Below are 71,503 nucleotides of genomic sequence, written 5' to 3' on the forward strand. Positions count from 1 at the left end.
GCCCAACCCGCTTCAAATTCCATCTCTGCCAGGTAAGCCACAAGCAACTGTTGATTCCTGCCCTCCAGCTGCAGCTCACACACTTCCCCACTTTTCTACCACCCTCCCCAGGATGTCTTTCCCATACCTCTAGAATCCCATCTGTGCCAGGACAGGTGCCCAGAGCCCAGCTCAAAAACACTGAGTCACTCTGGGTGCCACAGGATCTCTTCTTCCTTAGCATCCTTCCCACTCCCAAAGCCTGTTACCATTTCTAACACTCTGTGGTGCATCTCTGGTTCTGCTTCCTCCCCCCACCAGTCTCCTGCTACTTCAACCAGTCTTCCGAGATCACACTGGGACTTTCCCCAGATGGTGGTGCTGTGGGAGAGCGGGGCTGATCTCCAGCATCTCTTTCCCCCTTCCACACAGAAGCAGCCATGCCATTCTTGGGGAAAGACGAGAGACAGTCCACTGTAAAATACAGAGTCAACTCCAGTATTCGTGCACTTTCTTTTACCAGGCACTGTTGTGATAGATGGACACTTCGTGGTAGCTCCAGGATTCATGGACTTGGAGAGGCTGAGATCAAAGCTAGGGACTGCCCACAGCAAGTGCACATGTGAAAAGGAAGAGAGAATGTGCTGTAGTTTGGGTAGAGAGAGGAGATGGATGACTAGCAGGACTAGGAAACCTTTGTGACCAAGGTCCAAAAACCTATGGAAAATCAGACCCTTGCAGCTACAGAACTCAGCCGGCAAACCCCAAAGAATCAGCCCAACAAAGGCGGATTTCTCCTGAGGGCCTGGCATCCCCTAGAAGCTTTGTGGAGGGGGAGACACAGCAGCCTGGGAAAGGGAAAACGTCTTGAGTCACATAAGATGCAAAGGGCAAGAACAGAACGTGGGACGAAGGCCCGCCCCTACCCTTGTCCTTTCCCGATTGCCCTTCAGCTGGTGGATACTGGCTTGGTCCTGAAGCTGGGAGAGTTGTACCTGTCTTTTTTTAATGGCTTAGCCACTCAACTCTTGTCGCAGGGCAGGGGGTGGGGAGTGGGCTGCAAGTTAATGACTGTACCTCTAGCCTTTATTCCCGTGGATGCTCCTTCACGGACGGCAGTGGTGGTGGGGTCACACAGGAGAGAGACCATGCAATGAGGCTGGCCCCAGAAGAGCTTGGCAGGGTGCCAGCAGGCCTGCCCTGGCACAGAGATGTGAACGCATGGCCGTTGCAACTGGCCTAATTGCTATCTCATCAGCTCTCTCAGGGGCTTAGTCCACAGCCAAGGAAGGGAGGTTTCTGCTGGAAGACATGAGGGAGCCAGAGGAGAGGTGGAGAACTCGGCACTTTGAAAGGCATGGACAAACCCCAGCATGCCCAGGGCAGAGACCCAAGTTTGGGGGTTAGGGGGAGAGGCAGGGAGAAAAAATAGCCAGGAGGAAGAGACTAATATTTCCATTAGCCAAGCTCAGCTTCCCCTGTGACCTAGTGTCTCCTCCTAGCTGACATTCTGATCTCCTTTCCCTAGGGTCTCGCCGGGCTTGTGGGCTTTTCTACTTGCTGGGTTGGCTCCCCACCACTACTGTCAGTCTCCCCTGACTACATCAGCACCCCTTCTCTCTGAGGATGCAAAAAGAACCTAATTATAGCAGCAAAACCAGAAGCTCCTCAGCTACATTTGGTACGCCTGACTGGCTCCTGCTTCATGGCACTCTGTTCCCGAATTCTTACCTCTCTACTTATGGTCCCCTACTTTACATAATCTTCCTCAGTTTCTTTCATTCCCAGGCCCTTCTTCAGCAAGCTCCTTCAATGCTGGGGTCCTCCGAGTACCAATTTCAAAATGTTCTCCCGCTGGATACTCTCAACCATGCCTGTGGCTTCCACCACCTCCTCAGCAAGTGACTCCTGTCCTTCAACCTGGACTACTCACTCCTCGAAGCTTCAGCCTGCATAGACATGTATTCAAATACATTCTATTTGCCTCTCCTCTAATCTAACCAACAGGGCCATTTGAGCACACTAGTTTCATTTCTCTAAGGGCAGGATCTCACCCCAACAATCCACCCAGGCTTCTAGCTAGAAATCTTTGCTCCTCCCTTTCTCTCGCCTCTCCCATCTAATTAATTACCACGTCCTGCCAATGCTACTCCTTCATAGCTCTGGAATCCATCCCAAGCATTCAGTCTGGACAAATGCTGCCTTTATCATTTTTCTGCCACCAGAGTGCATCGTCCGCTGAGTAGCCTCCACACCACAGGCAGTTAAGACCTTTTCTGTGTGTCCTTCCCCATTGAAAACCTGCTGCTGACTCGCCATTGCCTCTGGAGTCGTGTCCAAGTTCCCAAGCCTGGCAGATTGGCCCTTGGGTTCCAACCCCCACTCGCCCGGCTCATCCCCCCACCCCCACCCCAGCAAGACTCCTGAGCTCAAGTCACATTCCACACTTGGCCTCCACATCCATTGGTAAAGCTTTACAAACATAGGCTTCTTAGATCAGAGGCTGGTTAAAAGTCTGGGCTGGGGATGGATGCAGTTCAATGGTTAAAGGGGGCTCCCTTCGTCTAGATCACGCAAGGCTCTAGTTCTGGGTCCTACTCTCAGTGCTGCAAAAACAAAAATGGAAAACAAAGGAAAGGTTAGTTTTCTCTGAGTTCCTAGATGACAGGGTAACACACAGTTATAACCCCAAAACTCTGACAACTAAAACTGGAAGAACATGAATTTGAGACCGGTCTGAGCTACCAACAAGAATGTGGTAGGCTGATGAAAGGGCTCAGCAGGTAAAGACATTCACTGCCAAACCCGACAGCTTGAATTTTATCACCGAGAAGAAAGAACCAACTCCTGCAGGTTGTCTTCTCGCCCCCACATACAGTGTGACACACATGTGCATACATTGCATGCACAATACATAAGTGTGAGGAAAGAGAGAGGGAGGGGGGAGGGGAGGAGGGAGGGGGAGGAGGGAGAGAGAGAGAGAGAGAGAGAGAGAGAGAGAGAGAGAGAGAGAGAGAGAGAGAATATGAATGTGTGTTCTTAGGGGTTTGAATAAGTAGCCAGGCCAGTGACTTCAGTGCTGTGTGTCTGTAAAAGGGGGCTAGAAGCGGTTATCTCATCACGCCAAGTTTCTCTCATAAGAGACTAAATTACATCAGCTTTGGAAAGCATTAGAACAGTAAATGATGAATAGTAACTACTACATAAGGGTTCTAGAGAGATACCTCAGAGGTTAAGAGGTTACACTTGCAGGAGATTCGAGGTCAGTCCCCAGCATCTATATCCTGTGGCTCACAACTCCAGTTCCAAGAGTTCTGATGTCTCTGCTCTCTGTAGGCAGTCACACATGTGCATAGCCTCACACAGAGGTATACATGCATACACATGACTAAATATAAAGAAAAATAAATTTAGGAATTGCTGTGTATGTACCAGCTATAATTCTTGCTTGAAGCACCATCTTTGGGAAGCTGCTTCAATCTCTGAGATTATGAGCAGTGCCTCTGTTCTGGGGGTCCAGAGTACTGACTTCTGTCACAGCTGACACCTTCTGCCTATTCTTTTCCTCTCTTCCCTTGCTACTTGATATCAAGATATTTGCTCAGTTAGGTGTGTAGCTCAGTGATAAAGTGCTTAGGGTGCACAAGGGCCTGAGTTCCAGTCCCAGCTCCCGCACCCCGAGAAGCGGGGAGTATTGTTTTCCTTATGTTTGCATCTGTGTCCTGTATTGTGATTTTTCCTATGAACCTCCAACTAGCCAGAGAATACTATCGTTGCTGTCATCTGAGAGATGAAGGAATTTTCTTAAGATCACATGAGCTAGAAATCTGCACAATGCTTAACTAAATCCAAATTTGGGACTGCCCAACAGCTCAGTGGTACAGTACTTCTCAAGAAGGTACATGGTCCTGAGTTCCAACCCCAGTACTCGAAAGAAAACAGAACAGTTTAACAAAGATAACCAAGTCTACAGGATTCCAACCAGGTGATGTTTCAAGTTCACCTAACTGCCTAGGTAGGGAGCAAGTCTAGAAATGTTGCCCTAAAAGGACAGAGTAAAGAGCTATGGACAGGCTGGCTTGCTAAAGGAGACACAACTCGAGGGCAAGGACTATGCCCTCCCACCCATCTGTTTGAAGCCTACCAATGCTGGTATGTGTGTTTCAGTAGTGGTGCCAACCCATGTGGCAGACACATGTGTAATGAGGTCATGCCGGAATGCTAGGGATAGAAGACTTCATCTCCAGAATACCCACTCACCTCTGTATAGTCCCTCCAGGGTTGCAGGATACTTCTCCATTTTAGTTTGTTGTTTGATCCATTTTGTGTACCTGGGACTGAGTGACCATCGCTCAGCTAGGACAGTGACTAGTCCACTTAAGAAGTGTCAGAGCTGGAGGTCCCAACACTTACTCAGCACCCAAAGTGTTTGACAAGACCCACTCACTTCCTTCTAGCTAGGAGCCTGATGAGAATTGGGGAGGTTATTCCCCATAGAAAGAGGGATGGAAATGAGGTGGTTGGGCATACTGTCTGCAGATAGAGACACCCCACTCACTCTCACATGCTAGTCCAAGCCTCACAAGAGACGACAGAACTGGAATGCTTGCTGCTTCATTTAGTACTCAATGCAGAGGCAACATCTGACATCTCTGTTGCTTACCAACTATAAGGCCTTGAAAAAGTCACATGCCCCTCCATACCTCTGTGGTCCTCTTCTATAAGACTGAGACAATCTGGTCTGCCTTGTAGAATTGATATAATCATGAGAATCCCTATATAAAATGGCTGACACACGAGTAAGCACTAATAAATGACAACAGTTGTTTATTCCCTTAGATTTGATCTTGGGGACACAGCAATAAAGGCTCTGGAGCCATCTGGGTTCCAAGGCAGTTTATTTTTAATATTTATACCCCTCTCCCCACCTTTCTTTCCCATGGATGGAGGCATTGAACAGCCTCCACTTACTCATCTCTGCTACTTCCTTTGAGATGCAAACTGTTTACCTACCAGTTTGTGATCTTTGACAAGTGAATTGACTTCTCTGAGCATCTGTTTCTTCAGCAAGAGGCTGATTAAAAGATTAAATGAGTGAATATTTAACACACACCGTGAATATTTAACTGGCTCCAGGCACAGAGCATGCTCTGAGCATCATTCTGTCAGCCAAAGGCTTGAGAGGCATGAGCTAGTGTCCTTTTCCCAAGGTCTCACATTCCTTTCATGAACAATAAGCTGGAACCAGCTGCAATAGATGAGTTTTCTTTCATTCATCCTCCATACCCCTGGGGGTGGGGGCTTTATCCAAGACACCCCCCCCCAGGCTCCTCCAAATTAGGCTAGAACAGTCCAGAACCTTTCAAAAAGGCTTTTGTTGCTCTTGGCCAGCTCAGAGACTATGGAAAGAAGCCTCACTCTATCCCTGGGGAATCAGAGGTAGGAAGTTGGACAGAATCCACCTTCACCCATATCCCTGTGGCACCAAGGCAGAGAGGCCTACTTCCTGGAGCCTCCCAGGCAAGGAGGCCGAGTTGAGAGCCCACAGCTGGGGTCCAGGCCACTGAAGGCAGGTGACGCCTGAGGACCTGTTCTGGAGTCATTTACATACAGCAGGCTCCTGGAGTCAGCTTGCATTTGTGTCCAGGTGCCTGCTCTAGGCTCCCGCGGCTCCACCCACCACGCTTGCGGCCACCGCCTTAGCCATCCACGGAGGCTTTCAAGAACCCGGAAGGAAACAAGAGCTCAAGTCCTGGTCCGCTGGGGTCAGCGTGTGGCTGCTGGCGAGGGCTTTCACTCAGGAGCGGTGACAGGCGCATGTAAATGACCCCTGGGCGCTCGGCCCGCCCCGCCCCCAGAGCCGCGTGGAGGGAAATGGGGAGAGGCCCAGGAATTGTTTGTAATTAGTGTGTTTTTAAAGGCTTTTCCGCGAGCCTTTAGCCGAGTTCGGAGGAGGGCAGCTTGCCAGGGAGCATTGAAATGGAAATCCTGGGTTCTAGCCGGGACACTCTTGGAAGGAGATTCTTCCCAGAGAAAAGGCCAGAGGCCTGTCCCCGCCCCCGTCCCCCTGTCCACCACCCCTCTAGCGCCTACGCGGCCAGGCAGGCTCAACGAGGTGGGCGGCTTTGTGGAACCGCATTCCTACCCGCGGGCCTCAGAACCCGCGGGTCAGCCGAGCAGGAAAGGTTGCGGGCGGCCGCAGCTGCCACTGCCCCCCACCCCAAGCAACCTGTCTCCCCCCACCCCAAACCGGCCACATCCAGAGTTACCTCCTCTGGCTACCCAGAGGTCGGTCGTGTGCATATGCAGCACTTCCAGAACAGAGTGAGTGGCAGTTGAAAGCTTGCAAAACTTTTGCACATCCACCGGGCCAGTGGAGCCTTGCAGAAACTCGAGGGGCTACTGTCCATCATTATCAATTCGCAAAGGCGTTGAGCAGAGGATTCTTTGAGGAGGGGGATGCTTTAGCAAAATCAGAGCTGGGCCTAAACCCCAGCCCAGGTCTGTCTAAACCCTGAAGTCTTTAGGATGCCTCGCAGCTACTCTAACCCAGGCTGCTGCTCCCACACGGTGCTGACACGCAGGCAGGACTGTTGCGGTGCAATCCCCGAGCCTTGTGGTCTAGGATCATTTCCTGTGGCCTGAAGTACTTATTTGCAAGTTGTAAGGACTGCCCGGTTTTTAGAAGCTTCGCTGAATGCTTCCAGCTGGGAATTTAACCTTCTCAGACCCAGCTGTGGATCTTAAGAGCTCTCTTAGTTCCCACCCATTTTCCTAGAACCTCCAGAGGTAAATTGGGGCGGTTGGAGATGGGACAGTGAAAAAGTACTGGACTAAGATCCAGGAGGGATACCTGGGACTGCTTCTGCCAACCAGTTTCCCCGTGACCTCTCTGTACATCTCTGACCTAAACTCTAGGGTAGAAAAGAGCTGACCTGCCCCTGTGTGCAGGCTGGGTCTCTTGTTTTCATTACAACGTGAATGGGGCCGACCTCTTCCCAACTCAAGGTCTTGTAAGAACAATAAAATTGCTGCTTATGAGAACTGCCTAGGTAGGTCGGCAGAGGAAACTTCTCAACCCCTTTCCCCACCTCTCCAGCACTAGACAGATAGACAACTTGAGGCGCAGGGGAATAGAGTGACTTACTTAGGATCATCTAGGGAAGCCAGTGGGAAAGTCAAAATTAAAAATCAGTTCAGTAGAGGTGGCACCAATGGCTGGACGAGATTTCACACACAGCTGATCATCGCTAAGCCACTCCCAATACAATTGTTGTAATAATTCAGATTTAAAATCCTGTGCAAACCACAAATGAATTTATCTTCGAAAACCCTGCTGTGTATAAGTCTCCTGTATTATTCATCTTCTAAACATACCATGTTCTGTGTGAGTCTCCAGAGATGGTCAAGCTCTCACTACATTACTTTGGCCCTTACATCTGCACTAGAGCAAAATGGTGGCCATTTGCCAGGCAAGGGATCTCCGTATTCCTCAGCAGCCTCCCGTCTGTGTCTAAACCTCCAGCAACCTCAGAGCCTGGGGCTAATGCTGGGGTCTCTTGCTCCACCCCCCCCCTCCACCCCACTAACCAAAAGGGTTGCTCAGACACAGTTCACCCTCCTTGTTTCTGCCCTTCCTTTGGTTTAAGAAGACAAAAGTACACAGATCAGGTTCTGGAAGTTACGGCAGAGTAATGGAAGTTTCATCCATATTTCAGAGGTGCCTCTGCCTGTGTTTCCCTGGTGTCTTGCTTCAGGAATGAAGCCTTTCTGAGTCTGCCATCACATGCAAAACATCAAGGAACTGGAGCATGTATATTAAAGCTGCCAAAGGTCCTAAGAGATTCCTAGTTCAACCCCCCTCCAGTTAGACATGGAGAAACTGAGGCCCAGAGTAGGGACAGAAACGTAGGAACCTGGCAGCAAAGCACAGACCAGAAAGCTCTTCTGTTTTCACAGTCAGTATGTTTCCCCACCCTCCCATCTACCCTGCTGCCTCCTGAATATAAGTGTAGGCTCGCCCATGTGTGTGTTAATGCAGGTTGACAGCTGCTGGGAGGGTCACACATGGAGCCACACACCGGCCCATTCAGTCTGACATATACCCCAGCTGGCTTTCCCCCAACATGCACTCTGCCGTGCTCGCTCACTGGCACCTCCCCACCCCTTTCCCTCCACTCCTCTTCCTTCACTACCCTTGCCTAAGTGCATCCAAACTGATGCACCAGGCAACCCCCCGCTGTCTGAACCCATGTCTCTTTGTTGATATGGCTGCCCACGCCTGTGCGCAGAAGCACTTGGAGGTGCTGGGGGTTGGAAAGATGGGAAGGTTGCATGGCCCAGAACTGGGATGCAGATGAAGGTGGGCACGAATATCAGAGAATCCAGAAGGCTCTGGCTAGGAGGCCAGGAGCCCAGGCACACCTCAGATAAAGCAAACAAGGGATTATTCCCCTGTTTGGAGGACTAGACAGGAGACATGGCCCCACAGCCTAAATGAGATAAGCTCGAGCATGGAGTGCCTGGAGACCTCTTGTAAAAACAGAGTCAGAGCAGAAGCACACCCAAGCTGCCACCCCAAATCTGTCAGTTCAAGAGGTCAAGTGGTCCTCCGCAGAGGGCCTGGGTGGCAGTAGTGAGCAACTGCCTGGGAGCTGATGTGGGGAGGTTCATAAACTAGAGAAGTGTGATGCTGGTAAATCTTTTGCACTGGGGCTGGGAGATTGGCTCATTTGGGTAAAAGAACTAACCATGTAAGTCTGGCGAGCCATGTTCCCTCCCCTGGACCTACATTTAAAAACAAAGAAAAGCTGGATGTGGTAGCCTACACCTATGTGTGATGCTAGCACTCGCACTGCAAAATGGGAGGCGAAAATATGAAGCAGGAACACCGAGAGAGACCCTGTCTTAAGAAGGCAGTGGGAATCAGCTCCTGGAAGGTCTCCAACATGGACGTCACCCACACTCTCACACAGATAATTAAATAAATAGAAATTTAATAAAACAATTATCTTGGGCTGGATGAGGCTGGGCATTTCTGGGTATCCTGTGGGTACCAGTACAGGGTTATTAGAGGGATATGGGAATGAACAAATGAATGAATGAATGAATGAATGAATGAATGAGCTCTGATACTATGTGTCTTCTAATCCAGCCTGGGCCTAACCCCATGTCAAAACCAAAGCTGACTTAATGTCATTGGCCACTCAGGGAAGGGTTTATAGAGGATAGTAACCCCTGGAACAGCAGTGGAACCGTAAGGTGCTGCTAGTCACACTGGTCTAGCTGTCAGAGTGGAACCCACCAAGTAGGGCCCCTTGGTGGCCATGTAAGCTAACATCTCCTCCTACAAAGGTCTTAAATGAGAAATTGAGATTGAAATCAGACAGGAACATGAATTATATGATTCTGAAAGCCATTACTCATAGGGGTCAGTCAGGAGTTGTTGTTTTTCTTCTCCTCTGGCTTGGGTAGCCTTCTGGTACCCTAAATGTCACCTCTCTGCTGCCATTATTGTATCCCTTGTAGTCCCTGGAGTGTGTAGAGGCTTGAAGATACTAGGTTTGGTGGTTTCTGAGTAGAGGAGAGACATGGGAAACTTGAAAGGCCACCTGGCCATAGAGGCAGCACATATGGAAAGGGGCTACGGGTCATAGTCCTCTTCTGTCTGCTCTGATGTTACAAAGGCTAAATAAACCATGTGGTCCCACACTCCAAAATGTCTGCAAAGAAAGGGCTAGGCTCACTCTCAGTCTCCACCAAATACACCCACATGCAAGTACTTGTAGTATAGACACTCAGGGTAAGTGACAGGGTGTTCATCTTTTTATCTCTCGGTAGGGTTTGGTGTCGCAGTGACAGAAGAGCTATGTGTATACTAGTGGTGGGAATTTTCCATCTTAACATACAATGCTGCTTGCATAAATTGAACTGGCTAGACACTGTGGGAAGTGTTCAGGACTTGAGGAAAAAAGCAGGAGGGGGGAATAAACAGCCACAAAGCCACAGGGTCCCAGGGGCTGCTTTCCGGAGGACATCCTGCTCCCCGCCCACCTCCCACATTCTTGTGAGTTGGGGTCTAGGAAGGAGGCAGCCAGGATGGCTTGCTTTTTGGACTGGACTGCTACCCCTGGGGCCCTGCCTTCTGGTCAGATCCAATCTTTAGGTTGGGAGAGTAGTGGTTGGATAATTGTCACAGCCAGAGCTTGAGATGTCACCACATGGGTTGAGGAAATAAAACAGAGTAAAACTAATGCTTTGGCTTTTTCTCGTTTCTGTTTTTTCTTCCTTTCTCTCTTTCCTTTCTCTTTCTTACTTTCCTTCCTTTTTTCTTTCGTTCTTTTTCTTTCGAGACAGAGTCTCATTATGTACTCTAAGCTGGCCTCAGACTCACAATCTCCCATCCCCCAGCCTCAGCCCCTCCAATGCTGGGATGACTAGTATGCAGCCCTATACCTGGCTTGAAGGTTGGTTTCTATACCATATTGGTCCTGGCCTCAATCTTACTGTTAATCCCAAGTACAGATAAGCTTCTGAGATGGTTAGCATTGATTTAAGGACCTGGAGAAGATCTAGGAAGTAGGTAAAAATGGACTAAATTGTGTGAATTGGGGTAACATGTTTGCTATTTTTCTTGTTATTTCTATTTTTGAGACATGGTACCATGTAGCTCACACTGGCCTGGAACTTGCTATGTAGCTGAGGATGGCCTTGAATGTTTAGTCCTCCTGCTTCACCTCCCAAGCACTGAGGTATGCCACCAAACCCAGTTTTATACAGTGCTGAGGACTGAACCCAAGGCTTCATACATTGCCAGGAAAGCACTTTACCAACTGAGCTACATCTGCAACCTAAACTTAAGTTTCGAATCATCGTCTCACTGTGTAGCTCAGGCTGGCCTCGAACTTGCAATCTTTATTCACTAGACTGTTTAGGATGGCAGGCTTGTGCCACCAACCCTTCCTCGGAGGAAAACTCCTTTGATCCCTAGTAATTTACCAACTTTTTTCTTCTCAGTAGTCTGTCAATGTGGGGACGCGTTACAGTTTAACAGAGGGGCCAAAGAGCAAGAGAAACCCACAGAATGCTTAAGCTGAGCTGAAAGGAGATGCTTATGGGAATGTAACTGGCTGGGGGTGCAGGCCACCAAAGGCCCCCTTCTTGATGGGCATGGATTGCTCCCTCACAAAAGTCCCTAGGGAAACTAGGCCCAATAGTACATGCACCTAGGCCATCCAAACTCCGTCTCTGGGACTTAGAGTTAGAGGTCACAAACACTAGACTCTCTGGCCCTTGACCCTCAGGTTTCTTTCGAGAAAGGATTTCTTGTGCACAGACCCTCACAGGTTTTCTAGAGGCAAGTGTCCAGGGAACTTCATTTTCTTCCTGCCCACTTCTGCCCTTCCCACCTTCAGAAAACTCTCACCATTCTGGGGGAGGTGGGGTTCCTTGAAAAGAACCCATTCCAGTCCCCAAGCATCCCTATTTCAATCGATGCTTTGCCTGCCCCCTGGAAAATGGGGAAGAGGGATCTGGTGACTGGCACCCCTGGGTCCTTAAATGAGAAGCATGTTTGTTTATAGGCAGATGAAATCCATCCGCACTGCCACCCCCTTCTCTGACCACGTCTGTGTATATGGCTGCAAAGTTCCTGCCACGGCCTCTGCACCAAACTGGTTGAAGAGGTGGGATCCCCTCCTCCCACTTCTCCCAACCTTCCCACCCCTGCATTCCCGAGAGGCGGGGCTGAGGCAGCTGCCACATTCAGCGTGGCAGAGCCGCTAGCTCGGTACAAATCAGAAACACATTGGAGGCAGGACGGGCGGGAGCAGACAGGCCAGGGCTGGGGCCCATTAAGGCCGGAGCCCAGCCGGCCGCGCTGTTTACCGTCTCAGCACAAGGTTTCAGGTTGGCCTCCTGATTGTTTGTTTGTTTCAGAGATGAGAAAGGCCAAAGAGGCAGCTGACAAGGACCATGGGGGGCACAGGAGGAGGGGATGGCAGAAGGCTCTGGCTTTTCCCAGGTCCCCCCTCCCCTGCCCTGGAACTCATGGAGTGCTGCAGAAGTGAGCTGCCTCATTTCCCTACCCCCACCCCAAATTCCAAACAGATGTGCAGTGAGATTCTTCCTCTCCTTGGTTGGGGGAAACAAAAGAAATTCAAAATGGGACCCTAGAGACACTCCTTTCAGGAGAACCCAAATATACAGAAGGGATGAAAGGGAGATACAGGAAGGACTTCCGGAGGTGCAGGTGAGATGGGAAAGATGAAGGGGGGAGCTTGCCCCTTCCCCCAAAGCCAAGTTCCTAAAGATTCCTCTCCTTTGGATGGTTAGGGGAGGGGTGCTGCCTGAAAGGATGATTGCTCTGGGAGGTCCCACCGAATCTCAGATGCAAAGGATTCAAAGATGTCCTCAGACATGAATAGAATCCCTATATCTGGATTCATTGAGGCTTGACTTAATCAGAACTGGCAGCAGGAGTACCAGAGTACAGCCCCTCCCGGAGAGACGGGGACTCCAAGGCCCAGAGAAGGGCAACAGATCAGGCCTTGGATGAATGTGTGCGCACAGGCCTCCTGGCCCCTGGTCTGGTGCTCTTTCATTTTCTCTGCAAGCAGATCCCCAGTTTTCCTGTCTGTCTGTCTCTCTCTGTCTCTGTCTTTCTCTGTCTGTCTCTGTCTCTGTTCCCCACCCCCTCCACCTTCCCAGCATAGCTCAAATCTGCCTCCTTGTATCTGTGCAGTGTTCTCTGCTCACTTGCTGTCCAACCACAGCTCCCCAACCACAGCTCCCTGTGAGAGGATTTCTATCAGTGTCCTCCTGCCCTGGCCAGCTCCAAGCATGTACAATCCATTGTGGACTGTGTGACTGAATGGTAAGCACCTGGGCAAAGGTAACTAGGCTATTAGCTAGGCTGTCCTCGTTGTACCAAGAGTTTCCACCCTCTTATTTCTGCCCTCTTTTGTCAAGTTTGCTCTTATAACCCACACCCACCTGAGGCCTGGTAGAGAGAGCATACATTGTAGCCTGAAGTAGACCTCAGGCTATCGGTGGATGCTTTCTGGATTCCAAGGGGGAGGGGAGGGGACACACACACACACACACACACACACACACACACACACACACACACAGAGTCAGAGAGACAGAGACACAGACTCCATAGACAGTTCCACAAAATAGATCTGTTTGTTCATGGTATATATGCACACATATACTGTTCATAGAAGCATCTGGTAGACTACCAGCCTGAGGTAGATCTGGTGAGCAGAGCACCATGATCCCAGAGACTAATATAGGACCAAACTTGCAAAACATACCTGGGCTCCAAAGAGATCACTCCTGGCCCGGTCAATGCAGTGAGACTCATGTCTCAAAATGTTAAGAAAATGTAAAAAAAAAAAAAAATTAAGGAAACTGGGAAATAGTTCAGTGGCAGAAGGCTTGCCCAACATGTGTGAAACCCTAGGATTACTACCCAGTCCCACAATCAAATCAAATCAAGTGACTACCAGCCTAGATGGCCTATTGGCTGCTCAAAGATCTTGCCCCAAAACAGTTTGAAAATCTGGACTGCTGTTAGTGAACCCCAGGACTCCCACGCTCATGATAAGGAGGTCTGTCTCTCTCTCTCTCTCTCTCTCTCTCTCTCTCTCTCTCTCTCTCTCTCTCTCTCTCTCTCTCTCTCACACACACACACACACACACACACACACATCTTCATTCCTCCCTCTCCCTCCCCTCCGCATCTCCTTTTCTCCTTGCAGTAAATTCCAAACAGATGGGCCAGTCATCTCTCTCACTTCTGAAGTTGAGAGGGAATATTAGCCATGGGGGAACCAGAAATCACTCCCTTCCTCAGACTAGACCATCCCAGCCTCTCTGAAACTCCTTAGCCTGGGTCTCTTTCTTCACTGGATTGATTGGATATTAAAACATATTTCCTTAGCCTTTTTGTTCTGTTGTTACTATTGACACTTGTCCTTTCCTCCTTATGAGGCCACAGACACAGTTGGGGTGGGCAGGGCACACTCTCTAGGTCACTGCTAACTGATGGGCCAGACCCAGACTGAAACCTCCTTCTGCTGGGGAAGAAAAGCGAACCCCTGGGCATGACTGGGCATACAAATGGAGTGGTGTGCTGCCTGCCTATACCAGCGCTCTGAGACTGGCTACAGCAGACACAGAGCTGGCAGCTCTCCGAGCCCTCAAGTGCTGCTTCTGGCTTTGTGCTTTGCAGCAAAAGCTGGGGCTCGTTATTTCAGCTATAGACAGAGGGATTTCTATGTCTCCATGTGATTTTTCCCTCTCCGCGCCAAGGCCCGCAATCCCTATGCATAGGCAGGACTGAGACAAGGCCTGTGACATCCAGGGATGTTTCTAGAAAGAGTAGAAGAGGTTCAGCTCGCTTAGGCTGCCTACGTTCCTGAGCCTTCAGCCTCGTGTCCCCAGCTGTGGCCACAGATCCCAGCCCTGGGGAGGACTCTGACCTCAGCTGTGGCTTCACCTGGAGCCCCTGGACCTCTGCCTTGAGGTGAACACCACCTGCAACTGATTTCACAACAACGTGTTCCTTCGCCTTGTCTTCCCACCTAATAGCTAGTGTGCCAAGTTATTAGTCCCCTAAGCTATAAGCCTGTACCCCAGCCTAGGACTATAGGAAGGGATGTAAGGTGGAAAACCAGTGCGTGCTTCCCAACAAGCACTAATCATGAAGGTGATTAACAATTTACACCTTTGGAGACCTCGGTAAGTGGCAAGCACTCTTCTGGGACCTTGTTCCCTATGACACAGTCACTTGGCTGTATTCCCACTTCACAGGTAAGGAATCTGAGGCAGAGAGAGGCTAAATGACTTGTCCAGTGTCACAGTGAGGGCAAGTACAGCTCAGTGCACAGCCCACTACAACGCCATGTCCTCACGTCTACCATGACAGCCTTGTAGCACCTTCTACCCACTATTCCCAGGCTTCAAACTAGGTCTCCAAACCCCATGCCCAGACTATCGGAAGTTCTTTTTCTTTAGGGTTTTTGTTTTGGTTTGGTTTTTGTTTGTTTTATTTTATTTCTTTTGAGACAGTTTCTCTGTGTAGCCCTGTCTGTTCTGGAACTTGCTGTCTACACTCAAAGATCCACCTGCCTGCCTCTGACTCCTCCTGTACTGGAGTTAATGTTCTGCACCACCATGCCCAGCTGTGTCAGAGGTCCGCCCCCTCCCCCAACCCGCACTGGCCTGCAGTCCACCCAGCCCTCTGAAGCTATGATGGCGGGTGCTTCGGTGCCCTGCCTAGGTCTGCTTCTCACTATGCGCTTGCTCCTAGCCCCATATCTACCCTGTTAGCGCTTTACAACTGGTAACATTGTTAACTCCTGCTGGAGATGTAAATGACACACAAGAGAACTAGAGCGTTCTATAAACTAAGTTTAACAAGTAAAATTAGCTTTACTATTTTCAGCCCACTTATCCAAAATATGATTATGTGGATATGTGATCTTTGTAAAGAGGTGTGAGCACCACCTGCAACTGATTGCACACCAAACAACCTTAAGAGGTTTGTCGCATCTGCCTGTAATCCCAACATTAGGAAGAGTAAGGTAGGAAGATGGTAAATTTGAGGTCAGCCTGGGCTATATAGGGCTACATATCCCTGGTCCTGTATTTGGTGGTATGCAAATGACTTAACAACATAGAAATCTTCAGGCGACCAATATAGAACTTACTAATGAGACATTCCACTTTCTTCTTTTTTTCTAATTGTTTTCTTTAATTTAGTTATTCTTTTATGAGTACACTGTGGCTGTCTTCAGACACACCAGAAGAGGGCATTAGATCCCATTAGAGATGGTTGTGAGCCACCATATGGTTTCTGGGAATTGAACTCAGGACCTCTGGAAGAGCAGCCAGTGCTCTTAACTGATGAGCCACTTCTCCAGCCCTGACTGACATTCCACTTATTTACTCCATACTAAATAGTTGAAGGAGAGAGAGAGAGAGAGAGAGAGAGAGAGAGAGAGAGAGAGAGAGAGAGAGAATACATTCATACGTACATTTATTTATTTATTTATTTATTTATTTATTTATTTATTTCCAACACACTTTTTAGAACATCTTATTGAACACACAGGCAGTGAGTACGGAACTGGACAGTTTCTAGAATATCGTTTGTATCCTTCCAGCACATCCTAATCACATCTTAATTTCAATTTGTTGGATGTCCTTTGTTGTGTTGGTATTCACAGAACCCAGGGCCTTCAACTTCGGTGTCAAGTGTCGGTGGCTACTGTCAGGTTCAAAAGAAACTCAGACAAATGGCTATCTGTGGTACCTATTAGCATACCAAAGAGCATGCGGGCCTCCAAGCTCCCTCAGTACCTGTGGCTGCTCTCAGCTCTTCTCACCCTGCCCCTACCCTAAACTTCTTTCGCTGATGGGCTTTCCCTCCCCCAGCTTCTCAGTCCCTTCTTGCCCTGCCCTTTCTTCTGCCTTGGCTGTCCTGGCTCTCTTTTGTCTTCCTCTCTTGGCCTGCTCTGTCTTGGTTTCCTTTGCCCACACCCTGTCTTTCCCTCCCTTTCCTCCACCACCTCATCTCACGACCCGGTCCAATCTGCTGACCATGTTTAATCTACTATTTTTTCTCCCTGCTCGGGACTCTACCAGATGCCTCTGAGGGCACTCTCCCTAATATCTACAGTAAAACCTTAGTCTCAACCATGCCTTGGAGCTTAGTTTATACAGAACACAGATTCAAACAGTGTGAGGCCGAAAGCATCTGGGGTGCACAGACCTGAAACAGAATGGGAGTGGGTCTGCTGTGCTATGCAATGGATTTGGAAAAGCTATTTACTTGGGAGCCAAGAGACCTGGGTCCTACTCTGGGTTCTGATGCTAAGTTACTAAAAAGCTTTAATAAATACTTTTCTGTTTAGATATTACAGTGACATTATGCAATGAAAAGTTTGGCTTCAAAACCCTGCCACCCACCCACACCCATGACATCCAGTTATCAGAGAAGTCAGAATAAGAGGCAGTATTTAAACATTGTGAGCTCTGGGGAGACTATTTTGCCATTAAATTGTGGTCTCTGGTACCTCTCGTGGAGTCATTCCTAGTCAGATGGAACGCCGTCCTTCCTCATGAACAGTGGGTGCTAGGACTTGACCTCAGACTGTTATAAACAGACACCAAAATCTGCGTTAAGACTCAGGTCACATATTTCACAGATGAGTTAAGCAGCAACCGGCCTGGAGGTGTACCAGGCCTATCTAGACGTGCCGCTTCTGGATTTCTGTCTTCACCCATGCACGTCTATCTGCCTCTGTGTTCTTTATATGCTACAACAAGCAAAGGGATTTGGATGTAGACTTGCCGTTTGAGAGGTTAGAACACCTGGAAAAAGACATCTCTTGAATCTGCTTTCACAAACTACATATACCTTTTTAAATGAAAAAGAATTAATTCCTTCTTTAAATTTTTATTTATTGTGTGTGCGTGTAAGGATGTCTGTGAACCCGTGTGTGTGTGTGTGTGTGTGTGTGTGTGTGTGAAGGTATTTACACATATAGAAACAAGAGGAAGATGTTGGGTGTCCTGCTCTATCACTTCCTGCCTTTTTCCCTTAAGACTGTCTTTTACTGAACCTAGAGCTGGGCTGTTGACTAGCAAGCTCCAGCCAGTTCCAGCCAGCTCCTGTGTCCCTCCATCCAATGGTGCTGTGGCTACAAGCATGCTGGAGACTTGGGCACAGGTCTTTATGCTTAAGTGGCAGGGTCTCTCTTTAAATGTATTTTTTTCTCATATATGCAGCAATCTCTCTTGCCCATTGTGACATCACTCCTGCCTCACTCTTGGGAATTCTATACTCTACTGTGGCCACTAAGTCCCTACCTCCAAGCCTAGCTCAAAGTCAGTGGCCTAATCAGAACTCTGTGTATTAGGTGAATGTTTTTACTGCTTCCTAAGCCAGAGATCTGAAGAGACAACTTTTTAAAGTGATTTGGGCTCATTGTAATTCACTTGGAGCAATGGAACCAAAGTAGAGATCTTTTCTGGCTTTCCGTTTTGTTTCAGAGACAGATTTTCAATATTGTAGGTCAGGCTGGCTCTTCCTAGAGGAGGAGGTCAGGTTAGGCTCATGATCCTCCTGCCTCAGCCTTCCAAATGCTAGGACTGCAGGGTCATGCCATTACACCTCAAGCTTGGTATATTGCGTCTAGATCATGAAGTGAAGTAACATTTCCTCAGTAATTTCAGACTTCATCTCTACAGGTAGGATGTGCCACTGTATGTTTCAGAGGGGTAGCAACTTTGTTAATGGGTGAAGACACAGAAAACTGGACATTTAAGCTGGGCATATGGGTACAAACCTATAATCCTCGCTTTGGGGAAGGCTAAAAAGAAGGATCACAGGTTCAATACCAGCAAAACTGGGGTAGATAGCAAGAACCTGCTTCAAAAAAGTAGGCCGTTTGCTTGGATGGACATTGGCCCTGAGAATGGTTTCAAGAGTGGTCTCAGCTCCTGGGTCTATGACAGACTATGCAGAAAGTATCATCCCTGTTGTGAGTCTCCATTTGTCTTCTATACACCCCATCTAGCTCCACAATGCTAGCAAGGAGGACTTTGAAGGCTTGAGTCCATGCGAAACATCACCCAGCCTACTCCACCACCCTAGGGAAATAGTGTGAACACAGAAAATGCTTGTCCTCTGGCTAGTCTCTGCCATTGACCTTCAGTGTTAATGGAAGGGCACAAAGAAGTCTACTTTGCTCCATGGAAGCATCCATCTCTGTGTGCGTGTTCTTATATACATGTATGCCTGGATGTGTGGCTACCTCACTCCCATGCAGACCAGAAGAGGGAATTAGATCCCCTAGAACTAAAGTTAAAAGAAGTTGAGTCACTATGTGGATACTGCAAAATGAACCCTGGTCCTCTACAAGAGGTCCACCACTCCCAGCTCCTCAAATGTCGTCTTCAACAAAACTCAGAAGAAACATATAATCTCAATAGCATTCAAGACTCTGAGAAGTAAGGACTATTATTATCTTTATTTTACTGATAAGGACTTGATGCCCAGAGAGGGTAAGCCATTTAACCAAAGCCACACAGTAAGTGACAGCTAGTTACTGAAGTCTAAGCTCCGTGACAACAAAGTTACACCCCTCCCCTGACCCAGGCCCCAGGACAACTTTGAATAATAACAGGATCTGGTAGTACTGTCCAGTCCCTGATCTGTGTCCTTGGTCCCATTAACCCATGTAAGCCTCACACGTAACCCTGGAGATAGTATTATTTTCCTTGTATAGAAAAAAACTCACCCAAAGCTTCAAAGTTGCTAAGGGGCAGAACAGGGATATGCAGCTGGCCATCTGCCTGAGGAACCTTTATCCATTCCCTGGCTCTACTTTACGCCATTTTGGGTCAAGGCCTGTTGCCCCAGTGACAGCTTAAAGGAGACATATTCTCAGAGCTGACTGTTTGCAGGCAGGAGGGAAGCCACCGCAAGGCCCTCACAGACTGAATCCAGCATGTCTTCCTCCCCCAGGAGTTCCGATCTACTGAGCCCACCTTTTAAGAAGGCTTTGAAAAAAAAACCTGGCCGAGCAGAAGCAAACTGAGCCTGACAGAGGTAAGGTGGAGGAGTGCAAAGAATGGCCTTCCTGTCTTCAGAAAACCTGAGTTGGCTTTAGAAACACACTTCGTGACCTTAGGCGACTCACAAAGTTCTCTCCATGTCAGTGTCCCACGGCTAAAGGCTGTTGGGAGAAGTAAATGAAATGGCTATATAGAAAAGTGAATTATATACTCTAAAGTGCTCTTCAAGGCTCGTTTTAATTGTCCCTTGTTCTATAGGGCTAAGTTCTTCTGCCCAGCCTGGGCAGAAGCGGCGTCTAGGAAAAGGCTTTAGAAATGCTAATACCATGTCTGAGTGACAGGCCTGGACAATGGAGGAGGGCTCTGTGAATGGGGCAGCCCAGGCCTGGGAGCTGGGCTCCCCACGTGGGAGCTGAATGGGGGAGGGTGCGGGCTGGAAGACACACCAGACCTGGCGGACTGGAAGGGGTTGGAGCTGTCAGCAATGGCGAAAGGCGAGAGGACTACCTGCTTGGCAGTGGTTGGGGTGGGGCTCCCAAGAGGGAGAGGGATGTTAGGCGAAGGAGTCCTGGGCTGGGAGCCAGAAGGTACAGACTAGCTGACCTGGAGGTTCAGAGGAAAGGCAGTGGGAGAGCTGCAACAGAAGCCCTGGGAACCTGGCTGACTGAGGGTGGAAAAAGACCAAGAGTTCTGAGATGGGCAACTCTGGGCCCAAGCCTTTGCTGTGGAGGTAGGAAAGGCAAGAGAGTGGCTAGTTTCTAGACACAGCTGGTCTCTAGAGGCAGCTGGGTCCTGACACAGTGAACTGACCTGGAATCGGACCCAGGCCAGGACGCAGTGCTGGCGATGTGTATGTGTGCTCGTGTGTGGGAGGGGGCAAGGAAAGGGGTGGTTTAGGCTCTGTCTTCCCTCCCATTCAGCCCATCTCTCCCCTTCCTCTTCCCTGGGCTTTCTCCCTTGCTTTCCCCTCCCCCTTCACCATGAAGGCTGTTTTTGTTCCTCCTCAGGGCCTAGCCCCCCGAGGTGTGCAAACAGGAAGGACCTCTCCCCGGGCAGTGAGTAAGGAGGGAAAAATGAGGTGTTGAAAAGATGACAAGTCGCCCTGTCAGAGCTCACCTTGGCAGGGAGCAGGCGGCAGAGGCCGGTGGGTGGTGGGGGGAGGTCTGCCCTGGAAGACAGCCTACGTGTGCCCAGAGCCAGGCAAGCGGGTCGGCAACAAGCAGGCACTGTGTACGCGTTTGTTTGGTTTAGAATAGTCCACCCCTCCTATTCCCACCATCAAAGATCCCTTCCCTTCCTTCCCAGTGGGAAGAGTAAGGCCACGGGGCCAGAGACTTCGTGTGAGATGCAAGGGGAGGGGATTGATGGGAAGGGGCTGGGCAGGAGGCCCACCCCCCCTCCTCTAGACCTGCTATCCCACAGCTCCAGGCTATCCTGCATCAAAGACACCACAAACTCATCAGGAACCGAATTCATCAAGGCCTCCCTCCACAGCCCTGCATGTTGTCCCTCCCGTGGGCTTCCCATTTGGTAAATGACCTCATCATCCCCTCACCCAATCCAAAGTGCTGGGAGTCATCCAAGGATACCTCCCATCCCTGTCCTTTCCTCTCCCAGGCTGGTCAGTTTGCGCAAATCTGTCTCATTTCTCCTTTTCACAGCCAGAGCCCTATTGTAACTTCCTTCCTTCCTTCCTTCCTTCCTTCCTTCCTTCCTTCCTTCCTTCCACCTATCCACTCATTCAACCACTGTTTATTCAACACCTGCCACATCCATCTAACCAGCTCACACTCTCACCGGAGGAGCTGGAGCATACTGGCGTCAGGCAGTGACTTGCTTCAGGTTTTGCGTTGTTTAATGTTTGAAGATGGACAGGGTGGCAGCGTGGACAGCTTTGAACCCGTGCTCATCCTCTTGCCTCCTATGGCTTCTCAAATACTAGAATCATCAGCATGTGCTACAGCGTGCAGCTTTCACAGTGATTCTGCAGCCAGCCTGCCAGGGTTGGGATCTCCATTCTACTCCTCATCTCTGTGAGGCCTTGGGCTGTTATTCACGTAAGCTTCCTATGCCTCAGTTTTCTCCTGTGCAATGGAAACACCTGAGCTCTAAACTCAGGGTTGAATATGTTGATATTGAAAGTGAGAGGCTCTCAGTGTTCTATTAGTATTGATATTGAAAATATGGAGTATGACACGGTAGGACAATACGCTGCCTTATGATGCCCAGAGACTGGCCTGCCTAGGGGACAGAGGCTTGCAGCCGGAGACTGGCTGCAGGTGCTTACAATCATCTTGTCATAAAGCTAGCAAAACCAGTCATGATTAAAGGTGCATTGTCTCCAGGACTCATACCTGGCTCTGTTGCTTCCTACTGAGTGACCTTAAGCAAGGCATTTCCCTTCTGACTCAGTTTCCTAAGAAAACTTTTCCCTCTTTTCCTCAGTTTCCCTAACACATTTGGGAAACTTATGTGTCAGGCACATAAAGTTCATTGGAATTGCTTCCTAAAAGCAGAGTTATTTTTATTTCACTCCCTTCACAAGGGAGGAAGGGAAGGCACAGAGAGGTTAAGGTGTCTGCCGAAGGTCACAGAGTAAGAGCTGGGACTTCACCTCACCTTTCTTGCAGAGCCACTTCCTAGAGGAGCTACGGTGAAAATGTCAAGGTATGATATCCACGCAAGTGCTCAGCAGTCTGCCAGCCCACCCAGGGAGGACCATCTCTTGGCTCTGGGCTCCAGGCACTGAGCAGGCCTTGAGGCAGTACCAGAAGACAGGCCAGAATTCTCATGGTCAGAAGCAAGCTCAAGCCTGGGCTAGTGGCCAAGGGAACTCAAACCCCTGAGACTGCTTGAGAGCGGAGACTAAGTCACTTCAGGATTTCTCAGAGCTTCAAAGGGGAAGTACTCAATAAGTACAGGAAGGAAGCAGCGTTATGGAGGGTCTCCTATGGCTGTCAGTACTCCAGGTTCCCAAGCCCTGCACCCAGACATTCCAGTTGTCATTGTGCCTGTTTTCCTGATGAGGGAGTTGAGGCTCAGCACATAGATGGAAGCACACACCTAGCTGGGAGCAAAAAGCAAAACCATAAAAACCTCCCATCAGGGCAGAGCTGCAAGGTACTTGTGCAGTGACCACAGGCGTTGTGCAGTGGCCACCGCATTGCAGCCAATGAACAAGCTCCACCTCTGCAGAAGCAGCACTGGGTGGAGCTGAAAGGTCACCAGATTTGCATATGTGGTCTGAGCCTTCACTGACAACTCCAGGGACAAAGCTGAACACGTCCTACCCTCACTGGTTTCAAAGCCTCGGGAGATTCGGCATTTCCCCTTGGGAACAGAGACCAGCAGGGACTCCTGACTTACCCCATCCCCAATGAGACCTCAGGCCAGCTACGTTCAGCCTGGAGGCCTTGAGCCTTTTTTCTCTCAGTGCCTGGCTGCAAGTGAGAAACTGATGTGGCAGCCATGTCTAATCAGGCAGGGGCCCCAAGAGACAGAGGCTCCTTCATCTCAGCCTGAGGAGGGGTCAGTCTGGGGCTCTGGGAGGAGCCTGAGGAGACACAGAGCCCATGCAGCCTAGACCAGCCCACATTCCTCAGCTGGCCTGGATGTAGTGAGCATGCTCAATGCTCAACCGGAAGCTAAGCCCTGCACCAAGGAGCCTTAGCTGCCATCTGTGCCTGCAGACTTTGGTGAGTGAGCAGAGGGCCTCAGGCAACAGTCAATTCCACAGGGGGAAAATACTTTTGCTTCTTCATCCTCCTCTCCCCCACCCCCACCTTGTCATACTCCCCCCCCCAACCCCCAAAGGAACATTGGACTGTTGATGTTTTGCTTCAGGTCAGGCTCAGCCATCCTGGATTAGTCTTGCTAGATCATGGTGAGGTGTGCGGTCTTTCTACATAGCGGATGCTTGTTTCTTTTCTCCTGAGACTTGGGCTTCTACAGGCCCAGAGGGAAGAACTAGGAGAAAGGCTTAAGTGCTTGCCTATGCATTATGTCAGTGCATTCACTTCATCCGGTAGGATCCTTGTGTCCTAGTTTGTAAATCAGCAAACTAGGGCTGAGTAGCCCTGTGCTTTGCTTAGGACTCACAGCTAACCACCATTGAAACTGTTCCAGGCCTGTGTCTCAGAAGCAAAAGCCTTTCAACTAGGCCACAGCACTGGAAGCAAAGTTTGTCTGTAAGTCCTTCAAAGAACCGGAATAGCCATTGGTGGCTGGCTCTGCATCCCTAAGGGCAGTCCTGCCTTGGGAAGGTGAGTCAGTATTCCAACAGCTTTCCATTAAAAAAAAACAACCCTTTCTTCCCCATCCATGCTGGTTGAGGAATATTTAGGAAATGCCCCCCACCCCAAACACAAAGATAATTAAAATGACCTAATCCCACCACTGAGAATCAGCATCAAGTAACTCAAGGATAGATTTCCTGATTAACCTGCTGTGGACATACATAGGGTCTCTTTGACAGCCTGAGATCTTAGTGGCCCTGCTCTAGGCCAGCTCTCGCCTTTTAGCCTGTACCTTGTGTCTTTATGAGACTAGGTCAGCTGGGTTCCATTTCCCCCTAGGAGGCCAGCGTATGCCAACACTTGTGATATCTGGGGTCTTGGCTTTGCAGCTGAGAGTGCTTTCCTCTTCGCTCACCTTCGCTCTCTATCACACGATTGGGATCAATGAAGATCTCTCTTCCGGGATGCAGGGACACAAATGCATACCCAGCCTATGCTATGCCTCCGGGCCTTTGTTCAGTTCTCTTTGCCTGAGCTCCATACCCTCCTGCTTTTCTCTGTTTCTGACATACATGCATATGATTAAAAGAAATCTCAGCCTGACACGGGGTGCACACCTTTAATCCCAGCACTCCAGAGGCAGTTGTAGGGGGCTAATCTCTGTGAATTTGATGTCAGACTGGCCTACATAGTGAGTTCCAGGCCAGGCACAGCCTACCTCAGTCTCCAAACAGATGAAACAAAACAAACAAACAAATGAACAAACAAACAAACAAAAAACAAAGCCCAAAGCAAATCAAATTGTATAAATTCTCCAAAGCATAGAGTAGGCTAGAGGTACAGCTCAGTGGTCCAAGGTTTGCTTTCCATGCTTTAGACCCCCAGCACTGCAGAAGAGGAGCCAATGAGATGGCTCACCAAGTAAAAAGAGTGTGTCCCAAAGCCTGACAAGTAGAGTTTGGTCCCCAGAACCCACATGCTGGAAGAGAAAACAAAGGTCTGACTTCCACCCATGTACCATGACATGTGTATGCCTACACAGATACACAGATGGACACACACCAGTAAAAAATGTAATAAACTTTCTATAAAGAAAAGAAGGACGAGTGGGAGGAGGAGGAAGGGGGAGAGAAAGACTAGCCAAGCACATGCTGAAAAGTGAGGACCCTCGCTGCTAACCTTGTTCTCTGCTCCTGGATCTATGTCTTTCCAGGACTCTACAGCTCGCTAAGCACTGATACTTATATATCTCTTTGTGAAATATGATCATTTATAGAATGGCCCACTGTGCTGCACCTGGCTTTTGTAACTTGCAGACTTCTGGAGACTGATACAGCAGTCTGAAGGGGCTCCCTCACAGGCTGGAGACAGGCTGCCCAATAAACCCTCTAATGGCTGTGTCATAATTTATTTAACTAGGCCCCCAGTGATGGACATTTAAACACTTGTTCTTCTTGCGACTACAAACAAAGCAACAATAAATACCCTTGTACAAACAAACTGTGCTCTTGCTCGTGCAGGATAAATTCCCACTAATACAATTGCTGGGCTGGTGCGTGCTGATTTGAAATGTTAACACATCGCATTGAAGTATCTTTCAAACAAATACAACCAATTGACGACAATGACAGCCCTAAAAGGGCCCATCCTGCTCTCCTCCTGTCCTTTCCTTACTTGGTTGGTATCTCCTCACATTTGAGAAGTAGCCTCACGTTTGCTATCTGGGAGCACCAGCCCCCTTTCCCAGCTTTGCACACCAGACCCTTTGCTCCCAGCATTTGCCTCCATTTTTCCCAGGTCATCACTGCCCTGTCTTGAGCCAATCTCCCACCTACTCTGGACGACAAGTCCTTTGAGACAAGGAGTAAGCTTCATTCATCTCTTGCAGGCCCTGGTTGAACACACCACAGGCAGACAGAATCTCAATGCCTGGTGATGCTTTCACGTGATCCAAGCCCTCAGGAGGCTGAGGCAGGAATTTGGGTTTAGTCTGGGCCACAGAGTGAGAGCCTGTTTCAGAGCTCTGGAGGGAAACAAGAGCAACAACAAACTCAGTGTGCTGTGCTCCAGCTTGTGGGCTGAACAGGAGCTAGGCTGAGTCGGCAGGCCTTGCTGGGTTCCCCTGGTCCTTGAGGATTGGTTGCCTGTGTCAGTGCCTCAGGCTTTGCTGTTCTGTGAGCAGATGCTATCTTCTTGTCCCCAGCTCTTCAAAAGGGTGTCCTTTGGTACCCAGGTCTTGTTCCTCCCTTTCCTGTCACCTAAAGCAAGATGTCCTCTTGTCCCTTGCTCCCAAGCTGGGTTTGCAGTATGCAGCTGATAGATCTCAGAAAGACTAGCAACACATAGCACCCGAGACCAGAAAACTTGAGGTAGATCTCCCAGATGTAACTGGAGCTAGCTGTTCCACAGACTTCTAGATGCTCACTGGCTCTGAGCTGCTCTGAGTATAGGGCTGCCGGGGTTAAGACAGCCCTGCTGTCCCTCTGCCCCCAGCATTCATCTGCTTTAGCTGCAGAATGTCACTGACTTCTGGGGCCAGTCGGCCTTGCCACTCTCCTAGAATTAACAGAAGGGGCCAGGAAAAATCACTGTATAGAAGGCTTGGGTCCTTGGGTTCCGAAGAGCCTCTTTTGATAGTGAAGTGTGGAGACAGGAAAAGGGAATGGGGCTGGTACATGTGGAGTTCACAAAGTGCCATTCAGCAGCTGCAAATGCTATGGCATTTGTAAAGATGGCTCAGGGGTCCCACACCCAGCTTATTCCATGCAAGGATTATCCAAGGTTAGGGCATGTTGGGCAAGTGCTATGCTATCTGCATGTAAGGCTGAGGCCCAACTCAGGGCAGAGGAGGGCCTGCTGAAGCTGGTGGTAGAATGAGTCTAAGAATATATTCTTGAGAGTCTGACTGGGTGGGGTCACATGGCTCCTACTAGGCCCTTGCTGTGTGTGTCCTCCCACACCCATACTTGTACCCCACTTACCTTGGGAGAGGATTCTAGTCACCCTTCCAGCAAATGTTGAATACTTTTGTTGAGCACCATATACCAGGGCTATCGAAAAGATTCAAATAGCTCTTGACCCCAACAACTTACACAGCTGAATCATTTGCTTGCTGTGTAAGCTTGTGCTCTGAGTTAGATCCCCTGGAACCCATATGACAGAAAGAACTGACACCACGACATTGTCCTCTGAGCTTCACGTGTTTGGCACATATGCACCCCCAACACGCATATAATACAACAATGGAACTAAGGGGGATCAGAACATTTTCCAGAGGTTGGTACATGGGGCTCCTTAAAGGATGAGTAGGATTGGGACAGGTATAAGGACATTTCAAGGATGTAGTCCCTATGCACACAGGTGCAAGAGCTTTGCAGAGAGGGCTAGAGACTGAACAGTGCCTTTGAATAAAGAAAGGGCTTTATGACTGTCCGATCTTGGTGCCAGCTGGGATTACCACTTCTGGACTGTAGTGTGCTCTCAGGCAAGACATAGTGGCTTGTGCTACAAACTAGTGACCAAAATTTGGGACTATGTATCCCATAGCCAGAGACCATGAAGTGGTATAGGTGGAACCTTCAATGAACACACCAAATAACCTCTCAAAAATAAATGACTGTTTTGCCAAGCATGCTGGTGTGTACCTGGAATCCCAGGGGCTGGGGCAGAGGCCAGAGGTTTGGGGCTGGGGCAGAGGCAGGAGGTTTGGGGCTGGGGCAGAGGCAGGAGGTTTATCACAAGTTTGAGACCCAGTTGGGCTAGTGAGTTCCAGGCCCCAGCTAGGGTTACAGAGTGAGAACACGTCTCAATTTTCTTTTCCTTTTTCTTTTTTTGCCGTCTAGAGGCCCATGAGGCCTGTTGTGCTAGAACTATAGCTCCAGGTGTCAATAATGAAGCTACTATAATTGGCAAGGAACACAGCCATATAGTGGGCCCAGGATGTCAATAGGTTGCCGTTTGGGGCTTTCTATTACAAATAACGGGAAGCAACTTGACATCAAAAGGTTGTACTGGAGGGAGGGGTTGTTTAGAGGAGTCAGCAAGGAGGCTGCGGAGCCCAACATGGAGGAACAGGAGAACGGACAGACATAGACGCAGTCTGCCAGTGGAGCATAGTCGTCAAGGGCCACCCCACATCACTGTGGCCCCATGCTATCACTGCTGCTTGTGCCATTACTGTCACAGCAAATGCTTCTGGACTCTGGGTCCTCCCACATCCCCCTCCAGATTTCAAGGCCTGGGAACGGGGCTGTGATGGCTTTGGCTGGGGCCCTGCCATGTGAAGCCGAAGCTGTTCGTAGTCCGAGGCACAGGTCTTTCAGTCTCCACCGAGACTGCAGTTCATTTCTCCAGCCATCAGGGGCCCTCCAGGAGCACTGGCCAGTAGCTCCTTTTCCTGAACTGACTCATTCTGTCTCAATGGGAAGTGGGGTCATGGGAATGCCAGGAATGGGAAGATGATCAGTACTCAAAGGTGCTCCTAAAATTCTTTTGTGTGGTACCCACTCAGGACACAAAAAGGTGCATGGCAAAGCACCAGAACCCACCAGAAGAGCCCTATATTGGGCTAAGGTCCAGAAAGAACACAGAAATGCCGACAGGGAATAAAGCTGGGCAATTGCAGCTACAAGAGCTGTGGTTTCTGTATGTGCTTTTGCCTATGAAGTGGGAGAGAACCTTTGTGTAACTTTACAATGTCATTTTCTTCATGCTGCCTGCCAGCTGGGATTAATGAAAATACAGGGGTACTGTGAGAAAGGGGGTGCATTCTATCAAGTGAAAACAATAGCCCCTTCCTTTATGCCTCCACCCCCAACTCAACATCTTTCCACAAGGGTGATCTTATGCCATAAGTTGGATATGTGGTGACTGAGATTTTAGATATTTTTCATGTCTAGTTTGGATTTAAATTTTATTTTGTATAATTTGTCTGAATGTATTCCTGTGTACCACATGTGTGCTTGGTGTCTAAGATCATAAAAGGGCATTGGATCCTCTGGAACTGGAGCTATAGAGGACTTATGAAGTACCATGTAGGCACTATTAAACCTGGGCCCTCAACAAGAGCAGCGAGGGCTCTTAGCCTCTGAACCATCTCACTGGCCCTCTAGTTTGGCTTTCAAAGGTTTTACATGAAGTCTCTACATACTGTTCTGTCATGCTTTTCTTTCTTCCTTACTAACACCATGTCTTGATACCTTTTCCCTATCAGCACTTGGGTAAAGCTTTAAAACTGAGGCATAGCTTTTAATTCTATACTACGGATTCATAGGTGACCTGTTAGCTACTAGCAAACTGTTTCTAAAGCTGCTAGCCATATGGATAGCAACTGCTTATGTCTTCTCATTCTTCTTCGGAGCTGGAATTAGATATGACCAGGAAGACAAACTCTTGCTTTCTAAAGAGCAGCATATGTTTCTCTGGTGTATTCACCGACCCATCTCTGAATCCCAGTGAGGGTGAAGACTAACAATGGCTGGGCTTTCTGAATGATGACTCCTCCCCAAAACTGTTGGTAGAAATAGAACATTACTGCAGTCACTCAAGACAGCAATTTGGCAATATCCACTTGGTGCAGATGGGAAAAATCAAGTTGTAAAATGATAGCACACATTCCATCAATTATGTCCATTTTAGGAACAACCCCAGTTGCTAGTGCTCACACGTGCTTACACACACACACACACACATACACACATACATACACACACACACACACACACACCTGTACATGTGTCCAGAGATGTAGACAGAGTAAAGCCTGTTTTCTGGTTAGTGCTTACCTCTGGATGAGTATTAGGAATCTGAAGCATCCTCGCAGCAAACTGTTCAATGGTTTGCCCCGTGCAGACGAGCACCCTGCTGTTATCTAGCACTATGCTGGCACATCTCTACTTGACTCGCCGAGTTAAGATGTGTAAGCACATTCAGACCTTTATTTTTATTTTTTTATTTATTTTTATTATTTTTACCATTTTGACAGTTTCTTTTTCTCAAAGGTGATTTGAACATGTTCACCTGTACACTTTGGATTCATTTTTTAACCACTGTTTCTCTGTGGTTTTTTTTCCACACTTGTTTTCCTCTCTTAAGTCAATCTTTTCTCTACAGCAGACAATTATATACCTTATTCCTATTAAAGAAGTTTTTTGGTGTTCTGATGAGCATTTCTAGTGAAAACTAGTTTTTCTAGAGGTGAGAACACTGAAACACAATACTTTTGTTGCAAATGCAAGGGATAAATTTAGAGTTACCTGGTATCACAATTTCAAACAAAACCAAATGATGCCATTGTTCTGTGTCAAAGCAAAAGAAGAACTTTGATAAGCTTTTACACCACTGCAAATACAGGAACATTAACCCATGACATGCAACAAAAGTAATTTTGTCTTTCTGACATATTTAACAGATAATCCTGACGTCAACAGGTAAGAGAGACACAGTCTACAGAACAAGTATGATTTGTTTCAACTTTCAGGTTAGAAAACGTATGTTCTTACTGCAATCTCAAGTAGCATTTAGAAAGCTGACTTTCCCCCTTCTACCTTCTAAACGAGAGGATGATTTTTAAATGTAATTGTACACAATCATTTTCACATGGAAATAATCACAAGGAATCAACTGTAGTCTAATTGACTGACTGATTTCATTGCCACTGGTAAATTTTGAACAAGGGCTCCTGTAGTATTGTGGGTTTTAGACAGGGAACGTAACCAGGCTGACTGTTAAGAGCCTTGGTTTTTAGAGCGGGGGAGGGAACATGCAGCGGCACACTGGGCAGGTGCCAGACTTCTGAAGCCAGATGGACACGCACGGCTTGTGGAAATAGTGGTGGCATGGTAGCTCTGTTGCCACCTCCCCCTTCACATACTCGCTGCAGCAGATAGGACAGCACATTTCCTGGCCCACTGCACCGTGATCTTCGGTGACCAAGATCTCAGGCAGCGCATCGATGCTCTCCTTGCTTGCAGGTGGGTTAGCCACTTCGACATCAACGGCAAGAGACTCCAAGTGCGCAAGGGCTGTCTCCATCGCCTGGGCCAGACGCTCTTCGAGAGCCATGTAGGTGAGGAACTGAGGATCCACATAGGAGATGGCTTCCGCCACTCCCAAGCCATCTGCAAATCCATCAAACAGGCTCCAGTCCACTTCAAGGTCTTCGCTCACACTGGAGTCATCTTCCAGGTTGTTGTTTCCATCCAGCATGAACATCCCGGGCTGCATCAGCTCATGAGTAGACTCATTATCACCCTCGCTGCTGCTTTCATTCTCGTTGTAGCGGAGCCAAGGAATTTCTCCTTCTTCCAGAGAGGCCTGCTCTTCTTCCTGCAGAGACGGCTCTTGAACGTCTTCAGGATAGCCACTGCCATTACTGCCAGCACCCGCAAGGCTCCCGGCTCCAGCGGTGTTCACATTCGCTCTAGCTTGCTGGGGTTCCTGATCTTCCTTTCCTGGGAGAGGCTCCCAGCTTTCTCCACTTGAAGACTGGGGTTGATCCCTGCTTCGGTACTTCCTGCGCAGAGCAGCCATCCACTCTTTGTCGCTGTCAGAATCTTCCTCGTAGTAGCGGTAGTAATCATCATTGTATGCCCAGTAATCAGGGTCTGCCATGGTGCGTCGCCGTCTTGACACTTTCTCTGGCTTTGCTTGCTCATTCCTGGCATCCTGGTCTTCAGCATACCTTGGCTCAGATGAGCCACCGGCAGCCTCACCTCGGCCTCTTCTGGCTAGACCGTCGGCATGGGCTTCGTCGGCATCAGCGGCATCTCTCCACCTGGAAGTACTGTGTGGTACATCATCATCATCATCAGTATCAAAAAACACCTTCGGTTTCATGCAGTTTGGAGCCGCCACATTCCGGACTTTGGGTCTCACCACCGGTTCCTCAGCACTCTTTGGGGTGTTTTCCCCACCACCACAGATACTCACAGGAGCCCTGCTAGGACGAGCTGGTAAATTCTGCCTCTCCCTTTCTGAGCTGTGATTACCTTTCGCAGCTGCCCTGCCTTCAGCAGAAGAGGCCAAGAAGCCATTCTGCTTCGAGAGCTCAGCTCTGCGTGCAGAGCGCCTCGCAGCAGGGGGTGACTCTACCTTGCCACGTTCCTCTTTCACATCACGGTTAGCGCTAGCAAAGCGGGAAGACCTTGCCCCCTTCTCGGGATCATCCTTAAACTTGCCAGTTTTCCCTCTCACTGGCAGTCGATCAACAGGCCCAGCCCCCTCCTCCTCACTATCACGAGCCACTAAAGCGTCAATGTGTCCATAAGCCATTCCTCTTCGGCTCCCTGAGGCCCTGTACTCTCTTGGAGGATACCTGGAATAATCCTCATTCTCAACAGCCAGGCTGGCTCCCGAGCTCTCGTTGTCATCCCAGCGACGACGAGTGCTGGCAAATGGTGACCGGCTCCTCTTGCTTTGGTTGGCAGTTGATCTGTGCATTGGGACTTCAGATGTTGTCCTTCTCTGGCTGGCAATCCTCTCCTGCTGGCTCATGGATGGCCTGAAACTGACATAAGCATGCCTCCTTCCATAACTCCTGCCTGGACCTGACTGATACCCTCCTGCTGGTGGGGGCCGAACAGGCTTGCTAGATCCCTGACCCATGGCTCTGACTCAGGAGTTTCCAACAGAGCTGGGAGGCAGGTGTAAAGGTTCTTGCTCCCAGTTCAGGACTACAGAAACAAGAACAACTATTTTTTTCCTTCAGGAGGCAGCTAATAGACTGATAGGGGCCCTTTAAAAATCAGTCTTCTAAGGCCTGAGGTAGCATTCCTGTGACTGCTGTGGACCTGGAACACATATTTAATGTTTGCAAAATGATTACAAGACTGGGTTCACAAAAAAGCCAGAGAGTGGAGACTAAGACAAAGTGTATGTGGAGGGAGGGATGGGGGTGTGGTGTGACACAAGGTGACTGAATACTTTGAAGGTAGGTGTGCTCTGCAATTATGGGAAGAGTAAAGACAGCTGTGAGGGTTTTTGGTGAGGGGGTGTCATTTTCTGAGAATTTCATATATTAGGGAATAATACAATTTAGGATGGAACTGAAAATATAGTTCACTGTGCATGCATGAGTGCCAGGGTCTGTCAGGAGAGACAAGTGAATGGGGGGCTAGCAATCCTGCAATGCAGGGATTTCTGTAGGGGTGGGTGCATGTGGGTGTGAAAGACACGGAAATGGGCGGGGTGGCTTTAGAAAGGAAGGCTGTAAGAGAGAAAGAGAAGGGCCACTGTTCCCATTAAGTATGGCAGCTGGAACTGTAGAGGGAAGCCTGCATTTATGTGCTGCGTTATCACAGTCAAGGAAGTGCGAGGGGATCAGTAAGGAGAGTGTCGAAGAGCCAATCCAGGAGGGAGCCAACAGCGACAGCAGAAAGCAGAGAGGATGTATGTGACGTATGTGACGAGAGGATGTATGTGACGTATGTGATGGCTGGAACACAGAGGCCAGCAAGCAAAAGCATGTTGGTATGTGTTAATACAGCAAGCAGGAAAGGGGTAGTGTCCCCAGAGGATTTCTGTGTGAAGGTGCAGTATGGAACAGAGAAAGGGAGAAAAGGACATTTGAGAAGAGTGTGTAAGCCAGCTTCCTGTGTGTACACATATACATGGTACGCAATAAAAAGATGAAGATGTCTTTATATGTGTGTACGTAGCTAGCAGACACGGACAAGGGAGGCCTTTTCCAGGAGGGGGAGAACAGGAGAAAGAGGGATAGGGAGGGGGAGAGGGGAGAGAGAAGAGAGAGGAGAAAGAGGAGGGAGATGGAAGAGGGAGAGAGGGAGGGAGGGAGGAGATGGGAGAGGAGAGCGAGGGGAGGAAGGGGGAGAGAGGGAGGGGGGAGAGAGAGGAGGAGAGGGAGGGGGGAGAGAGGGAGGAGGCATTCAAAGGAGGGGTCAGAGGAGGATGGGGAAGATTCTAGAGGTATGCGTGTCAGAGCAGGAGGAGGGGTAGAGTAGGAGGAGAGAGAAGATTCTAGAGGTAATAGTTGGGTGGGGGAGAGAAGGAACTAGAAGGTGTGAGAGGGTGTGCTTGCCCGTTTTGGCATGCGCAGTGTGGAACTCACTGGAACCTTGAGGATGCAGGGACAGGGACCAGACTGCAAAGGAGAGGTGTGTGTGTGTGTGTGTGTGTGTGTGTGTGTGTGTGTGTGTGTGTGTGTGTGTGTGTGTGTGTGTGTGTGAATGCGTGCGCGCCTGTGAAAATGTATGGCACGCGCGCGTGTTCGATACAGAGGAGGGGTAATGTCATAATAAGACAGGAATACGTTATTAGCTCAAAGGGCAAACGCAAATCAATGTGGCAGGGCAAAAGAAAGAAAAGGACGCGTAGGAACCGTGGTTTACCCTTAGAATATTATTTATCTTCTAATAATTCTTTTTCTGGGCACATGTCTGTATCTTATAATATTAGCCATGTGTCATTCGACAAAACAGTAGTAAAATGCGAGGAAGAAAGGCCATAGAGTGCTCTGCAAAGAGGCCAAGAGCACTGCAAGGAGAGACTGGTAGGAGTGGCAGAGGGCCGTGACCACCAGTTCTCTCTCAAACAGCCATGAAGGCCATTCGGCCTGGGGCCCACGCAACAGGGGCTGGGCAGCAAGGGATGCGGTCCCCGAAGAGGCCATAGGCCTCGGCGTGTGGTCAAGTCCCCTCTGCCCCACCCCGCTCCCGAGACGAACCCGCAAAGGGGTCATTGGGATTCTGCCTGTGCCCACCTAGCAGCACTCTCCCACCAGCCCGGGCTACTGCCACAGGCCGCCTTACACTCACCTTCCTGGCCAGTTGCGCGCTCAGAGCTGCAGAGCTGTCGGACCTCCGGACGCCACCACCACTGCTGCTGCTCCGGGTCTCGGCTCCTCCCCCGCTAAAGAGCACTAGGGCAGGCGCGGACTGCGGCGGCGGAAGTGGTTGTGACGTCAGCGCGCGTCCGCCCCCTTGATGTGGCGGGGGCGGCTGCTGCCCTCTGTGAATTGGGGAGGGCTCAAAAGCGTCATTTCGTTCGAAACGCTGTGATTTTTCAGGGGAACCAAAAAAAAAAAAAAAAAAAAGGCATCGAGAACTGTAGCCGCATTAACAAATGTTAAACATTTGCCATCTTCCCTTCCGTTTTTTTCCTAATAAAATGAAATCCGAAGGTTCTGATTAATTCTAACGTGAGAGTTAATTACCTTACTATATCATATCCTATGTTCAAATGCTATGGTTTGTCTGGGGATTTAAAATCTGAAGCGGTGTTCAGGGTTGCAGTAGAAACGTCACATTTTCAAAACCTGGTGTTTGAGGCAAACAGAAGGTGTTTACAGGAAAATCTGGTGCTGTTCCTCACAAAACCAGGCTTGTCTATGCAAGAAATGATCGTTCATTACATGCGGCACAGGTTCACATATTGTGAATTGCACCACATTTTCAAAATGTCACAGATTGTGTCGTAGTGGCGCATGCCTTAAATCCCAGCACCAGGGGGGCAGAGGCAGAAAAACCTTGAATTTGAAGCCAGCCTGGTCTAAAGATCGAGTTCCAGGACAGCTAGGGATACACAGAAAAACCCTGTTTTGAAAAATCAATCAATCAATCAATCAATCAATCAATCAATCAAACAAACAAACCAACAAACAAACAAGGTCACAGATAAGCTTTCCTTGAACTCTTTAAATTGCCCTGATACTTAGAACATTCAATGTAGAGTCCCTGCATTTCCAGCAGTAGCAAAGATTTGCACGTACAGGAAATACAGTGTGTAGTAGAACAAAAGTGCTCAAAGGTGACAATACAAATAGTATGGGTAATTTCTGTTACAAGAATACTATGGGAACCGAAGGGGAAAATATCGAGCAAGGGGCAAGAAACAAGGAGAGGGTGGGCAAGAACAAAGGGTATAGAAAGAAACCAACAGGAGCCAACCCACACGTGGCAGTGTGTGCTATGGACCAGGATCTATATAAAACCCAACTCAGCCTACATGCTGGCTCTTGTCTTTGATCCCAGCCCCTCAGAGGCAGAGGCAGGAGGATTTCTGGTTTGTTTTTGTTCCTTTGTTTTTTGTATTGTTTTGTTTGTTTTTGTGGCCAGCCTTGTCTAGATGGGGACTTCCAGGACAGCCAGGGTTACAAAGAGAAGAAAAAGAGCACTTTTTTTTTCCTTTTTGAGAGGGGGTGGGGTGGGATGGGGTAGGGTGTGGGAGGGTTTGTTGTAGTTATTGTCAGAGAAGTTCTCATTATGTATCTCAGGCTTGCCCTGAACTTTCTAGGTTGCTGAAGGTTGCACATTAAAATTACAAGTAAGTCAAAGCAAAAAGTGTTGAGAATACCATAGTCATTTTAGAAAACAAAAGAGGTAGAGTAATCATAAAATGTATGTGTCAAACAATGGAATTTCAAAATGCACAAAGCCATCAGGAAGTGAACTATTGTAGAAGCCTTAACCCACACTTTCTCGTGCTATAGACACATCAAATGGTCTAAATAACTAAAGACACAAGGAGACGGAACAACACAGTTACTAAGCTGGGGCTAACATGTATGCATTTTTCTACTCAAAAGGGTTAAGTTTTTTTTTTAATTAAAAATACTCATTAAAAACAGGAAAATATACGGTATAAAATTTCTATTGGAATTCCTCTGTCACATAGAGCAACTTTTACTTTCATTTAAGCTTCAGAGCCCCTGGTTCTGAAACAAGAGAATTACAGCTGAAGTTTTGGCTTCATCCAATTCACCTTACCGTCTTTCCTTAAATAGGTAGCATTTGGAAACTTGTATTTTCCTGAGCACACTGTACATTATTGTTCATTTTATTTTAAATTAGAGACACCATATCTTAAAACTTTATGAAATATTATCTTTAGAAAGTTGGCAATATTGATACATGCAGCTCTGAGTCATGTATTTTAACTATTAAATGCTATTGTGACAAATATGGTATGACTAGAATATTCCATGGTAAGGAATTCCACTGCACAAATTATGCAATATGTGTATCTTTTATGCTACTAATGGATTTGGATCATTTCTGTCCAGTGAGATTATGAGAAATCAATGAACACCTTAGTATATATAGCTCCTTGTATCCTTCTCCAGGGCACTTTTCATCTCAACCTACGGTGTTCTGAAAGTTTACTCTTCTTGGCCCTTCTGGAGGATGAGCCTGACTTCCCCCAGTGGGCTACCCTTGGAGAAAACTGCTTTTGCCTTTAATAGATGCCTGTTTATTCTGGTAAGCTGGTCCCAGTGTCAACATTTTTAACCTATGCTCTGATGGGAAAAGGGATTGGAAAAATTGCTCTGCTCTGTGTACACACATTTAAGTGGGATTTCTTGGGGGAAAAAAAGAAATGTAGTAGTTATCTGGGTATGGTGGTGCAGGTCTTTAATCCCAGTACTCAGGAGACAGAGGCAGCTAGGTCTTTATAAGCTCCAAGCTAGCCAGGGCTACATAGAGATCCTGTCTCAAAACAAAGAATCCAAAACAAACAAAAATGTAGCAGTAAGTTATTGATGAATAACAAATTGTCCCAAACACATAGCACTTAAAACAACAAACACTTATTACGGCAGAGTGTTTGTGAACAGAGAATCCAGACATCGTTTAGTCACGGTGCATCAGGCTTGAGCATATGAAGATGTACTCAAGCACACTCATCTGTGCTTTCCGACTCATTTGAAGGGTCAGCTGCAGTGGGGGCTCCACATGACAACATGTATGTTGTCAGGCTTCAGAAAATCTATGTCCAAGCTAACATGTGTTGACTGGCACATTGTTATTCTTGTCATGTGGATCTGTTCACAGACTTCTTGGTCTCATCACAACATGGCAGCTGGTGTGGTGGTGGTAGTAGTGGTGGTGGTGGTGGTGGTGTGTGTGTGTGTGTGTGTGTGTGTGTGTGTGTGTGGGGGTGTGTGTAAGAGAGAGAGACAGACAGACAGACAGAGAGACACAGAGACAGAGACAGACAGAGACAGACAGAAGACAGAGGAAAAGAGCACAAAGATTGGACATAGTGTCTTTTTATAACTTATTCTCTGGAGGACACCTCATTATTATTATTTTTTTTGTTCTTTTTTTTTTTAGCTGGGGACCGAACCCAGGGCCTTGCGCTTCCTAGGCAAGCGCTCTGCCACTGAGCTAAATCCCTAACCCCCGACACCTCATTATTTTTGCTACCTCCCATTTAATAAAAAGCAGGCCACAGAATCTGTCCCTTTCATGCGTCAATCTATAGCCACAGTTGGTCATAGTTTTCCACTATTGTCTGCTACTGCTCATGAAATCAATAGCGATAATTCTCCTTTCATTCCTGATAAATGTGATTGTGTTTATTCTCTTATTGTGAGACTCAGTAGTCTTGTGGATATTTCCAAAGACTCAGACCTGGGCTTATTTTATTTCCTGTTTATATGTATGTATTCAATCTCATTGATTCGTAAAGTATACCTTTATTCTATGTTTCCTTTCTGCTTAGTTTGGATTTAAATTGCTATTTTCTAGTTTCCTGCAATATGGACCTTGATGGCTGACTTTAGATCTTTTTTACATTCTAACACATGCATTCAATGCTACAAATTTCCCTCTAAGCACTGTTTTTGCTGCAACCTATACGTTTCAGTAAATTGTACCTTAAAAAAAATTTTCATTTTTCCTAAAATACCTTCTGCAGGGCTGAGGATTGAACCCTTGCCTGCTGGGAAAATGCTCTGCCATTGAGCCACACATCCCCCACCCTCAATCTTTTTTTATGTTGAAACTTCTCCTTTGACCCATATGTTATTTAGAAGTTTATTGTTTAATCTCCAAATATTTGGGGATTTTCCAGCTATCGTTCTGTTATTGATTGCTAATTTAATTTCACTGTGGTCTGAGAGCATACTTTGTAAGATGTCTATTCTTTTAAATTTGTTACGGCATGTTTTATGGCCCGAGATGTGGTCTATCTTGGTGAATGTTCCACATGAGTTTGGAAAGAATGTGTATTCTGTTTTGTTGGATGGAGTAGTCTATAAATGTCAATTAGATACAGTTGATTGATGGTGCTATTCAGTTCAACTATATTCTTACTGATTTTCTGGCTGGATCTGTCAATTATTGATAGAAAGGCATAAACTATAATAGTGGATTCATCTAGTTCTCCTCGTTGTCCTATAACTTTTTGCCTCATGTATTTTGAAACTGTGTGGTTTGGAAATATACATTATGGAATTTTATCTTCAAAAAGACTGGATTCTTTTTAATCATTAATCCCCAATTTATCCCCAATAATTTTATTTTATTTTATTTGTTCTGAAGTTTGCTATGCCTTAAACTCACAAAGCTACTCTGGCTGGCATTTGATGGGTATTAGCATGGTTATATCTTTCTCTGTCTATTTGCTTTTTAAAATATTTACTTTTATTATTTTTAAGTGTGTGTGTGTGTGTGTGTGTGTGTGTGTATCTGTGTGTATGTAGGTATTTTCACGTGAGTGCAAGTGCCCTCAGTGGCCAGACTAATTGGATTGCCCAGAGCAGGAGTAACAGGCAGTTGTAAGCTATCTGATAAAGTGTCTGAGAATTGAATTCCAGTCCTCTGGAAGAGCAGCTGAGCCATTTTTCCAACTCTCTCCATCTATCCTGCATGTTTATCTTTAAAATAGAAGTCATTTGGGCAATGTGTTGCTGGGTCATGTTGATTTTTCCTAGTTGGTTGGTTGGTTGGTTAGTTGGTTGGTCTTACAAGGCTGAGGGTCAAATTGGCCTTTGCATATACTAGGCAGGTACTCTATCCTCCGTCATGGGTGTGGGATTTAGCCCACTCTAATAGTGTCTATTAATCGGTACATTTCGGCCCCATTCAAATGATTATTGATGCACTGTAGTTACCCCATATCTACCATATGTGGGACTGTTTCTTATTCATTGTTATTGCTCTTTGCGTCTTTTGAGGAGAAAGCAGGCGCTTTGTTTTTTTTTTTGTTTTGTTCACTGTAAAGCCCAGTCTGTCTTTGAACTTATCCTCCTGCCTCAGCTTCTAGGTGCTAGGATTATAAGTTAGTTGCATGCCCTTGTTCCATTTGGACATGTTTGTTTGGCTTTGGACTCCCACTTTGCCTGTCTTCTCAGATTTCAAACTTCTTATGGTTTCCTTTTTCCCTCTCTTAGCATATTAATTGTTTTTACTTCAGAGTTCAGCTTGCAATAAACACTCACTTACAGCAACTCAAGCCCACTTTCCACTAAACGTGCTGCACTACATAAACAGAGTATTTCCACTCCCTCCCCCTGTGCCTTAGAAGGATCCAATCATCTATTTCAATATCATTCAATGTTGTTACTACAATTTTTGAATGAACTGCCATTTCTGATATCAGGTGTGAGAAAAATTAAACAATATTATTTATACCTTCATCTTCTCAAATCTTCTTCTTTTCTCTATGTAAATCCAAGTCTCTAAGCCTATCTATTTTTTCTCATTCTGAAGAACTTGTTTTACCATCTCAACTACAATAGCAACTCAGCTATTGGAGGTGACAGCCTAACACTTTTGCCATATTCTACCAATTGAAAGGGAGAATAGGGTCTAACCTACACTCAAGGGGAGAGGATTACAGGAGATAGAAACCTTCAGGAAATGTTGATCTGGATGAGGGTCAGGAGGAGACAGAAGCATAGAGTTTGATAGAGATTGCCAATTTCCTTCCCAAGGTGGATGTAACAATCAGCATCGTGATCTGCATTTGTCCACATCATCCTTTTCATTCCTTGGCTCCAGGGTTTAAATTGCTGCCAATCTGCAGAGCATGGGACACTGACTTTGCCTCAAATGTCTTCTCAGATGTGTTGACCTGTTAGATACGTTTATGAATAATATGTTCTCATCATTTATTCATTTCTCTCTTGGTGTTGTTTCTTGTTATTCTTGATTTCTAAGAACTCTTTGCATATTCAGAATACCAAATATTAGTTATATTTGTACCACAAAGGTACCTTCTCCTCAATATAAATAGGAAATCATGACAGCAATGAAAATACAGCTTGGGTGGGTGTTTTTCATAATCCAAAAGTACATGTGACCTCTGTAAGCTTAGCAAAATACACAGGAGCAAAAATAAAATGGTTCAACTACATAAAGTACGAGCATCTGGCAGGCAAGAAATAGGCAAAATGTACAAAGTTCTACATAAATGGCAAAGAAAAACCTGCAGGAATTATTTGCTACTAATTGTATAAAACACGAAGAATTCTATAAATCAATACAAAACCAACAAGTCAATTGCAAAATGAAGTGGTCAAAGGATACTGGCGTGTCTTTTATTGGAAAGAAATAGTGAATGGCCCTTAAACACATGAGAAGATGCTCTACCTCACAGATAACAGATGCCTCATCAGTACGACAGATCAGTGACATAGCACATTGCTGAGGCCATGGAACCCCAAGCACCTTTGACAGAGAGCTGCTAGACGGAGGACATACCTGGAAGAGCCTATGCGGCAGGCAAGTTTGCAATTTGTACAAATGAGTTGGATTGTGTCCTCAAGATTCATATTTTAGAAATTTGATCCTCAAAATCACGTTACTATTTGGGAGGTCCTTTGAGAATTGAATTAGAGGAGGTCAAGAGTGTTGTGCTACATGGTACCATTCATGGATTTGGAATAAAGGAAGAGAGAAACCCAAGCTACCATGCCTGTTGCCTCTTTCCCTGTGATGCTTTCTACCATACTATGATGCTAAGAAGATCCCTACCAGACATTGATCACGTGCCTGTCTCATGCCTTTGGACTTCTCAGCCTCCTCGAGACCCATAAGCCACTTCTTCATAAACTACCTAGTCTCAGAAAGAGAAAATAGAACATTCTACTGAATTACTAACATGTGTTCTTTTGACTGGAAAACATTTCTAGGAATTGACTTACAGGTTTATTCATACATGATTGAAATGAAGTGTGTGCATTACACCCACTACACTACAGCTGCTAATAGCAAAACACTAGAGGGAATCTAAATGCTTGCCAAAAGGGGAAATAACAAATTATTGGTGGAGTAATTACCATGGCACATCTCAGATACAGAATCTAAAGCTGCCTGTATCTCAAGAGACGGAAAACTATACTGAATGAAAAAGGACATAGTAGGAAGATATATTCATTACAGCAGTGCACTTTATATGCTTTATTTTGTTTTTCAGCACAGGGTTTCTCTGAGTAGCCCTGGCTGTCCTGGAACCTGCTCTATAGACCAGGCTGGCCTCAAACTCAGAGATCTACCTGTCTCTGTCTCCGAAGTGCTGGGATTAAAGGTGAGCATCACCATTGCCTGGCTTTGCTTTGGTTTTTGTTTGTTTGTTTTTTGAGACAAGGTCTTTCTACATAGCCCCAGCTTTCCTGGAATTCATCATGTAGACCAGCCTGGCAGGGAACACACAGAGGTCATACTGCTTCTGTTTGTCAGTGCTGGAATTGAAGATGTGAACTCCCACACTTAGCATATTTTTAAATGCATATAGGTTCAAGATTAGTCTACCCGCTCAAAGCATTAATCATTTGATTCATCTAATAGGTAATTTCAGGTGTCAATTTGGCGGAATTCAGGAGTAGCCAGTGTAAGGGCATTTCCAGACTAGATGGAGAAATTCTACCCTTAGTGAGATCTTTAAAGTTGTGCACAAATTTCTGTATAATTTTAGACATATTTGTAAAGTACATACTTTAAAAATTGTTTGCTTTCATTTTAATTTTTACTTGCTTCCCTCTTTTGCATACATTAGAACTCCCCACAACTTTTGTTAATAACCAAAATTTGTTATTTCATATTAACCTTCCTATTTATATTATTATATGTTGTATGTATGTATGACTACATATGTAAAACATGTGTGGGTCTCTAGTTGTCTTTGTTTTTATTATTAAAGCCAGATCAGACAGAGAGATAGTCAGCATTCATATCTGAGGGTTTAGTATATTCGGATTAAAAATAAACTACACATCAATATATTTGGAGTTATAGATGGTTTCAAGCTATCATGTGGGTGCTGGGAACTGAACTGAACCCAGGTCTTCTATAAGAGCAACAAGTGCCCTTAATTACTGAGCCATCTCTCTAGTCACTCATCAGAGTAGTTGGAGAAAAGTGTCCATATTGAACATGTATTTATTTTTTCTTGTCATTTTTTCCTAAACAATCCAGTATAACATCTATTTACATAGAAATCGTAATCTACTAGGTATTACAAGTAGATCACAGAAAATTTCATGTTTATAAGACATGGTGTACCGATTACAGGTAAATAACACATAACTTTTGTAAGGAGCTTGAGTACCTGCAGATTTTAGTATCTGTAGGATTGAGCATTCTTGCCACTAATCTCTTTGCTAGTCTCACTCAATAACAGCCTTTAGAAGTCAACTGGCAGAGTAATTATTAATTCCCATGGTAGCCCAGTATTTCCTGGTGGGGATATATCCTAATCTAAGCAGCCATTAACTATTGACAGTTAAGATTTTTAGTGCCCCCAAACATGAATGCACTTCAGTGTTTTTAAAATACTGTAAACGCTAAGAGCACTACTTCATAACACCTTTTATACTTAAACGTTTTTAGGTATAATCAGGGATTTTCACTTCTGTGGGATGATATCACAGAGTGCTACCAATCAGATTGGAAAATGTGTATCTATTTTTTTTCCTGCTATACTAGAGACTGCACTTCGGGCGGTGAGCTTGCCTGGCAAGGGTTTGAGTGACGAAGGTATATCCCCAACCCTAATCTTGCACATTTAAATAATTCTCCCCGGTTGTCTTTCTGCAAGGTTGGAGCATTCTCATTTTCTTTTGCCATGTGTGGCCCTGTTTTGTGGCTTGACTGATCCTATGCAGATTCTTCTGGAATTTGAGGCACCAAAGGAAACACCAAAAGGCTGAAGAGATGTAGTCGATTCACGCTTGCCTCAAATCACTTTAGAAAACCAACTCCATGTTTTGTAAACACATCCTTGTATGTGTTTTGAAAAGCATCCTACCTGAGTTGGCCAGAGTTGAATTGCATTGCTGACAACCAAAAGAAATTTACAAACTCAGAGACAGAGCCTTGAACCTGGTCATAAGCCAAACACCAACCCCAGCTACAAACTCAGCTCTAATCCAGGCCACAGACTTGGTCCTCACCCAAGTTTGAAACGGAGGGCCAATCCTAACCCCACAATTCACTGAGCCCTGTCTGGCATTTCTCTAGTGGGATGGATGCAAGGGGTTTCAGGTGAGCCAGTCAGTGGCTAAGCTGCAGCCAGATGTCTCTAGAGCCTGGGATTCAGATTAAAGTCTCCGTGACAACTAAAACCCTGGCTTCTGCAACGAAGACAATTCCTTATAAAACAAAGCTGATACAGTTAAAGTTCAAGATGGTTGGTGAAGGAGGCGTGGGTTTCAGAAAATAACATCAAAAATGAACCTGGTGGGGCGGGATCAGAGGTTTAGTTTGTGGAGGTAGAGGATAACGTCAGGGAGCTCTGAATGGGGACAGATGGGGCTAGACTGAATTCTCTGTTGGGGTCCGGTTGGATCTTTATGAGACTGGGGACCTGTACCCAAAGATCTGCGCACAAAGAATTTCCATGGAGAAGTGCAGGCAGTCTGTAGGCCAAAGGCCTCCTTTGTCTCTCAGCTTCCTGGCACTCTGTTGACCTGCTATTGGCCTCAGGAGGTCTAGCCTTTCTGCAAGCTGCCTTGACTTCCCATAGGCCCAATGCCACCTGCCGCCATCCCCATCATCCTCCACCCTCCTCTCCAACCTTCCTTCCTTCCTTGGCAGGGCTTCCCATTGCGTGCTTCCTGTGGCATTTCAGGGATTAGAACTTTGATTTCTGTGTTTGTGTGTGTGTGTTTTCCCCTGGGGGATCTAGTTTCTTTCTCTTTTCCCTGGAGTTAGTAGGATCTTGCCAATTCTAGTCTCAGTCTCACCTCAAGGAACACTATAAGGAATTAGTTGGGACTTTCTGGATGTAGGACTGAAGGGGTAAGCCAAAAGTGTGGGAAGAGGCCTAACATTGTCAAATCCATACTGTCAGGCAGGTACCTTACCTATGGTCTCATTTACTCCTCACAGAAAGCCAGGTCACCGTCATGTTCAGATGAGGAGCTAAGGCCAAGACCTGTTAAAGGTTTCGGCTGAGGATACTCAGATGAAGCAGAGCTGGATTTTGGACCTGGAAGTCTGCACTCTAAGCCTAGCTACTTCAAGGCCTAAGGTTGGAAGAAGGTGATAACCTCAGTTCCCGCCTAAAAGGGATGCCTTCCAAGTGGGGAGATCCCTGGTGGAGCCTGAAAACAGCATCTGAGGAAGAGTACCCAGCCTAAGCAGGCAGCAGGTTATAAGTAGACTGGGAAGGGCTGGAGGGGCCAGGCAGGGCTGACAGAGAAGCAGATTGTTCTCCACTCTGCCCTGAGTGCTTCCATCCACTAATAGTGTTGGGGTAATCGTGGTGGGTTAGACAGAGTTGAAAGGTCACAACATAGTCATTCATAGACAAGAACTTTGGATTGCCCGGAGGCCTCACATTTCCATCTTGGCAATAGAGAGATTGTATTAGCTAATGGCTGAGACCCATGGCAGTTGCTGCCAGTGTATGGGTGTGGGGGGGGGGTCAGCCTAGGCAGGGTAGAAGCATTGTGGCCTCATCAGTAGGAGAGCTTTGCCCACAGAACATGACTTGGGGTAAGAGTGAGAGCAAATATATGCTTGGAAGGTGGATCAATTGCTGGCACAAAAATAGCTCCATTGGGCTGGCCTGGGATCTGAGCCCTGCCTCTGGTTGCCTCATTCACAAAAAGAAGTGTAGAGGAGAAGCAAGCTGCAGGCTGGGATTGTGGGAAACAGGCCTTTGAAAATAGGGACACCACTCAGGGGAGTTACAAGGAGGCAAGAAAGAGTTGGAAACACAACACTGTTAGTTGTCCTGAGAAGAGGAGCCAAAAGGAGAAATTTTTTTTTCAAGCAAAAAACTGAGTTCAGAATTCCATCCAAGCAAGAGGTGCTGGAGTTTCTTCACAAGCCTGCCAAGCTAGGTATAGTGGTGATACGAGCCTCTATTTCCTGGCAGTCAGGAGACAGAAAGAAGCAGGGGAATCATAACATGTTCAAGACCAGCCAGGGCTACACATACAGGGTAAATTCTAAGCCAACCAGAGTTAGTAAAACCCCAGGAAAAAATAAAAGCAGGCCAATATTCCTGCTTGCTGTGCCACCCTGAACAAATCTTTTTTTTAACACCCTCTCTCCACAGTGTTCCCATCAGCACAGTAAGTTTGGGTCTAAATGCCCTCTAAGAAACCTGGCACTATTTGTATTCCAGAATCTTCTCTAAGAATGCTCTGAGTTCCAGCCATTTGAGTTTGATTGTGCCTCAGACACTGACAGTTGTTTTTCTGTACTAATGGACTGTGGGAGTCAGAGTAACCTTGGAGGCGGGCACTGAAGGCAGCCCGGAAGCCACGGCAACAAGCTCTTTGTTATGGCCTAGAGGCTTGCTTTGAGGGGTACTCTCCTTATTCTCCAGCTTTCTCTCTCCCGACCTCTATGGTACCTCCCCACCTGGTTCTCTGCCTGCAACATAGCCATCTCCCTCCTGTATCTAGCACCTTCACAGAAGTGACTCAGCATGATTGCACTGCTGCTCCCAGACCTCTTTGCTGAACAGTTCCTTTCGATTTACCTCTCAGTGCAGGCCGCCATTGAACCCAGGGCCTCGGGAATGCTAAACAAGTACTCTACCACTGAGCCCTCTTTGTATTTTTATTCTGAGACAGGATTTTGCTATGTTCCCGAGGTTGGCCTTGGACGCATTCATTCTGTAGCCCAGATAGACTAGACTTTGAATTTCCGATCCTCTTGCCTCAGTCTCCCTAGCAGCTGTGATTACAGGCCTACGCCACTAGGCCCAGCCTTTCCCTTTTGATCTTAACTGAAATGACGCACACTTGCTTCTGAGAAGTCTTCCCTGGCCATTAGTTTAGGTCTAGTCAGACTCACCCATTGTGGTGGGTCTATAACCACCATCACAATGGTAGGCATGCATACTATGTAAATATCCCTGTCTCCTTTCCAAATTAGCTATCTGAAGACAGTGGCTTTGTGTACCTTGTTCACAGCTGGTGACCAGCAATCAGGACATTTTCAACCAACAAAGATTTCTTGCAAAGACAATCTCTAATAGCTGTTTTGTATTGTAGACCTTCTTGGGGGCAGGGTGAGATACAGACAGCGTCTCACTTGCTCCTTGGAGAACGGTCTCCTTTTCGGATTTCATAGGTATAGAGACAGAGAGGCAGAGAGGTGACAGGTTTTGTCCTGCCAAGAGATCTTTGTCCTGAGCTAGTGTGGAGTCAGCCTTGACAGCAGGTTTGCCTGCTTCGCGTCGTTCCTTTTTTTTTTTTTTTTTTTTTGCCTGCCGCCAGCCAGCCAGCCAGCCACCCTTGAGAGGGAGAGGAGCAGCAGCTGTGGCCTCTCCTCTTGTTTCCATAGCAACCAGTGCTTACCTCCCGCTCATACTGGTTCCTAATTGCCTGATTACGTATCTCCCCCCACCACCACCACCTCAGCTTCAGAGCTTCTTGAGAGCAGGGTCCATGGCGAGCATTGCTGATCATTGCGTGGCTCTGGGCTCAATAAGTATTACTTAAATGAACAAAAATGAATACGTGACCATCCACGCACATGGGCTTTTTAAAAGCTTTCATCGCAAACAAGGCACCTGGCAGCCTGTAGTGGTTAAGGGAGGGGGATCTTGAGGATGCAGTGCTCCTCAGCTCACCTCTGCTGAGTGGCGTGGGTGGCCACCCCCACCCTTTTCTTTCCCCTGTTGCCTAGAGAAGCTCTTTAGAAAACAGGCAAAGGCCTACGTGGCCAGGGTTGTTGGCAGGAGGGGGGATGCTAGAGATGGCGTGACACCCTCCATACACGCATTTACTATCTTTTCCTGATAGAAGGAAGCCATCTCAAATGGCCAGCTTTTGCTTTGAGGAGTATTCAAAGCAACTGGGCTTCCGCACAAATCGAATGTTCGGATGACCATCTTGAAACTTGGTCTCTTCCCCTCTCCATTCCCATGACAACGACAGTAATCTAGCTCTCCACCATCTTCCACCTGAGCAGCTCCAACCGTAACCTCCCTGCCCCCACTCCTGTCCATTTCCTTTCCTCCCTCCTCCTCCCTTTGCTGCAGTTTTTCCATGGCGCAGACAAAACAATGGTGCCACACAGAAATCTTCCAATGTTATCCCCAGTCAGAGACACACGGGAGGTAGGTGCAGACATGATTTTTTTTTTGTGGCACAGAATATAAGTCACTAAGGCCCCAGAGTGGGACCATGCCGACTGCTCATGCATTCATCTTGTCTTTCACGTTGTTTGCCATGCTCTGGACCAGACACTGAGCTCTTGAGCCTCACGCTCACAAGGATGGGACCATGATGAGTTCCCATCTTAGTGGAAAGGACCAAATAGAAGACCTAGCACCATGATCTGCACTCTTCAGGGCGCTGTAGGAAGGTCAGTCAGTATGCTGGTGTGAGTCAGCAGAATATCACAGATGAAGAACTAGGTATTCTATGAGAAGTCTTTGATATGGCAGGTGTGGTGATGAAAACCTGTAATCCCATCACTTGCAAACCAGGAGATAAAAGCAGGAAGCTCTCAAATTCTAGTTAGCCTGGGCTACGTATCCAGATCCCATCTCAAGAAAAAAATGGGAGGGGGGGGTTGCAAATATTTTCCAGAAGGAAATCTGTGGTGCTGTGGGATTAAAGTATAGGTCACAGGGACATCATAGAATAAGGAAGAAGGCCAGAGAACAGGCTGGAAAGAGACCCAAGGCAGCTGTTGGGGAGGGCTTGGGAAGAGCAGGCATCAGGAAAAGTTCAGAAGGATGCTGATGAAGACGTGGACACGTGTGTTTCCTCTATTCTATGACTCGCTCCAGATTTAAAGTCCAAGGGGAGTGTCTGGTAACTGCCAAAGCTTGCCTTCTGGTTAGATTGGGTTGGGGACAGGAAGGCCAAGTCCTTTCAGCTTTGTGCTGGGAGGCACATGTGGAATTACTGTGTCACCAACCTCATTCCCAATGAGGCAACGGCCATTGCCTGAAATGAAACAGAAACCTGAGGAAGGAGCGGGAGGAGATCGGCCCAGCCGTGAACTAGCCAAGCTGCATTCCCTGCTAGACAGTAGGGAAAAGGAGGAGGAGGGCATTCAGTGAAGGGAGGGCAGAGCAGAGCTCAGTTGGCTGGGCCTGGGATGCTAGGCTGCATTGTGTGGCTGGAGAAGACAGAAGGGAAAGTGCTTTACATGGATCAGGAATAGGGGCGGGGGGGGAGGGGGGCTGCAGCACTGGAGCCAGGATGGGGGGGGGTGGGTAGCAGGGTGTGAGAAGTCACAGATGTCTCAGTGAGAGCCAGTGAGATGGCTGGCTGGGTTAAAATACCTGCCCCCAAGCCTTATGACCTGAGTTCAGTTTCTACAGTAGAAGTGGGGAATCTACTCTCACAAGTTATCTTTTGACTTCTACAACTGCTGTGGCACAAAACTGCTCCCGTGAATAAATAGATAAAGAAATGCAATAGCTCATTTAAAAAAAAAAAAAAAAAGACCGAATCAAAGCTGGGCGTGGCGGTACATACATCTTATCCCAATGCTTGAGAGGCTGGGGCCAACCTGCACTATACAGGAAATTCTGGTCCAGTCTAGGCTGCAGGATGAGACCTCATCTCAAAAACAAACAAACAAACAAACAAAAACAAATCAAAAGTCTAGAGGCAGACCCAGTGGCATAGGCCTGTACTACCACCTCATCAGGAAGCAGAATCAAGAGGATCACAAGTTCAGAGCCTGCCTGTATAGCTTGATGAAATACTGACGCAAAATAAAATGCAAATACAGGCTGGGAATAGAGCTCAGGGTTAGAATGCCTGTCTTGCAGATGAGATCAACAAGAAATGGCTTTCCAGCACTGTTCGCAGAGCATGACTCAACAGCAATTCAGGACCCAGAATCCTTGGCCATGTGAAGGTGAGTAAGACCTAGGAGGGAAGGGAACGCTCTCAACACCCACACATTCAATAGCAAGCGTCAGAGGCCTGGGTAGGAGTGGGGAGGGCCAGCAACCTCCATGAGCCCTCCCATAGTCTGCTACTGGAACATCAACGGATACTTTGGTGAGCAATCTGGAAATTCATGTCAGTTTTAAAATGTATACCTTAGCAAGTTGATCTCCAGGAATTGAATCCCAAAAAGGGATTTGATAACTGTGTAAAAGCAGACACATACACAAGGACATAAGTATTATTTGAAGGCGAGAAAAACAGAAACAGCCTCAGCATTAGGACTCTAAGACCTGGCTTGCATGCTGGGCTTGCCCTGCCACAAATAGGGCCGGACAAGAATGGACATAGGTACCCAGGGGAGAAGGTAACTCTGCTCCCTCTCTTTCTCTCTCTCAAGTGTGGAGTTTTGTTAATTACAACTGCAGCAGGCACATTAATTCCTCCAGATAAGCACACACGTTTCTGGGTCTCTGAGAATATGTCTGCAAAGGTCGTAGCTCTTGCTGGAGATTTTACTTGAAGAGAGGAGAGAGCTGTAACAGAGGAGGGAGAATTCAGAGGGAGGCAAGTTGTTTTCTGCTTATACAGTTCAACCTGTTCCCTGAAAGTTACAAAAACAGCCGTGAGTGAGCTCTGGGGGAGTTTTGCAGAGGAGGAAGTGGGCCTTTACTTAATACTTTAAACACTTCTGCATTGTCTGAATGTTTTAGACTCCAAAGTGCCAGATCACAGAAGTCAAAAGCCACTCCAAACAATGAAGATACTTGCATTTGCAAAAAGGGGAGAGACACAATCGAATAAGCTGCCTGACCGGGGAGCCTCCCCAGCAGGACTCCAAAGTCGGTCCTGCTGAAGTCCTGGAGCTGTCTCTCACTACTGACCTGCACATTACTGATACAGGTAGTTAGCGATAGATAGCTCTGGCTTCTATCTGCCAGGCGGTAGCACATCCCTGCTCTGAGTTGTGACAACCTGTCATGTCTCCAGACTACCAGACCCCTTAGGGGTCACAGGCACACCCAGTAGAGAAGAAGTGCTTTGATATGCAGGCAGCTTCATTAAACCCCTCACCTCATGACTCTCTACCAAGCCTTCTGTAGCTTCCCTAGCCAATCCTCTACCACCCATGGTCTGTGCCCATGGGCCATTGGAGCCTCATTTTCCTCAACTCTAAAATGGGATTAATAAGATTCATGGCTCAAGGATAGCCAGATTCTCATCTTCTGCTGATCTCATCTTGGATCTTTCCCAGAGGCTTTAAAACCTCTTTGGGAAGCCGACACAGCAACCACCTCCCTGGACCTCACTTCCTGCCCAGGTGCTACCCTCTCTCCTTTCAACTCAATCCTTCTTGAGCTGGATACATGATTCCCTCCACAAACCCATGATAGTCTTCTGTCCCTGTTCATAGCAAAGGACCCTGGTCACTTTTCAATACCCAAACTACAAACCTGGCAGATGTTCTCAGTGTCGCCTACAGTCCCAGCCCCATAGGCAAGCTCATTTGTTTTACCTCCTAAGTGACTTTGGCTTTCAAAAGTATTTCTTTGGGAGGCAGATTTCTGTGAATTCTAGGACACCCTGGTCTAAATAGTGAGTTCTAGGCCAGCAAGGGCTATACAGTGAGACTCTGTCTTAAAAACAAGAACCACCACCACAACAAAACATTCGAAGTGCAGCTTGTTGGTGAGCATTTGTCTAGCGTGAACAAGGCTCTGGGCTCCACCCAGCACACACAAAAACTGGGTATACATTTTTAACTAGGCAACACATTGTTTATTTATAACCAGGTAATACATTTGAAACTCAAATACATCGCAGGATTTGGTGAGGAATCTCACTGCAATTCCATCAACTTCTACACCTGCTCCCCCCTGCACACATAGGGCTGATGATGCTATGATTTGAGCCTGGCTATCCTTCGTGCCTTCCTTATGGGAAACAGACACTGTATGTTCTCATTTCTCTTATCCTCCCATGAAACAAACAATAGTGAATACGCTGCTATGTACTTCGCTCGTCCCCCTAACAATGTATCTTGTCAATCTCTCTGTTCCGTACACAGAAAGCTTAATCAGTCTGTTTTTATACATACTATCCTCCTGGGTACAGCTTGCCTTGCTTATTTTGCTGGAGAATTTGCCAGCACCAGCTTTAGAGTAGTCTTTTGTGACTACAAACCATATAGAAATATATGCTTTTTGCACTTTCTTGTGGTGCTGGGGATGGAACTCAGGGCCTCATGCATACTAGACTAAGGTTCTTACCACGGACCACTAATCTACATCCCCAGCCTGGTCTAAGCATACTTTAAGTCTATCTGTTTTGGTCTCTTTTGTGTCTACTCTAAGGCAAGAGTAGACATCCTACCGAACCCAGCAGAATAGCCTAAATTTGCTGTTCAAACCTTCGCTTGTCTGAATGCAGTTTTCAGAACACAGCTGTAAATCCCAGATGTGGTGTTGCGAACTTGCAATCCCAGCACTTAGGGGGCTAATGCAGGATTGCAAGATTGAGGCCAGCCTGAGCTACATAGCAGGAAAACTTTTATTTAAAAAAAAAAGTCATCACAAGCTGGAGTGATGGCTTAGCCATTGAAGGCTAGGCTCACATCCCAAAAAATAACCATCAAAGTACAACTGTGAGCATTGTTGCTGTGCTGCCAAAACCCCTGTCTGGCTCTCCCGTGATTTGGAGTAACCAGAAAACCCATTAGGTCTGTTAACCATGTGGAGCCCCATCTCCCCTTCTTCCCCTTGCGACATCCTCTGCTTCTCCCCTTACCATACCACTCTTGCTGACTACCTTAGGGTCCTTCTTTTGCATGTGCTGTCCCTGCCCTGCTCAGTTCAGCACATCGAACTTCAGACCTCAGTTTCCTTGTCAGCTCCTCAGGAGCTTTTGCTGTCCTCCCTCTTGGGTCAAATCTCTGAAGACTTCTAGGTTCTCCCAAGTGCGCCATGCCTCTTCACCATAACCCTAGGGTGAGCTACAATTCCACTCTTCCTGCAGGAATGGCTCAATTCATGGGTCGCTACACTCCCCCATGGAAACTGTGAGGTCCGAGGGCCGGGCCGTTCCTGTCCTTGCCTACCCACCAAGGCTCTGAATGTAAGGGAACTGTTAAGTGATTCAACCAAAGACAGAGCCATCTCCAGGCTCTAGCAGAAGACTCACAGCATAGCGGGTGCACAGCGAATGCTGTGCTCGTCTGTCTTTCTTGCTTTCACTCAGTTGAACACACTGGAGCCTGATTGCCTAACATACACATTCAAGTGCGCCTGTTCTGTAACCACCAGGCCTGCAGCTTCTGCCTGGGGCCTCCTACTCCTTCATGTGACTCATTTGAAGGTTGCTCACCCTTTCCTGGAATCCCCCTCTTTTTTCTTGGTGTGATGCCCCAGGAGTCTCTACCCTCAACTACTTCCTCTCTGCCTTTTCTTCCTCTGCCCACTCATGAAATTCTGCAACTGGTACCCTCAGGTCTCTCTCAGGTGCCTTGTCTTCCCTGCATAAAACTGTTTTCTGGTCTTCTCATTTATGCCCAAAGCTTCTGCCAGCACATATGTGCAACCGCTGAATCTCATTTCCAGGTTTCTGTAATTCACCTCAGGTTCCCTAGTACATGAGATGCAATGTAACGAGAATGAATGTAAACAGAACCAGAGAGCAAAGATCCTGTCTGGGTTTGCTTACAATGTCCCGTTTCCCCAAGCTGGGCTTACCACCCGTTACTGGTGTAACTCCTATTGCCAAACCCATGAATGGGACGGGCCAAATGTAGAATGGGGACAGCTTCCTTCTGCAAAAGGGCTTTCCTCTCAGTAGGGAAGTAGGGCAGGGAAAAGGCTGGGACCTGGGTGCTGTGGCCTATCTTTTATTGTGTAGGCCCAGCCAAACGCTTCCCAAGCAGAGAAAGAGGGAAGGTGATAGTCCAAGCACAATCTGCACCCAGGAGCCAGCCGCCCCCAATCAGCACTCTGTCCTCCAAAGGTACTTCAGGTTCTTCGTAGAGATGATTAATCAACCCCCAGGGGGAAAGTAGCTCCCACTCATCGGTGAGCATACATGTTCAGCCTCCTTGTCTCAATGGGGAAATGGCTATCCTGACCTATAGTAGTGTTGCCAGAGACAAAGGGCATGAGATAGAGACCATCTGGAGGGAGACCAGGCCACCTTGCTCCCAGTGCCAGGGCTTTGTCAGTCAAGGCCAGAGTTAGAGGAAGGCCCATTTGGAGAGGTAGAAGGATTCTGCTGGAGTCCCTGCCACATTGCTTGAGGCATAGCCTCTTATTGCAGGCCAATCTAAATGAAGGACAAAGCTGTCTCCTGTTTGTCATGAGAAGTGGCATAGAAGAACAGAGTTTTCTAGGTCATAGCTGAGCAGGCCCCAGATCTACCCTTCTTACGATTTTAATGGAGAAAGCAAAGCTCTGTTCAAGGCAGAGAATGTCCTGTACGTGTTCACCCCCACGTCTCAAGCTTACCACTTGACTAGTGACCTTGGGCTAATTGGCCTTCCAGAGTTCACAGTTTGTGACCAGCGACCAGAGAGAGCCCACGAGTTTAAAGAAAGATACACAAGTAGAAGATGCAGTGTGGAAGGTGGTGGCAGGGGGGGAGGGAGCTAAGGAGAGCAGTGGGGGGAGGAATAGGCAGGCTGAATGTGGGATCTTCAAGATGTGGTCAGTGAGGTCTCCTTACTGAGGGCCCATTAGAGCAGAATGTGAAAGTGGTGAGGGAGGGGACAGCAGTGCTCTATGCTGCATGATGAGGATGTCCCAGAGGGGGCCTTGCCTATCACATTGTCTTTTCTAGGATCACGGCCACAAAGCATTATGGAAAGATGTTCTTTGATATTTTTGGCCTGACCACAGGGACAGAAAAAGATACATCTTTTGTAAGATGTCTGACTAGAGAACTGAAAATTCATGACAGCCTGGGTCAGGTACTAACAATAGTGACCTTTAGTAACAGTAGCACATAATCTACCTAAGGCCTAATGCCAGAGAGTATTTGTAATATATTTATAAGGTATGGCTGTCCATCCTCAGAATAAACATGAGTGTTGATTGCAATTTTTTCTTTAAAAAATATTTATTTAGTGTGTGTGTGTGTGTGTGTGTGTGTGCGTGTGTGTTTATGTGTGCACCTAAGTCCTGGTACCCATAGGCTTGAATGTCCGATCCCGAAGAGCTGTAGTTACAAATTGTTGTAAGCCATCTGACTTGAACTCAGGTCCTTTGGAGGAATAGTACACATTCTTAACTGCTGAGCTATCTCACCAGCTGCTAGATGCCCATTTTTTGCTCATTTCATACATGAGAAAATGGAGGCTCAGCGTAGTTACAGAATTTGCCTAAGGTCAAGGAAGAGCAGTTAGGCTTTGATCTTTTTAGGAACAGGAGCAGACTGTACTAATGTGATCAGAACAGTGGACTGGAGACAGGAAGCACATGAGACTGTCACTTGGCTTTGCAGCTATCATCAGAAGAGCTGGGAAGTTCAGGTTCAGTTGAAAGTGATGGGCTGAATAGAGGGGTATGGAAGGAAGAGGATGGTAGATTTAGGCTAAAATGGGCTGCATTAACTTCATCTATTTCAAAATCAAGTCATATGTAGCGTGGCACCTGACCTGAGAGGCGGACTTGATTTGCTGTCTCCATAGGAAAGGATGGAAGATGGCTTGCCATCTCCCCTGGAGTGTGAGCTCTATGAATTCACATCCGGTGTTTGGTTGATTTGATGCTCTATCACCAGGGCCTAGCGCATAGTAGGTGACCGCAAAGCAGTAAAACAAATGAGCAAATCCAAAAAGCAATGTTCTCTCTACTGTCATTTGCCAAGACTGTCCCTGCTAGGGACATTGCAATCTTTTCAAGGCGCCAGAGAGTCTGAACTTCTCCCTCATTAAGAAGGTAAGGCATGAAGTTCAAGAAGCATGGCCAAAGTAGAGCTTGGGGCAGTAATGACAGAGACCTTGGAGCTTCTGCCTGGGGCAGTAATGGCAGAGAACCAGAACAGCCATCCTGGTTGAACATTCTGCTAAGTCCTTGATATCTGCTTCCTTGTTTCGTCTTTCTCCCAGGGAAGTAGGGGTTATTTTTCTCTACCCTAGATAACAGAAGAATCTATGGATAGAAGGCCATGCCCCAGCTCACACCACTGTCATGACATTAGAGTTCAGCGCATAAATTCTGAATCTTGCAGGGCTTTGGCAAGGTGGGCCAGCTGTTTAGTGTGGTCTCAGGCTAGGATGATATCAGAATTTCCTTCACGCTGGTATAGTGTCACACTCCTGTAACCTCCAGTACTCGAGAGGCTAAAGCAGGAAGATCACAAGTTGTGGGTCAGCCTGGGCTATATAAGGGAGCCACTGCTAAAACCAACAAAGAAACAGAAAGAAAGAAAGAAGATCCCTCTCCATTGTGTCCTGCCTGGCCAGCCATTCCCTAGTTCCCTCCTGTGAGCCTCTACCCGGAAGTTCAGTATGGGAGGTGGGCTGATCCTTCAGCTTCTCTGAAAGGGAACACTCCACTGCAGTTCCTCCCTCCCCCCTCAGAGGAGGGTTGGGCAGGCAAGGTAGAAAAGTGGAGAAACAGATCTTGTCTCCTGTGTTTGCCACCTCAGAGAGCGAGACTGCCTTTCTGAGCAGAGAGGGTCCTGCTCAGTAAACTGGGTGTGAGCCATCCCATAGGTGCTTCTGAGGAACAACTAAAATCACTGTGCATGTCTGATGCCAGGGGAGGGCTTCATCCCAGACCAGCCAGGAGCCAGAGAGGGGTCAGGATCTTGCATTCATACAGCACATTGTCATACCTTTCTAGCACCCTTCTGTCTAGTCTAGCTTTAGCCTGCTAGGGAGAATTATTGTTCCTGTCAGACTCAAAAATCATATGCCAAACAAAGGCAGGTAGTACTTCTGTAAGTCACAAGGGCAGACATTCCAAATTGAAAGCAATGTGATCTTCCAGTGTGTGGAAAGCCCCTTGACCTCCGAAGATCACACTCCTTGCCTTCGGGTATCTGATCTGGGGTGATAGTCACAGTCTTACCAAGGACTAGTTCTGTTAATCACGTCTTCCAAAGCAAGAGTCAATGGTTCATTGAGGCTGTCCTCAGAGGCACATTGCATTGTGAGCCTCTCCTAGTCTCCTCACCCTAAGGCAACAGCAGTAAAGAAGGAAATGGGGCTGTTGCATCTTGGAAGAAGGAAATCGAAAGACAGTCACAGCCAGGGTTGGGACACGAGTGAGATTTGCAGGAATGCAGGATGGTGCCCTCTGAACTATGAAAACTATGTTCTTGACCATTCTTAGAAACTACGTATTGAACAAGCTGAAGCGCAATTCTCTATCATCCTGTCCCATCATTTCCTTCCATGCATGGCCCTGACTCACACTGTCAACTTGCTGCTGTGCACAGAATGGGTCTCTTCCTGCTGTCGCTCAGACAGCTTATTCTTTGCATTATTTGATCTCCCTAGCGTCCACAAAGCATCTAGGTACAGACTGGCTTTTTATTTCTTCTCCTCAGTCCTTGGAATGCTCTTTCTGAGAGACCACATCTTTCTGCTCGGGAAAGTTAGCAGCCGTTATCCTCTCACGACAATTGCCCTTTTCCTGTTGTGTGTTTAGAACTTTGCTCAGACTGCTAGCTGTCGAGGCCAGCCTTCAGGCCTCTTGCCTCTTCAGAATTTGTCTCTGTGCTGCTGGGAATTCAGTCAATGCTATCATCTACTTGACTGATTCTCTCTATGACCATACCTAATTTAGAGTTATCCCATTTAGTGAGATTCCCTCCTCCTTTATTTTCCTTTTCTTTTGTGGTAGTAATGAAACTTAGAGCATTGTGTATGCCCAAGCAAGCACTTTACCACTCAGTTGTATTTCCAGCCTCAGGTTTTATAAAAGATTTTCTTTTCTTATTTCTCTTTCTGGTTTTGAGCAACTACACTGTGCCCATTTAAGGGATATAATTTTTTTACGCATCCCTCTGTACATCCTACACATGCTTACTTCCAACATCTGCTAGCTTATTCTCCAAAACATAATTTGGGGCAAAGTAAGATGGTTTCTCTTAAGTCAAGCAACAGGCCAGCAGAAGAGCCAGTATTTAATCCCATAAAGGTGCTATGACTCCAGAATACTCAGTGACCTCTCATTTAGAAATAAGATGAGGAATGCTGCTGCTCAAATAGCCCCTGGCTAGCCCTCAGAGACCAAGCCGGTACTTATGACGTTAGCATACAGATGTCCCAGAAGTGACTATCCCAAGGCTGCAAGGAATTGTCTCATGACCCCTGCATGCTATGGCCCCATGGAGGCAGAGTAAATTCCCATGGCCAAGGCTCTGAGAAGGCCAAAGATCTCCCTTCTGGGGTTCGGCAGGCTGAGCACAGCCCAGCTTCCTCCACAGTTTTCTATAGCCTCTTCTGACTGGCGGCTTGGGAGGGCCTTTCACTTTGCTGAGCCTTGACTTTCTCATCTGCATATTTCGATGACACTGAATGTTGTACCCTGTAGGGATGGCAGGGACATTCACTAAAACAGCTCATGGAAGGAGCTGGGATCAGGAAGATGATAGCCTAGAACATAGCTATCATCTTTTTCTTTTTCTTTGATGCTCGGCATAGATATATATAAAATAGGTACCTTTCTGGGTCTCAGTTTCCATGTCTATGAAGTGGGCATGATAAGATATGTCTTAGAGAGGCATCGTTAGAGTAAAAGAGTGTGCGCTTAACTAGGTGGTGGTGGCCCTTTAATCCCAACACTGGGGAGGCAGAGGCAGACAGTTCTTTGTTAGTTCAAGCCCAGCCAGTTCTACGGAGTGAGTTCTAGGACAGCTGGGTCTACACAGAGAAATAAACAAAAGGAAGGAAGAAAGGAAGTAAGAAAGGAAGGGAGGGAGGAAGAAAGGAAAGAAGGAAGGGAAGAGGGAAGGAGGGAGGGAGGAAGGATGTTTAGCATGTAAAAGAGATTTGAATATAGTGTGTTTCAAACCACACAAGTAAAAGATCACTCGACAGACCCTTTCCAGCCAATCAGGCAGAGAGTCATGATCTTGACTTGGGCGTTCAACGTTTTTAAAGCAAGTGACCCAATCTCCCCAAGTCACTTGTTTTACACACCTTATACTTCACTGTTCCTTTCCACCCGCCCCAAAGACCTTTTCAGTCTCCACCACCTCTGAAGGAGCCCCACGGAGCCTGGCTGACTGGGTTGCCTGTACCAGCATATGCCTGGGATCCTCCCCATGTATTCCTGGAGCCCTTTACAAATGTGATCCTGGAACCCGGTCCCAGAACATGTCACACCCTGAGGGGATTGGAAGGATGAGATCAAGAGTGAGGTTGCTGCTGGGGTCTCTGGATATCCCGTGTCTAGACCTGCAGTCTACAAAGAGATGTCTCCCAGGTATTACTGAGGCTTGAGGGAAGACTGGGAGAAGCAAGAACTGACTTTGCTGTCTGCCTTGAGTTCTTTACAGTTTGGGTTTACCTTAGGAATTCCTAAGAGTGTCCTAAGAGTGCCCCAACACTTCAAGGTCATGAATTCAGTTACCCTCCTTATCCCGTAGTCACCCTTTCTAGAGACAAGGATCCAGGGAGACTAATCATGCTCTTGCATAGCCTAGGGTGGAAGCTGGGATCAGTAGGGTCTCCTTATAGTGCCTAGTGAGATTTTTTATGTTAATTTAGTGTGAGGGACTTGGTGCTAGTAAGCAGACACACAGTTGGAGTTCCAAATTCCCACTGTAGTCCCCAGAGAGGGAAGCCCTCGTAGGTAAGGGAGACCTCTTACTAGGAAGTCTCAGTTTAGGACATGATAGGAAATGGCCTGATTCTTGGGATTTCACCCATGAGGCCATGACAGTGTATTGCATAGGTGAAGGTGGGCCAGCACAAGCCTCCATTTGTTGTTCACTGTGGTTTCTTATAGCATGACTCTCTCCCCATTCTAGAGGACTCAACCTAAGTGGTCCTGAGTTCAGAGAGCAAAGAGTTGGGCTCTGGACAAAGGGAACCTGTTTAGAGGAGACCTTGATAATACCTCATACTTGGGATTCCTGGCTATTGAACTTCTAGATTTTGTCTCCCAGGTCATGGGGCCAAGGACAGATAGGGCATGTCTGACTCTGAACATACAATTTGTATGTCCATCTGGTTCCGTCTAGCCCAAGTCTGGCTCACCTCTGGGTCTTACTTTTCCTGGTCCTGTCCCTAGTATTCAGAAGCCATTGCCAGAGCTTTGGGACAACCCTGTTGAGCTCAAGGAGACAGAGATTAGTGTCTTTACCTACATTACTAGTTAAAACCACACCCTCCCCGATGAAGGGTCATGAAGTAGCAGTACTAGGACACTGCCATCCCCTTTTGTCTCTCTGCATGTAGTTGGTTGGACAGAAGTTTAGAGAGGCCAGGGATCCCTTCATGATCACACAGCAGGAGAGCAGCAGCATCCTCCTCCCCCCCCCCCGACACAGGAGCCTATCTGTAGTGATGGTGCCTGGTGAGAATAGCCGGAAGGGAAGCTGCAAGTGGAGCATGGGGTGAGAAGTGACCAGAAAGTCAAGATGGGCTGAGAGGTAGCCCACCCTGGAGTCATTAGCTCAGCTATCCTGCTGCTTCCATTGGTGAGGATTAGCACAAACATCCTTCCCCCTGCAGCCCTCCCTGCTGGCCAGCTGTGCAGGCTTTGGGTGGCGTGCCCCAGATGTGGAAGGCCCCAGGCTGGAGGCTGGACTTTCTCTCTAGTGACGTTGTGTGCTCTCCCAGCATCCCGAGGGCACAGGCCAGCCTCTGGTTCATCTCTGCTGTCAGGCCTGGTGAAGGACAGTCAGCATGCCTGGCTGATCAAAGGCACTCCCACCCTCTGGCTTCTCGAGTGTTGGGGCTGAAGGGGAGTATAGCAAGCCCAGATGCCATTTTGCCATGCTTTGAAGTCCCACTGCATTCAGAACAGGGTCTGGCTCTGGAGGGGGACTGCTCAAACACAAACGTAACAACAGTTCTTGACCTGGTATATGATGAGGAAGGAGAGCTGAGTCCTGCCATCTTTGACCAATCCTTTGACTTTGGTAGGCCACAGCCTTCCTGACTAAACCAGGAAGGTGTTGAATTTGGCTGAGTAAGGGCCAGGCTGACCGCCATCTTGCAACTATGATTTCTTTTCCTTCTTTTGGAAACCCAGAGCAGGCCCAAGTCAGCAGTACTCCGGCACTGAAGACAGAGTGATTGTAACTTCTAGGAGTGGGAACAAGTCATTTATTTGCTATACATTCATTCATTCATTCATTCATTCATTCATCCATTGTTGAAGTACCACTGCATTCCCTAGCCATGGAAATAGGGCACCCTCGCATGCTGCTTTACTGCCTATGAGTCCTACATCTGAACTGGCTTGCCCTTAGATTACCTCGGCTCTTCTGTAGGGTTAGGATGACTGTGTTGGTTTTGAACTTTCAATCAGCAGTGACCACAGCCAGCAAATGCTTGGCTGAGTCTAACTCCAGCCAAATTAAGTAACTAAAGCAACTACAGAAAGCTTTCTCATGCTCACAATCTTGTTGGGATGTCTTAAGAGAAAAGGCAGACACACACCAAGGCAAGGAAGAATGTCACAGAGCCAAGGTACAGTAAGCCTGTATGTCTGGGACTGGACCTCTATGTGGGTATTGGTATTGGGAATTCTTTCTTTCCTTACGTGTGTATAATCTGGGAATGGGACCTGGGGCTTCACACACACTAAGCAAGTATTGTACAGTTGTGCTACATATTGTAGAACTAGCAACTTTTCTCACCCTCCTTCTTCCTCCCCTCTCAGTTTTTTCTGAGATATCATCTTTTTTTCTTCTTCTTTTTTTTCCCGGAGCTGGGGAGATAGCATCTTTATATGTAGCTCAGGCTGTCCCCAAACTTTGTGATCCTTGCCCAAGCCTCTGAGCAACTGGAATTATAGGTATACCTGACTTGGGAATCATTTGTTAAATGCTTCTTTGCAGGAGGCTGGCTGTTAGAAGCAAGGAGAGGGAACTCTGTGCATTTCTGGCCTTTTCCTCTAGAAAAATCCTTCCTTCCTTGCCCCTTCTCCAGCCACTGAGGCCTAGCCCCAAGCTAATCTTATTAAGTCCTTTGACCTCTTCAAATAACCCAACAATAATGTTCCTGGTCTTTCTGAATTTGCTGGTCTTGAATCAAATTTCAAAAAAAACCTTGATTTTATTTATTTGTGTGTGTGTGTGTGTGTGTACACACACACACATACATGTCTATGAATGCCAGAAGAAGATATTGGATTCCCTGGAGCTGAAGTTAAGCAGTTGAGAGCTACCAGTATGGGTGCTAGGAATGGAACCTGAACTTGGGTCCTCTGGAAAAGCAGCAAGCACTCTGAACTGCTGAGTCATCTTCAAATAACTTCTCTTTCTTTTGTATGTATGTCCTTCAGTGTTACAAGAGGAGAAGCCCACACAGCCATCTCCCTCGCTGGGCTCAATGGCCTTGTGCTTGGCTCTGGCCTACTTCACAGCCCTGTGTTACCTTGGGGTCAGGGATGAAAGCAGGCTGCCCAAACTCTCAGCCATCTGCTGAGAAGTACATCCAAATCCTTGTTTGTCCCAGAAGAATCAGTCAGGGGTGAGCCAATCTGCTTACTGTCCCCAGCGCCAAAGGTCCTTGTCACAGCCTCTAAAGAGTCAGGCTGTGCAGAGGGTGGCCAGGCTGGACTTGAGAACTGCATTGAGGACTATCTGCTGTTGACCTTCTCACAGCTACATTCCCATAGAGGACCCCTAGACCTCCACAGAGCACACTGAGTGACTGCATCCTAGGGAGTGTGGGGAAGGGGAGAAGTTATAGTGTGAGAAAAGCGAGGTTGCCCCCTGTGACTTTAGAGGTATTGGGGACTTGCTCAAAGTTTTGCCAGTGACAGTGAACAGAGATCTACTTCAGGTGAAGACCAGGCTTCCCCAGGACCAAGGTATCCCCTGAATAGCATACACACATTCACATACATGCATGCATACTTGTGGATGTGCACATGCCTATGCCTACATGTACAGAGTACAGATGGGAAATCAGGCCTTGTGGAGAGAAAGAAAAACACCAAATTCAGGTTAAGAAGTCAGCGGGGCTAGAAGGCAGATCTATATATAGGTTCTCTGGCTGTGTATGGGCCAGTTTCATGCCTGTCTTTTTTTCCCTCCAAAGGTCTACAGTAGCTGTTCCTAACTGTGGACCTCTCCTTAGTTCTCAAACAGTAGATGCAGGGTTTGGCCTCTTGCAGAAGTCCTCACTGTTCACAGAACAGCCACCTCCTCACTCTTGGCCTTTCTCTTTCAATAGCATGCGTGGAGAAACTGTTGGGCCAGAAAGATTCCATGAAAGAGGTTGGACTCAGGCAGGGTAGCTCAGGCTGGGGGTGGGGGGGGGGGGAGGGGTTGCTGGCAGCTAGCTCTTCCATCATAGCCCCCAGAACCCAGAACTACAAAGACCCTGAGGGTGGTGAAGAGGAAGTGAGATGAAGCTGACTTGCTAAGTAGCCTGCCCTTGGCCCCCCTCATCTGCCTGCCTGGCTAAAGAGGCGAGGCCCTGAGGAATGATAATAACCATCGCTCCCGTCTGGATGGCCCCTTCACACACCACTAACTGCCTTCCACTCAGCCTCCTCGTCTCCCCCCACACACAAGCACAAGTGGTAGAAATGATCCCCTTGGCCAGATGGCAGCTCAGAGAGCACAAGGAAACCTGCCTGAGGCTGTCGGTGGTGACATTAACATGAGACTCAGGGTACCACATTGCATGCTTATATGCCCCTTAGATTCCTGTGGTGCTTAAAGACTTGGAACTAGGCTTTCTTTGCCGGCTAGGGGGCAAACTGCTTAGCATCTCTAGGCTGGAAGGGACTGTAGGGGGAAATGGTTGCAGATGGAGGGAGGGCACCAAGGGAGGGTAGAACTAAAAAGACCCAATCTATGCTTATCCTGAGTTACCTTCATTTTGAAGAATTTTTTGTTGAGTTTTTTCTGGAAAACAGAACGACTGGCAGACATCCTCTTAGTTGTCCTTCATGTGGGAATGTCTTCCAGTTCATTCTTGAATAATATTTTCGTTGGACATGGAAATCTCGGTTGGCCGCTCTTTTCTTCTGGGACTTACAATAAACTATTATGGCACTTTCTCGTGGCCCCCATGTTATAACACGCACCTCCTTATGTAGTCAGGTCTCTCCTGAGGTGAGCTACAACTCCAGTCCTTCCTAGTGTGTCCTGGGAAGAGCCCTACATGCTACTCAAGCTTATGATTTTCATCAATGTCCTGAAAGAACAAGGCTGGATGGCCAGACTGGGGCCTCTCTTGGCACTCTGGCATTCTCTGAATCTCAAAGTTATCTAACTCCCAAGACTGATCAGCTCCCAGTGTAGAAGAAAGAAGGCCTGCAGAGGTACCTGCTGGCCTTGTTTCCTCTCATGGACAGGGCCTGTATCCTGTGCCTTTTGCTCTTTCTACTTTGGCCTGCCCTAGCCCCTGGCAGCCTACTGAGTCAGGGGTAGCTCTTATCAGCCCAGCCCTATGTCCTTTGTTTTCTTCTCACCCAGACCATTGCAAATCACTTCCTTGCTGGGAGGTGGCATCCTGAAGGACCACCATGTGTCTCCCACATCAGGATCCCTATGTTGCAGTCTGGTGGCTGGCTTGCCACAGCCCATCTGTGAGCCTCAGTGTTCTCTGTGCCTGGGAGATCCCTTCTTCTCTACCTGCAGTGCATCAGCATTTGCATCTGTAAATTAAAGTGATGATACTATACCATGAAGTTGACATGAGACATTTTGAACAGTGCTTGGCCCATAACAAATACAGTCAGCCTTTGATAGGCAGGTTCTGTATCTGAGAACCCAACCAATCAGATTGAAAGCATTCAAGGAGAAGGCTACGACCATACTAAATAGCCCAGCAACACAGCTATTTACAAAGAATTTACATTGTATTAGGTATCATAAGTCCCCTAGAGATGATTTAAAGTATACGAGAGGGTGTGTAGGTTATATGCAAATCCTATGCTATTTTGCATAAAGGACTTGAGTATCTGTAGGGCTGAGCATTCCCTGAGGGCCCAGAACCCAGCCCCTAGGAGCCCGAGGGACTGACTCTACTCAAGAGAGATTAGCTCATCATTAGAGGGGTCAGTGACACTATCATACCACAGCAGCACAAAGGTGCCAGAAACCGACTCCCTATGTTCAAATCCTGTGTCACTTCAATCAAGTCATTTAACCTCTATGTGCCCACATTCTCATCTTTAAATGGCAGTCAATCAGAGGCCCACGTCACTAGGCTGTCACAAGGCTCAGAGAAGACAGTACATATAAGCTCTTAGCCTGGAGTTGAGCTGTGAGCTCCAATGTACATGAGCTAGGAGGAAGATTGCTCTGGCTATTGAGAAAGAAGGACAACGAGACTATTGGGGAGGGGTTGACTGTAGCTTGTGCTGGGGAGGGACCCCTGTGTCCCTGAGATAGCCCTTGGACCCTACCAGGTTCCCAGCAGGTTGGTGGCATTCACACCTCTGCCACCTTTGGTGACCTCTTCTCTTGGCTTCAGTTACCCTGCCTCATGTCCAACTTCAAGGCCCCCTTTGGGAGGCCTCCTCAAGTTTCAGCACATCAACTAAGCACCTTGTGGGTCACGGGATGCTTGCCCAGACTTGTGTGGGGTGTAATTGTTATCCCTGGCTGTGTGGGCCTGGCTTGTGAGTTGGCCTGCTCAGCCGTCCACATGGTAAGATATGACATAAAATGGACACATTTACAGTTTTGACCAAAACTGGAGAGAAAGCCATTTTTCATCAGTCTCCTTCCCCCGAGCAGTTTTAGAATTTATATAAAGAGTGGAGCAAGGCCCAGGACTGCGCTTCTGGGTATCTGGCCCTGGGTCTCAGTGAACTGAGCTGGAAGAGGTCACAAAGGTAAAGGCAAGTCAGGATTTTGGGGTTTCTGCTGCATCTGCCTGCTGACATTTCCTGGTGGAAGGTAGAACTGAAGAAAATGGCTTTTAAAAAACCCTAATTTTGAGGGAGACAGCTCTGCACTAGAACCCTAGATGATTGTCTGAGCTCTGGCCTCTGACATGACCATGGGGCTGGCTCTTTTTTCTCTCAGGCCTCACTTCACTTGTGCATCTATCCCATGAGCAGTTTGGCACAGATGTGGCTGAGGCACCTGTCTCCCACGTGGTTACATTCTAGTAGCCTTTCAAACTCTCGTCTCAGGGTGGAGCTGGTCCAGGGCCTGCCCTCACACGTGTTGTGAGTAGACTAAAGCTTCATTACAATAGATTGATACAAGTCCAGACAAACAACCAAACTAGACCCCTCCCCGCAAGCCTCCAACAAGGCCTGTCGCCCAGTCTTGAGCCACCCTTGCCTACCTAGTGTCCCAGTCTTGGCAGCCCAGGGCTTGAAGGCAAAGCTTAGCTGCTGCCTAGAGGATGGAATACCGGGGCCCCAGCAGGAATGTGGCTCGGTTTATTTTGGTCCTCTAAATTGGAAGGCTGGAGGCTCTCATTTAGCATTCCCTGCTTGGAGCTGGAACCCAGGCTGGGGTGGCCTGCCTCAGCTGCCAAGCACAAGCCCCCCACCAGACCACAAGCCAACCTCAGAGCTGCTTGTGGCTGGCCCTGCATAGCAACACCACAGACAACAAGGCCCCTTAACTCTCCTAGCATTGTCGTTGGGGGGTGGGGGTGGTGGTGAGGCTCCACTGTCGTGAGAGATCAGCAGAAAGGGGCCTGAATCAGGGTGGGCTCAGCCAGTCCCTGTGCCCAATCTGGGCACCTGCCCTCTAAGCGCCTTTGCAGAGCCATGGGGATTTTTTTTCATAGAGTGAAAAAGGAGGCAGTAGAAATGAAGGCCTCGGGCCCAGAGGGCCATTGGGCTTTGAGGGAAGGGCCAGCTGTTTTCCATCCTCACTGAGGGCTGAGGGAAAGGAAACAGGCTGGAAAAACAAGGAGAGGGGCCGAAGTCTCCAAAGACCAGCTTTCCAGCCCTGGCTTACTGTGGAGAAGTGACCAGCCCTCCAGCCGTCCCCCTTCAACCCACCTTCCATGCTGTTACCAAAGGCACCTTGCCAGCAAAGGCTTGATCGGATTATCTCTTTAATTAAAACATTTCAATGGCTCCCTATCATCTACAAGGGGAAATCCGCCTCCCATTCAAGGACCTAAGGCCCCTCACAATGTGGCCCCTGCCTACCTTTTCTGCACAACTCCCAAGGTCTTTCCACCCCCACACACTACAATAACCTGCCAGCTGCCTTGGGCTTCCCCCCAGACCTCCCATGTTGTGTCAGGCCTCCATTTTGTCCCCCAGCCTGGGAAATCCTTTCTTGTCTGCCTTGGCAAATGCTTCCTTGCTGCTAATACTCCAGCTCAAATGGTTCCAATTCCAGGCCAGGTGTGGTGGTACAGGCCTGCAATCCCAGCTCTTGGGAGGCAGAGGCAGGAGAATTGTGAGTTCAAGGCTAGACTAGTCTACACAGTAAGCCTTTATCTCAAAACAGAAAGCCCCAAATCTTGTGTAACAGATGTCGCTCAGCGGTAGGGCAGTAGCCTAGCATGTGCAGGTCCTGGTTCCATCCCCGAACTGTAAGGAAAAATGTTTCTGGTTCTGGTAGGAAGTTACCTATCCTCTGTCTTTTGCTTCCACGGTGCTAATGTCAGGCTTATAGCCACTCCAAAAGTAATTGCTAAGCACTTGTCATATGCCAAGCACTGTTCTAGGCACAAGGAACACACTGTAAAGTCCACAGGCCTCAGCTGCTGTCCCTGGGGAACTTCACATAGATGAGCAAGGCAGCCAATAACTTCGTGCATAACATAAGGTCAGTGATATGCGTAACAGGTGTGTGAGCTCTGGGCCATCAGCTCTGGTCTGTGGTACCTGCTGGATTCTTTGGGAAGTTAGTTCCATCATGGTGACATTGTAGAATAGAAGGTTGAAACAAGGAAGTGACAGCCATCTCTTGCCCACTCTCCTCATTCTCTGAATGCCCAGATCATTTCCGGGTTTTCGAATGTACACTTCCTATTTGCACACAGCGAAATGTACTAGTACTTAGTGTGGATGGCAAATTCCATAAAGTTTTACATGTCGGTCAACATGCGTAACCATCTCTTAGACTGAGATCTAGGACATTCCCAGTGCTCCAACAGGCTCGTGTGTGTCCTTCTGATCAATGTCTTGCTACATCACCTTTTGCTCCGAGGGCTCAGGTTTGCTTGCTCTTGAGTTGCTCTTTTTGAGCATGTTTGGTGTCTTTTACTCGATTTAGCAGAGCTTCTAGAAGCTTTGTCTGTATCGTTGCATACTGAGGGAGTCCATTCTTTTTATGACAGTGTGGCACTCCATCATGCAATTGTCCCTAGGTGCCTTCCATTACTGTTTGCCAGCCTCCTCCTTGGGCATAAGAAATGGCAGCGTGAAACAGAAAAAGGAGCCTAAGTCTTGGCCCCTGACAATGGTGGGTATAATGTGGGCTCAGCCTCTCCTAAGCTGGGGGATCTGGAGAAGGCACTGCTCATGTGTGTGTCTGTGAGTGTGGAGATCAGAGGTCAACCTCAGGAGACTAACAAGGAGCTATGTTTTTGTGAGACAAAGTCTCTCACTGGGCCTTGCTGCTTGCTGATTAGGTTGGGCTGGCTAATGGGCAAGCCCTGCTATCCTCCTGTCTGTGCTCACCCATGCGAGTGCATCACATCACCACAGCCTACCTTTTATATGAGCTCTTTTGGAATGCTTGTGCCTTAAGTACTTTATGTGGGAGCTATCTTCCTAGCCCCGTTCCCTTTCTGTATCTTTTGATTGCTTTGGTTTGGCTTTGCTTTGGGGTAGCAAAGCCTCAGGCTGACCTCAAATCCTCAGATCATAGCACCTAGGTGCTTCTCTTTTGTCTTTTACTTCTCAAAATGAATAGTGTTGTGGTCAGCCCTCTTACAGGGTTGCCAAAGATTTGGTGAGACTACACCCAGGAAGCCATGCATGTTAGCCTTGGTACACCAGGCTCAGGACCCTCCCTTGCTTAGCTTAAACATATGAGGAGCAGTGGGTAGAGTATGCCAATAAGCATGTGGGTAGACGTAGTGACTGTGTGACTGTTGGCGGGTACATACAAAGTTTCCTCAGATTACTTTTGAGGTGACGGGGGATTGAGAGGCCAGAGACACTTGCATGGTAGAGAGACTCAGTGTTTGAGCTGCTGACTGAGCTCCTTCCATAGTCCCCGTTCTGAGGAAAGAAGTAAGGCACTCATGATCCCTGCCACCAGCCAGGGGAAGGCAGGAACCAAGGGTGTTCCTAGTGGGTCTTGAGAGCCCAGACAAGACCCGGAAGTTGTTTTATAAGTTCACACAGCTCAGTGTGCACCAGAGCAGAGAGACTCAAATCTAACTGTGCTTGGCTCAAAGTCAGTGGCCTCAGGGCGTTTTGTAGACCTTGAAGCAGTTCAGCTAGGAAAGCACACTGTGTTCTAGCCTGGAGGACCTTGGGTCTGGTATCGTCTGCGATATATGGGGGTACTAGAGCTCCTGCAAGCACGTGCCCTTACAATGGGTACACCTACACACCATGGCCTCTCTTCCCTATCTGTTTCCTGAGGAGGGGAGAGTGGAGGAGGAGTGCCTAATGAGAACCATGTATCTCAGCTCTAGGTTCCCATGCCCCCAGCTCCTGCCCACAAGGGGCCTTGTCTTTAATGTTGCTGCTTCGGAGCCTCTCCTTACTTCACTTTGTTCTCAGTGGCCTCGAAGGACATTATTTGTGCACGGCAGGTTCTTTTTTGTTCACTTGTTATCTGTGCCAAATCCCGGCCCTTGGATAACTCCCAAACAGACAAGACTAATGGCTACAAAGCCCGAAGCTCCCAATCCTGGCTCTGTTCTTCCTGGGTATCATTGGGCCACTCCTTTCTCTTCGGCTACTTTCCCATCCTTCTGATTGCTGATGCACAAGGGCTTTGTTAGCAGGTAGCAAAAGCTAACAGAAGGAACAGAGCTGAGCCGAGCAGCTCAAGGTCAGGAGCTGAGAGCCGGAAGGGAGAAGAGCAGAGTCTGTTCTGTTTAGGACTGAAGCTTGCATCAGGCTCTAAGTTTGGGACCTGACGAATCTGGACCGTGTTGAGGCTGATCTCTCAACCTACGTTCACTACGCCATTGTGGAACAGCAGTTGAGCACCAGGCCACAGGATCAGAGCCTGAGACACAGCCATATATAGAAGATGGACTCTGCCCCTGCCAGGGAGAAACTGCAACAAGCCCCTGTTCTTCAGTGGGGCCTGAACACTGTAATACTGCCCTCTTGCTTGTACGGAGAAATCGGAGAAATTTGGGTCCCCAGTGTTGATAGCAACAAGGAGAGTTAAAACCCAAGATGAGGCCCACATTCACATTTGACCACTATCCCTCCTTTACCCAAGGCTTGGAAATCATACCTGGGAAAAACTTGGCTTTCAATAGGTTCTTCCCCAGGTGTCCACAGCCAGCCTTATGGTCCCCTCTCCTGCACTCTTGCACCTTTTGTTTAGCCAGGCAGACACGGTTCCTCCCTTTCTTCTATTTGTGCCTACCTCTGGAACTGGGATTCGGGTTCCTGCAGGACAGAGCCTCCCGCTTCTGCACCTCTAGCTTTTAAGCCACACTGTAGCAGACATAGAGAATTTACCCGATGGGTACCTGAGTTCCCAAAGCTGATTTCTCACACACCCTCAATACTTGAGTTCTGGGGGCAGGCAGCTTGGGTTTGCACTGATTGACAGACTGTGACCCCATGACTTTATCTTTTGGTGTCTTGTCTTTCTATTGGAAAACTATCGATGAGTAAACACAGATATCTTAAGGTTGCTGGGACACGCAGAACAGTGGCTGAGGCATAGTCAGTGTTCAGAAAGCTCTAGCTCTTCCACTTTGCTACTGCTGCCACATCTCCTAGGCAACCACTGCAGCACCATCTCACATGACAGATAAAGCGTCTTCCCGAGCAGACTGCGCAGACTAGCAGAAATGGCTGTTCCTCATACAGCTGGCCCTACCTGTCTGTAGGTTCCTCTCTCATATACAGATGCTACATCTGGGGATCAAAAAAAAAAAAAAAAACACTTGAAAAATTACATCTGCAATGAGCATGTAAAGGCCTTTTTTCTTGTCATTAAGCAGAGCAGTCTAACAGCAACCATAATATTTCCTCTGCATTGTATTGCTGGGGGTTGAAGGTGGGGTCTTATTCATATCAGGCAAGAACTCTACTACAGAGTCACCCCTTTGCTGCTGTATGAAGTATTAGAAGTCATTAAAAGTGTATTTAACTGGATGTCCTATTGTGTGCCTGAGTTCCCAGTACTCTGGAGGCTGAAACAGGGGAATGAATAATAGTAAGTCCCAGGCCAGCCTAGGCTACAGAGTGAGATCGTGTTTCAATAAAATAAAAGTCCCCAAAGTAAATAAACAAAAAGTTATTTCTATGGGAGAATATGTGTAGATTACATGCAAATACTATGCTATTTGGTATTAAAGACTTAAGGATTGGTAGATTTTGGTGTCCAGAACAGGGACAGACTCTCACGAAGATGAAGGGTGGTTATGCCA

General features: G+C 47.5%; 1 protein-coding gene across 3 annotated transcripts; it reads right to left on the reverse strand.

The window, feature by feature from the left end:
• Positions 1-29,737: 29,737 nt before the first annotated feature.
• On the reverse strand, positions 29,738-34,702 carry Pja1 (praja ring finger ubiquitin ligase 1). Of its 3 annotated transcripts, XM_032889887.1 has the most exons (3): positions 34,580-34,702; positions 32,122-32,313; positions 29,738-31,590 (listed from the first exon to the last, which is right to left on the reverse strand). In XM_032889887.1, exons 2-3 carry the CDS (start codon positions 32,298-32,300, stop codon positions 30,549-30,551), a joined length of 1,221 nt encoding a protein of 406 aa, XP_032745778.1. In that variant the 5' UTR covers positions 32,301-32,313; positions 34,580-34,702; the 3' UTR covers positions 29,738-30,548. The 3 variants fall into 3 exon arrangements, with proteins under 3 accessions (XP_032745778.1, XP_032745775.1, XP_032745776.1); XM_032889884.1 differs by having other exon boundaries at positions 29,738-32,313; XM_032889885.1 differs by lacking the exon at positions 34,580-34,702 and having other exon boundaries at positions 32,122-32,580.
• Between the last annotated feature and the right edge of the window lie 36,801 nt (positions 34,703-71,503).

The sequence above is a fragment of the Rattus rattus genome, chromosome X, assembly GCF_011064425.1.
Source record: "Rattus rattus isolate New Zealand chromosome X, Rrattus_CSIRO_v1, whole genome shotgun sequence".
Classification (NCBI taxonomy): domain Eukaryota; kingdom Metazoa; phylum Chordata; class Mammalia; order Rodentia; family Muridae; genus Rattus; species Rattus rattus.

What these genes read in the sequence shown, in the direction of transcription:
- Pja1 (XM_032889884.1), bottom strand. Translation starts at nt 32,300, where the DNA reads ATGAGCCAGCAGGAGAGGATTGCCAGCCAGAGAAGGACAACATCTGAA.